Source organism: Macrobrachium nipponense, chromosome 35, assembly GCF_015104395.2.
Source record: "Macrobrachium nipponense isolate FS-2020 chromosome 35, ASM1510439v2, whole genome shotgun sequence".
Taxonomy (NCBI): Eukaryota; Metazoa; Arthropoda; class Malacostraca; order Decapoda; family Palaemonidae; genus Macrobrachium; species Macrobrachium nipponense.
Window position 1 is genome coordinate 61,866,486 of NC_061096.1, and position 72,089 is coordinate 61,938,574.

The window sequence follows — 72,089 nt, forward strand, 5'->3', positions numbered from 1 at the left end:
TCCATCACTTTTCTTACTATGTGCCCGCCGTAATTTTATTAATTAATTATTATTATTTTCTTATTATTAATTTTATTATTATTATTATTATTATTATTATTATTATGATTATTATTATTATTATTCATTAGTTTCATGTATATCCCTGACCCTTTTATTTTTCTTTCATTTAATTTTTCTTTATTGTTATTTTCATGTTAGCGAACGGGGCCAGTTCTCATATCAAAAGAAGTCGGGAAAAAAAAGTTAACGAATTTGAAAATATAGTCACTGGTGCACTTCAAGTTATATCAAAAGTGTATCCCCTTATGGGGAAGTTTTTTTTTTTTTTTGCTAATTAAATAGTGTTTTTCCTCTTATTCGTGGCAATGCAAAGTGATGACACAGAAAAATATAGTATACGCCTGTTATTTTCAGAAAAGAAATAACTAAATACATTAAAACTGAATTGAATAAAATAAGATGAATTGGACGATGCATAATAAAAGATAAATAAATAAAACCTCAGTCTAAACATTGGGTGGACGAAGACAGAATAAGGAAGAAGACGGCAAATTAATTAAGAAACCAGTACTCACACTAGAAAGTAAAGACAATGGGAAACCTTGGCCTTCCAAAACCACAATAATCACACAAGACACCAGATTCACGTAAATATTAAATCATTATCACTGTGGTAATCAGCTCCAGTGAACAGACACACATCCATTAAGCCGCTCGGCAGGTATAGATAGACGCCTTATTTGTCGTATATGCGTATACAAAACTCTCTTCGAATTGTGATTGGCCCTTCTACGAATACGTCTCGATTCTGCGAATCCTCATTGGCTGGGAGTTCCGTTAAGAAGGCCGCAATGTCGCATAGAATTAACCATCGATGGGTCTTGTTTATGCATTGTGGTCGAGCGGAGGAGACGAAGGTCAGGCGTGACCCAGATGTGACCTAAAAGGGTTGGGAATTCTCCTTGACGCTGTTCATCTCCTTGGCGCCAGAGAGATCCTAATTAGACAGTAGAGAGTCTGGTAGTAATATCTGGTGTTCTGACTAACATGCTGTACGTCCTAATGCGACGTAAAATTCGGGTAATCGACGGAGGAGATCTTAGGGCGAAATGTAATTTTGGATGGGATACAGTGCACCAGAAGCGACGATTTTTCCGCGCACGGAGACGTTAGACATAATCTCACAGCATACGCTTAAAGAAAAAGTCTATATTTATATCGTGTATACGCGAAAGCCTGTGACGTCATGTAGAGTACTTTTAATATATGTACCGAATATTTTATATGTATAGTATGAACGGGTTAGCCTTCGAAAATGTGTCAGTATAGATAGATACAAGATAAGACGGGTGTTATACAGCAATTTAATTGATAAATCACAAAATATTTCCTCTTCAGATTTTTTTTATCATATTTATTTATTTATTCATGTTTTTATTTATTTATTTGTTTATTTATTTATACATTGTATTCAGTAACCAGTTTTATTCCGATGACAAAATGTCACTTACGAGAAGATGAACTTGAGCATCTGACCGAGATGAAAATGACGCGGGATAACCGTCCTGCGGTCAGCCACATAAATATGCCCCCCCCCCCCCCCCCCCTCCCCCCCCCCCCCCCTCTCCATTATAATAACTCGGATGGAACGACGGCCGGGAACTTTAGGCCTACGCAAACCACAACATGCTTCTGCTCATAAAGTTGTCACCATCCGCCGTGGCGAACCAACAGCAGGAGAGAGAGAGAGAGAGAGAGAGAGAGAGAGAGAGAGAGAGACGTCGGAGAGCAGAGAGAGAGAGAGAGAGAGAGAGAGAGAGAGAGAGAGAGAGAGAGAGAGAGAGAGAAACTTACGTTGCACGCTTCGGGGATCATGCTCTACCGACCGTGGTGAGGTCTGCAAGAAATAGAGTCCACCTTTTGTTAATTAGCTGTTCAGCAGGAGGCGTTTCAGTGTCTGGTGGATGATGTTCCCGTAGCAAGGGCTACGAGCTGAAGGCGTGATTTTTATATATAAAAGTCCTTTCTTATTGTAACTTGACAAGATAGAAATAGATAGAAATTGTGACTGTTTTAAGAGACATATTTTCCTCAAGAGGCAATTCTTGTTTTTAAATTTACAAAATGTATTTTAAAAAGAATGGCGAAATGACTGTTATTAACTATAAATGCTTGGGAAAATACGTTGTTAAATTGATGAGATTCCAAACTGAATCCTGAACTACTGAAAGGTCTTTTAAAATTGAATGAAAATTGGAAAAATCTCTTTATTTTATATTCCCTGAAAAGTAATACGTTGCTGAAGATTTCTCTTGCGTTCCTTTTAATGAAGAAGTAATGCAACAACTTAACTAAGCAATGTATAAAATTAGCATTTGTTAATTTCGATGCTAATTTTGATGGTTTTCCTAATGGCTGCCATTTGGTCCACCATAATTGCTATTGTCTACGTGAGTCGTAAATATACATTCCGTAAATATACTCTGTCCCTTGCGTTTCTTCTGGAGTCTGTAGGGATTACTTAAGGTCCTCTTCAGCGTCCCTTCGGCCCTAGCTGCAACCCCTTTCATTCCTTTTACTCTACCTCCATTCATATTCGTTCTTCCATGTTACTTTCCACTCTCTTTTTAACAGTTCATAGCGCAAATGCGAGGTTTTCCTCCTGTGACACCTTTCAGACCTTTTACTCTCAATTTTCCTTTCGGCGGTGAATGTCCTCATAAGGCCCAGCCTTTATTTTTGATATTTTCAATAGTTTTACGTATATCCCTGACCCCTTTTTTCCCATTCATTTAATTTTTTTCATTGCTGTATTCATGTTAGCGAAAGAGGCAAGTTCTCACATCAGAGGAAGTCGGGAAAAGAAAGCTTATTGAATTTGAAATTGCATATTCTTCTGTCTATCTACGTAGAGGCTGTTGACAGAATGGAGCAACGAAGGGCACGAAGACACTGCTTTAGCTAATTGAGGTCGTGGTCACAGGGTTGTCGCCAGGACTTGTTGCGCAACAAATTGTCGGATACGGGAAGCGAAGGGAGAAGGGAGTGGCTTAGTTAGTACGAGGAGGGAGAAAGCAGCTCACTTGGGGGATGACAACGATACGGTTCTGTGATAGATGCGGTTGAGAGAGAACGAGAGGAAAAAAAAAAGGGAGATAGAGACAAAGAGATAGGAGATATAATTACATTAGATGTACTCGTATTTCTACATTCGCACGAGAAATTAAGACATACTTCTTTTTTTATATATATACAAGAAAATTCAGGTTAAAAGTTTAATGATCTGTTGGATACTGAACTAGAATATGCAGATGAATCGAATGAGTATTTTAAGGAGTTGTTGCTACGGGTCATGGAACAGAGGCAGATATATTTTAGCGAATATGTTTGTGTAGATGGAAATATTTATGATGTGAATGTTGAGGATGTTTTTTACGACAGATAAGAAGCCTGGAGTTGGAAGGCGCGAGATTGAATGGGATTGTAAGTGAGGTGTTTTGGTACGAAGGTGAAAGTGTCATTGAGTGCGGGTTAGAGAAATGTTTGAAGCTGTCGAGATGCCTAATGTCCTTTTCTTAGTCTACATGTTATAAGGAGGATTGAAATTGTGGCGAAATTGAAGATACAAGTGTGTTCAAAAGGTTATCGTGGGTAAGCGGGTAAATCAAAGCTTTTTAGTGTGAGTGGTAAGTTTACTGTCTCTTTAAAACCAACCCACAAAAGGATAGGTTTGAATCCTGGCTAGGGTAGGTGCACTTACCATGTATGTTCCCCTTTGTTGATGAGCTTTTTCCATTGTAAAGTGAATGCCATGTAATGTACTATGTAAATTTGGCGATAAACTATCCAACTATCCATATATATATATATATATATATATAATATATAATATATATATATATATATACATATAATATATATATATATTATATATATATATATATTATATATATATTATGTATATGTATATATTATATATCATACACATATATATATATATATATATATATATATATAGTATATATATATATATATATATATATATATATATATATATATATATATATGTGTGTGTGTGTGTGTGATATATATATATATATATATATATATATATATATATATATATATATATAATATATATATATATATATATATATATATATATATATATATATATATATATATATATATATATATGGTGTGTGTGTGTGTGTGTGTGTGTGTGTGTGTGAGAGAGAGAGAGAGAGAGAGAGAGAGAGAGCCAGAGAGAGAGAGAATGAATCTACGGGCCAGGCTGGTGCCTCTTAGAATGAGAAAAGTGCCCGCATCTCGAGGATTTCTTTGAGGGCGCTTCCTTAATTCTGTTTGAGGGACATATTCGTAATGGTTCTCCTTGGATTACGTGATTTGTAAAGGGAGGCATTCCCTCGTTTGTCTCCCTTAACTGCTGTACAAATGGTGGACCCGGCGAACACACTTGTCTTTTTTTTTTTTTTTTTTTTTTTTTTTTTTTGTGACGGTTATGTCCCAAGATTTTTTTTTTCTTTGCAAGGTCATTCTTTTTCTCCGGCCTCCTCCTCCTCCTCCTGCTCCTCCTTCTCCTCCTCCTCCTCCTCCTCTTTCTTACATGTAAGACTGCATAAAGAACTGTAAGTTACTTATCATTCCTTTTAAGTTTTTTTCAAAGTGCTTGGGGCCACGGAACAGCAGTTAATTCGATAAATTAAGCGCCGTGATAAGCAGACTTCTGCAATGCTTTCATGTTACATCATTTCCTAGTGGCATATCATTAATAGCAACCGAGAGACTAATAGCGGACAAAGAAAAGAAGAAGGAAAAGTCTTCTGTAATTATCAGTTACCTTTAATTCCACTTTACTAAATGCCATTGCAAAATTCCTACGTCGGAGTGTATGGTAGTAGTATCGACAAAGCATGACCTCTGTAACGGCGCTTGTTCTTAGAGGGCTGATGAAATCGGATAAGATAAATGCCTCCTGTTGCGTCACTCTAGTGACCATATGCCCGTCCTGTTTCGTCAGCTTACCAGATACCAAGAAACTGGTTGCACCAAGTTACAACACTGGGCAAGCACACTTGTCATTCGACATTAACAAAGATACTGTAATTTACATACATACATAAATAATACATAACATACCATTATAATATATATATTATATTATTATATATGATATATATCTAATATTATTAAATTATAATATATAGCTATATATATATAGTAATATATATATTGTATTATATATATATATGATATATATATAATGTATATCTATACATGGTATTAATATATATATACATATATATATATATACACACACACATATATATATATATATATATATATATATATATATATATATTATATATATATATATATATATATCAGTTTCTTCAAGAGAAGACCCAATCTAAAAACGAGAAAATGATCCATTTAGTCAATGTACTATACACCTATCGTTAAGGCTTTGCTGTAGATTTACTATGAAAGTTTTACTGTGCTCATATATATATATATATATATATATATATATATATATATATATATATTTATATATGAGCACACGGTAAAACCTTCATAGTAAATCTACAGCAAAGCCTTAACGATAGGTGTACAGTAAACTGACTAAATGGATAATTTTTCTTTTAGATCGGGTCTTCTCTTGAAGAAACTGACCATCGCAATTCAACAGGAAGAGAGAGAATTCTTGGGAATGTCAAGAATAATGTAATCCTTTGATTTATTAGTTTCTGATCTCTCCTGCCAATCAAAATATATAAAGTATAATTATAAAATAAGGTATGCAGAAACAACAAAAGCTACATTAGCAATGTAGATAAAGGCGACTAAAAGAAAAAAAAAAAAACATCCGGTCCACAAAGCAATGCGAGACTCCTTCAGAAAAGTGACAACATACAACAATGGCTATGGAATTCAAAAGGAGGTAAAGATGAAGTAATAGTAGGTAAACATAAATAATTAAAAATCGAAGGCATTGCTCGGATAATCCACCAAGAAAATTTTCCCTTATGATGAACACATGATTGAAAAAACTAAAATTATCCTTTTTTTTTTTTTCGGGGTATTCAAATTCAAAGAATTGACAGTTGCACTGATAAGAATCGTGCTCTTGGGCATCCATCAAGTTACTATTGCTGTACATTACAGAAGAGGATATACCGTTTTTATATATATGGGTAACCCACATCGAGAGCTACATTCTTTGATTTGCATTTTTAAAATCGCTGACGAGATTAACGTTCCATTCGGCTGAACGAAAGCATTTTAGAACCACACACTCACATACACATACATATGTGAATATATATATATATATATAATATCTATTATATATACATATATATATATATATATATTATATATATATATATATATATATATTATTGTTAATGTCGCCGCTAAGAGTAATTGTGCTGGGTCCTCATTTTTCAAGGTCCGTGGTTCGATCCGTCCTAGTGAATGGGTATCAGTGATCTTGGCTCGAGAGTCGGATATGGGTTAGTAATTTTATCGTTGGAGTCTTGATTAACAAAAGGATATATATATAGAAATATATATATATATATATATATATATATATATATATATTATGTATATATATGTGTGTGTGTGTGTAAATAAGAAATTAGTAAGCTTTATATTAATTTTTCAGCAACTTATTTGAGGCTATGATGCATTTAGCACAGTATTGTAAAGAGAGCAACAAAGTTTTTTATTTTTTTATTTTTTATACTTGGGTTAAATTTATAAAAGATTCTGCGTTATCAACAAAGTAACGGAATTAAATTTCAAGGACCATTTCCATGTAATGCACGTACTTATTTAAAAAAAAAATGGTTTTGTTTATTTATCCACACGAAACAAACAATACACACCAGCAAGAATTGCCGCTCAAGTATTGAGTACTGAATATTTGAAAGCCAGGACCATTAGATCTCCATCAGTACCATCAGAATACGTGACTTCGGTTACACTGTGAATTACCAGGATGTAACCCACATGAGATTAGGATCCAAGTGCTCCTCCTCCTCCTCTCCTCCTCCTCAAGTGTCTGTGATGGGACATCATTATTGGGCCTAGATTTACTGGGGTACGGAATATTAGAGTATTCTTTGCAAAGACTGATCTTCGGATTCAGCAAGGAGCCGTCGAAGATTGGCCTCGGGAAACAGTCAAGTTTCTCTTATCATTAAAATTTTTTTTTTTTTAACTTGAAAAGAATTCGGTGTTATGTAACTAAACATAGATCGGTATATGTAGATAACTGAAAGGGGTTTCCTCTTATCTTCTTACTGAGCGGCCAACTATTTGCATATCCTCTTTACTGTTCGAAGATCACCGGTATTGTAGAGACTACTTCTGAAATATAAATTTCGATTTTTTCAAATTATAGCAATGACCATAACAGGTTATTAATTTATGTATATAAGAAAAGCGTTTAAGAACTGCATCTTTTACCATATTTGTTCTCTTTTGTGGTGATTATTGTAAAGGCCTTGGTATTTGCAAATAGAATTTTGTTCGTTAAATCAAAGGTATGAGCATTTGTTTTGACAATGGTTAACAGATTCTTGATGGAATATCTTCCTCAAGGATAACGCTCTTTGATAAAGCATACCGGACATACCATGATTGATAAGCGAAGCTGAACGCATTTCAGAATAATGACATTAAGTTGTATTGAAGATCACCGGAAAACAAAACACAAATAAAGTTTACGGATTTGCAGAAGAAGAAAATTTAATGACGATGTGAAAGTCAAACGAAATGGAGGGACTCGTCCTCGGTTTGGATCTAGCACACAACACTGCAGTCGGCAATGGCACGAAATTATTAACTAACCATTAGGAAAGCACAGAAACTTTATTAGGAATTTGAAGGTTTCTCTCATTCCGACTGCTGCCTTCTCCCCAAGCTTGCATTTCCTTCAGGGAACGTCCAGAATGACCCTAAACAGCCAAGGCAGTCGGTGTTGACGAAGATCCAGATGGGTTTTTGTATTTCTATCTAGAAAGATGTTTAGGGTATTGAGCTAATGCCCTTTGGGAATTAGTCTGTGCTAGGTATTTTGCAATTGCATCATGTTTATCCTGTTGAGATGCAACAACGTGTTGCTGCCCAGTAGTCGATGTGTTTGATTTCCGTGTACTGCAGAGTTGTAGAACAGTTTTACGTGTATTAGCTGTGTTGTGCTCATTGAAGAATTGTAATGATGCTCTTCATATTTTTATTGTTCACTGCTCTTTGCTGTATATTTCTTTTCGTCTTTGGAACCCAGCTGAGCAAAGCAATAATTTTTTGGCCTGTTTAAATTGTGGTTATGTCGCATAATATTAATAGTTATGACGACAGACTGCTATATTATAATTAACATTATAGTACCTAAAGTATAACAGTGCAGCCTCAAGATGCGCTGTCTTACATGGTAGTCTTGCAACACTGAGAGTGAATTATTTTTTGAGAGAGAGAGAGAGAGAGAGAGAGAGAGCTGAGGAGTCAGAAGTTGGTTTGGGACGCCTGGCACAAGACCCTTAGTTGCCATGGGGTCAAAGGAAGGAGAGAGAGAGAGAGAGAGAGAGAGAGAGAGAGAGAGAATCATCACTATGACCTTGGTGTTCCATTATCCTTTTATCCTGGAGGGCGAGAGTGGTGGGAGGATGTGGGGAGAGATACGAGGGAGAGAATTGGAAGGGAAGATAAAAAGGACTTTGGGGGCAGTGGGGTTTGGGCGCGGTGTCAGGTGGTGGGCAGCGGATAAAGGGGAAGATAAGAGAGAGAGAGAGAGAGAGAGAGAGAGAGAGAGAGAGAGAGAGAGAGGAGGGCGGGCAAGCGAGGGCGCATAAAAGAAAAGTATTCCATAAAATAAGTAACACATTTTCGTCCGAGTTGTAGTCTAGATAAAACAGAAACGTTTTATTAGATATAATCATCCAACCGAAATTAATATCCTATTTTCTTAACCCGAGATAATGTAACCCATATTGAATTAACAACTTTCATTGATGTAACTTTTAAGCCAAGAGTGCTACAGTCACGTCCATACACACACAATATATATATATATATATATATATATATATATATATATATATATATATATATATATGTTATGTATATATATATATGAGAGAGAGAGAGAGAGAGAGACTCTACTTGGACAGAATAAGATTACTCACGAATTCTCTCTCTCTCTCTCTCTCTCTCTCTCTCTCTCTCTCCACTATAGGAACATATTTCACTGATTAGTCTATAGAGGCACAATAGATTAAGGGAACATGTCTACGTCAGTGTGTTCTTGTCCTTGGATCAAACCCACAACCTGCTGTTGGTGAGGCTTGCACATCTCACGAGAGAGAGAGAGGAGAGAGAGAGAGAGAGATAGCAACTTCACTGTATATAACCGCTTGGAAAACATGGCCTCAAGTATATTAATAAGTGTCATAGGCTTTCTGAACTTCAGATGATAAGAGAATCACTTCACTTGGGCGAAACCACGCAGAGTTCTTGGAACTGACCACAGCCTCACAGCTGTGTCTGATAGATAGGGAACTGTACCTACTTTGTGCCTCATGATGTCATGATATTGTGATGCTCTTTTATGCGCTTGCGCGCTTCATTCGGCGCTCATGACAGCATGTGGTTCTTTTGGTTGGAGTACATGCTTTTGGTTTTCAACAGCTGTGAAGTAATTGAACGTATTAACTGTAACCCCGTTTATTTATTCACAAAAGAGTATTTATAATGATTAATATGCATGTGTCACATCGCTACTGGCCATTGTAACCACGCAGATGCATGATAATAGAATGATGTATCTGCCACAGCGATAAATTGCTTTTTGTAAATATTTGATTATAATGTGCATGTGTCACATCGCTACTGGCCACTGTAACCATGCAGATGCATAACAGAATGATGTCTTGGCGTAAGTGATAGATTGCTCTTGTAAATATTTGTAAAATCCAATTTTTCTCCACCGCGAGATTCCGCAGGACGCTTACAGTGAGGGTTGTGGTGTTAGACGAAGTCAAGGAAGGCTAGGCTAGGCCAGATAAGGTAAGATTAGGCTAGACTTGACTAAGTACGGGGGGTAAGGTTAGTTTCTCGTGTACAGTACGTGGTGTTCTCCATTCCGGTGGTCCTGTTCTCTTTAATAACCTTTCTGTTTTTATTTTGTTTCTCACAAAAGTAAACTTGAAACTCGCGATTGTATCGCACACGATACTTGTCATTGACACGAAAGCATGGTACGTCAGTTTTCATCTACACGAAAGCTTGGTACCAGAGTACGTCAGTTTTCATCGACACGAAAGCATGGTACCAGAGTACTTCAGTTGTCATCGACACGAAAGCTTGGTACCAGAGTACGTCAGTTTTCATCGACACGAAAGCTTGGTACCAGAGTACGTCAGTTGTCGTCGACACGAAAGCTTGGTACCAGAGTACTCCAGTTTTATAAGAACGACGAAAATTATCAGCTACTCACCTGTAGAATTAATCTCCACTCTACAACATTGCCTTTGTTACGTTTTTCGTCAACGAACAAAGAAACCAAATCTTGCGCCACATTGCGTTGCCGATAAGATAAGGAACGAAAAGACGACGAATGGCCACACAAACCCTTTGTCATCGGTCACTCCACCGTTCGTTTTTCAGTTCCGTGCGTGCGATTACGGATAACGGCGGATTCGCGGGATTAGTCTGATTACAAGCAGAAGAAGAAGAACTTCTACAAAAACTTCATAAACTCCAGCAGCATGCTCTACAAGGCGCTCTCGACGGTGAAGTTGAAAGTGGAGTTCAAGCCAGTGGTCGACAACTTCGTTTTTCGCCTTCATTACAAATACACTTACACCATATTCATGGTTTGCGTCGTCCTCACGACTGTCTATGACATCGTAGGTAATGAAGGCCTTCCTTTTTTTTTACATTTTCGTACACTTGATTTTGCTGTGATGAAATGTCTTTGATGAACGATGAGACTTCGCGTCTCAGTACAATTTCCAGTGAGTGCTATTGATTATTATATTTCGAATGTATACGGGGAATCTGCTGTAGAGAAAGCCGAGCAGAATTATATATTTTTTTTATGTATTTTAACAATTAAAAGAATGTAAATGTTTTGATGATGAAGAGGATTCTATTTATTGGGTTCTGATTGCATCAGTAAAAACGTTTTCACAAAGCGGCATCAGTTGCATTGTCAGATTTTCAGATTAATGTCAATGTTTATGGCCCCCACTAAGTTTACATTACCCTTGATAAGAGAGTCCCTCATGCTACTGTGAACTTCTAGTGGTTGCCTGGCACAGAATTCGTAAACGTGAATGTGGTAAGGCGGAAATCCTGGTTTGATTACTCTAATTACATACGATGTTTGCGAAGACCATTCCATTTATTTAAAAAAAAAAAATAAAAGTTATAAAAGTATGGAGAAGATGACCAGATAAGCAAGAGTGAATATAAAGGAATACCTCCCATGTTTCTATTCGGTTTGATGAATGAAGGATATACTTATAATACCTACGGTTGAATACCTGGAAATCATATCTTGTATCTTTGGTCTAAAGAAAAGAATGAAGCAAAAGTTATAAAGTTTGTAGAGATGACTCGATAAGCAAGGTTGAATATAAGGGAGCAATGCCCATATTCATAAAATGTAAAATATGTTATACCTACGTATAAATACCTGTAAATCTTAGTATCTTATTATATCTTCGTTCTAAGAATATCTGCTTCGCATTATTTCACAGCGACAAGGAACACCGACAGCGATAATAATTTTCACTGATTAGGGTATCTCTTTGAGTGGTCTTTTCCGGTAGCACGGTTTTAAAACTTAACGAATTAGCTGATTTTTTGGAGTCAGTACTTGCATTACTCCTAAGGGAAAAAAAGAGAAATATTTTATTATTCTTTTCGATTTTATTTTAACAACCCTTTCATCACGTGAGAAGCGATGGGTATGTTTTTTATTTTAAAGTTAGATGGCTTATTTTCGCAGTGAAACATCTTGTAACATTCTCTAGAGTGAGAGTGATAGAGAGAGAGAGAGAGAGTGGGGGTAGATGGGGTGGGGATTATACAATATGCCGAATCTTTTGATTTGAAAGAGTACTGATAACCGAGGCAGAAGAGAACCCAAATTGGATACTGGACAATGTCAAATCCAGTCATTTTATTTTATGACCCAGATCTTGTCCCTATAGACCCGGGGTACTTTAAAAAGTATAACGAATGAAGTTACTCTTACCTTCTACGAATGGAACAAGAGTTTCTAAGGCAACAGTAAAGTCATCGTAAAAAAATTCAAAAGTTTGGTCTTGTTCCTGAAAATAATCACATTATTATTATTATATTATATTATTCAGAAGATGAACCCTATTTGTATGGAACAGGCTGAAAGGGGCCATTGAATTTAAATTCAACCTTCCAAAGAATATGGTGCTCATTTGGAAGTAAGAGAAGGTAAAGGGAAATACAGAAAGAAGAGATCTCACTTATTAATAAGAAAGAATAAATTAATATAGAAATTGATAAATAGATAAAAATGTATTTACATGCAAGCAGAATAGCACATAGCACAGGCCGCAAACCCTTTCCTGTCTAAATGAAGAAGACACAGTGCAGACTACTATAGTGACCTTACAGCGCAATAAAGCGAGCAAGCTGTTAACCGCAGCTAAGTCTACGTTAAGTGATCCGTTGAAGTTTTTCACTTCGCAGACCCTCAATATTTTCGACTTCTGAAATCGCTTGGATTCGTCTGCGGCCGCGAGTGGCCCACGAAAGTTAAGCCAAACACGGTCAAGTATGATTGACAGATCTTATCAGCCAAGACAGTTGTCTTTTTGTCGGTGAGTTGTTATGTGAAAGCTGTGTGTGTGTGTGTGTGAGGGGGGGAGGGGGGGTGGGGGGGGGGGGGGGGGGGGGGGGGGGGGGGGGGGGGGGGGGGGGGGGGGGGGGGGGGGGGGGGGGGGGCAGGCTCTGTGCTCCAGTAGAAGGTAAATTAAGTTTGTAGGTTTTTAAAGGCGAAGCGACAGTGACGTGATGTCTTTCATAAGGCGGGAATACATTTTAGTGTTATAATCCAGATAAGACTGAAGGCTTGATTGATTATAGATAAACAAAATAGATAACCCTTTCCACTTGTTGTTGACTATCGTCAAAATTTTGTTTTTATTAATAGTCCAATTTATTTGTTATTTTCATCCTTATTTTGATATATTTTTTTTTTTTGAGGACTCACGTTAAGAAAGTTTTTCCTACAAAAATAAAATGCTTTGTGGGTAGAGCAATAATAATGATGATATTAATCCACGACGTTATTACCTATATATATATATATATATATATATATATATATATATATATATATATATTACATATATATATATATATAATATATATATATTATATATATATATATATATAGTATGCTGATGTAGTGTGTGTGTGTGTGTGTGTGTGTGTGTGTGTGTTTGTGTGTGTATTGATAAATTAATTGCCATTAAAGTCTCCACCTTTTATTCTCAGCCAAATGTTATTACTATCACCATTATCAACAGGCAAAACTCATTCAATACCGCCTAATTAAACGCTTTCCCCATAGGTAAAAGCACACTTTTCCCCTCAGGTAAAAGCACATCTTTCCCCTCAGCTAAAGCACAATTGTACCCTCAGGTAAAAGCAGACTTTCCCCTCAGGTAAAAAGAAACACATCTTTGCACTCAGATAAAAGTCCTTTCCTCAGTTAAAAGCACACATTTCCCCTGAGGTAAAAGGCACCACTTTCCCCTCAGGTTAAAACTTCCTATTTCCCTCAGGTAAAAGCACGCATTTTCCTTCAGGTAAAAGAACACAATTTTTCCCTCAGCTAAAGCACAATTTTACTCTCGGGTAAAAGGCACACAATTTAACCTCATAAGCTTTCTTTCCCTCAGGTAAAGAACCATTTCCCCCAGGGAAAAGCACAGCTTTCCCTCCGATAAAAGGACATCTTTCCCGCTCAGCTCAGCACAATTGTACCCATCAGGTAAAAGCACAATTTTCTCTCAGTTAAAAGCTTCCCTTTTCTCTCAGTGTAAAGAACACATTTTTCCCTCAGATAAAGCTTATTTTCCCCTCAGTTAAAAGCACAAATCTCCCCTCAAGTAAAAGAACACATCTTCCCTCAGATAAAAGTACATCTTTCCCCTTATGTATAAGCATACTTTCCCTTTAGCTAAAGCATAATTTTCCCCTTAGGTAAAAGTACGTCGCTCCCCTTAGGTAAAAACACACCTCTCCCCTCAGCTAAAAGCACACTTTTCCCCTCAGGTAAGCAGATAGACTGCATGAACCCAATGAGCCAGTTATCCGAAGATAAAGCGAAGGCCTTCAAAGAAGTGGTCGATGCTTACTGTTTCATCATGGGAACGTTCACGGTGGAACGCCACCACGTCACCGCCCAGGAACTGGAATCTCCCTCCGTTCCACACCCAGGCGTTGGACCCATGAAGAGGGGCGAGCCGGTGATTTACCATTCCTATTACCAGTGGGTGCCCTTTGTGCTGCTCACGCAGGTAGGGAATCGAGGCCGAGTTCGTAGGTTGGAGGAATGTGAGGTCAAGGCTTAGAATAATAATAATAATTCAAAGAAAACTCATAATAACACGAGTCAATAAAATGGAAAAGTAAATCCCCAATAATTTGTCCGTTTGATTTTGTTATTTATTTAAAATACAAAGCAGAAAGCTTTCGATTACCTGCATGGTTCTCCTTGTCAATCTGACTATAATTATACACAGTGAATATATAAAAACTTTGTTTTTTGACTAGTTTACAAATAGTTTGTTTGAAGGTGGGTAAACTAGTAAAAAACAAAGTTTTGTATAGTCTGTGTTTGTAATTATTGTCAGATTGACAAGGAGGACCGTGCAGGTCATCGAAAGCTTTCTGCTTTGTACTTTAAATAACAAAATCAATCAGACGTATTATTGTGGATTTACTTTTCCAATAATAGTAATAATAATTTTACTCTTTGGAATAATAATTCATATATAATAACAATGGGAAATTATTAATGAATGCTTGTGTTTAGAGTTATAAAGTCATGCTGTTAATATTATGTTTAGAGTCACCTTCCTTAGCTGAATTTTTAGTTGGATAAAGGGCAGTGATAACTGTACCCTTGAATGGCGAGTTCTTATTAGTCAATAATAGCAGCATGCGTTAAAAGAAATACTGATGAGTGTCAGGACTTCATTCACTTGAGAAACAAACCCAGATTTGAGAGAAACAGAACACCAGATTTGACGGATCATAGCTGTAGTTTGCCTATTCAGTATAGTATATTATGTCAAATTTTTCATTCACTAAAACTCAGGGGGTCCTATTTTACGTCCCTCACTGGCTGTGGAAGTCGTTCGAAGGAGGAATGTTCAAGAACGTGATACAGAACCTTTCCATCAAGGACTACCTCGGAAATGGCAAGGGGATTGGAAATTACTTCACCAGAGAAACGCAGTAAGGCGGAGAATATCTCTATGCGTTATGCATCCGTATAAGAACGTACTTCAGAGGACAAACATTCTCTCTCTCTCTCTCTCTCTCTCTCTCTCTCTCTCTCTCTCTCTCTCTCATGGGAGTTTTAGCTCTGCTTCACTGTTATTGCCATACCATTTATATTGCAACTTACGTAACAGCACAAACCTCTCTCTCTCTCTCTCTCTCTCTCTCTCTCTCTCTCTCTCTCTCTCTTTACCATAACCAACCTTTTCGTATTTCATCAGTTTAGTGTAATTCCTCATACGATGTCTTTTGTGGAAAGTTGAACTTAGTTGACTTATTGTGTATATATATGAATACTGATCAGCTATAGCAATATAAGTGTTACATGGAATTAAATTTATAAAGATGAAAGGACAATGTATGACTTTTGCAAATAAAATAAGTAAAATAAATATAGCTTTTTCAATAAAATAAGTATAATCTTTGCAGTGAAATAAGTATAACTTTTGCAATAAAATAAATATATTTTGTGTAGTTAAATAAGTTTAGCTTTAGCAATGAAATATGTGTATCTTTTGCAATAAGATAAACATAACTTTAGCAATAAAATAAGTATAACTTTTTCAATAAAATAAGTGTAACTTTTGCAATGAAACGAGTTTAACTTTTGCAGTAAGATAGATATAACTTTTGCATTGAAGTAAGTAGAACTTGTGCAATAAAATATTTGTAAGTTTTTCAATAAAATAAAAGTAACTTTAGAAATAAAATAATTATAACTTTTGCAATCAAATAAATATAACTTATGCAATAAAATGAGTATAACTTTAGCAATAGAATAAGTACATTTTTTGCAATAAGATAAGTATATTTCATGCAATAAAATAATATAACTTTTACAATAAAATAGTTGCATAAAGAGTTACTGTAAACGGCTCTTTTGGAACCGATTATTCAGATGTAAAAGTTGCATTTAGAAACAAATGAGTTTACAAAATACTTTTTAAAATAATTATCGCTGCTTGAGGTAAATAATATAAGTGTCGTATACAAAACAATTAATACTGATCTACTATGGTTTCCCCGTAGGTTTGAAGCCCTGTCGAAGTTCATCCGGTACCACATGAGGAACCAGCGCTGGTGGGCGCTCAAGTTTTTCTTCTGCGAATCCTTGAACCTTCTCGTCGCCTTGGGGATGATATCCTTCACGGACTGGTTCCTCGGAGGAGAGTTCCTCCACTATGGGGTCAATGTAAGTAGCTAATAGTATTAGGCTTTGGAGGATTTTGACTTTAAAAGTACTGTAAAGGGATATCTTTATAAAGAAGCTTTTGTATGTGCTTGTTCATCTTTATGGGGTCCGAAGGTTTAGATTTTGATCACCTGGTTTTGTACTTGTAGTTTTCCTTTAACCAGAATCACCTGTATTTGTATTTAGTATGGTGAGATATATATATATATATATATATATATATATATATATATATATATATATATATATATATATATATATATATATCTACATATCAGTAAGGACACCAAGGCCAAAACCTGGAACAGCATTTTGTACAACTTTATTGGGACATGTTTCGGGTAGTACTATCACTCGTTATCAACCTACAAAATTAAAATGAATGACATAGTTCTTGCAATCAAATTCACAATAATAAAATGATATGTATAAAAATGATAAGGGTACGTTAAAAGATAGCTAATACTTAAAAAAATTAAAATAAAAAATTGCTAAATGAAACAATTGAGTAGATAAAATAAAATAAAGCAGAATGCAAATTTAAGTCACAAAAACGGATGGTACAAAAGAACAGTTAATATACTGAGTCGATATACAAACCAGCCGAATGCAGACTAAAAACACAAAAGTGAGGTAACAGCTACATTTCTAGCCAAGGAAGGCTTTATCTTAACAGAATATAAAACTTCTAAAATGTCGAGGTCTGTAGCAAACTGGGCAGAGGTTAAAATAGAAAAATCATCGATATGTAAAGGGTGACCAGACTCCTCGCTGTGTTCCCTAATTGCACTATAACTGGGTCTTGTAAGATAATTGCCTGTACGAAATGACCTACCAAGGTGCTCAAACCATCTCATCCAAGCTGATCTGGTAGTTTTTCCGACGTAAGTGGCATCACAACCACTGCACTGCCATTTATAGATCAGATTGGAGCGAAGGCTTGTTGGTATAGGGTCTTTAATTTTAAAGAAATTTCCTAATTTATTTTGTAAAGTAAAATATATTTTGATATCTAGCTGAGGGTAACCAATGGACAAAATAGAAATTAATTGCTTTTTTAGATGTCCCAATAAAGTTGTACAAAATGCTGTTCCGGGTTTTGGCCTTGGTGTCCTTACTGATTAGATGGCGCTTCCCTGCTGGTGTTTCAATTGCTGTGATTGTCAGAAGAAGATATGGACCTACAGTTCTTAAACAATTTAGGTTGGTACAAAGGACAGTTGAGAAAAGTCCGCAGTGATTTGCATTTGCATTTCCTGGAGACTTGTGAGAGAAATGGACTCATCCCAAAATTTCTTCACTTCAAGTTATACAACAAAACCCTACACAGAGCCCAACATTATCGGGATTACCAGAAGAAACTACTGGAAGAAGAAATTCGCGGTAAGCGGCGACTTTTGCATCATACTGCATTTAAACTAAACCAAGTGACTGATGTGTTGAAAAATTCAGTTTCTCATCTAGATTTTATTCATTTATCTAATTATATAATTAGAGTCAATACCAATAGTATTGAGAAAGTTTCTCAAGTGCATTCCTTAAAATTGAAAAAAATTAGGTTATTTCGACTCGTCCATGTCTCCCGATAATGTCATTTCTAATTATTCCTCTCGTGTATTGACTGATAAAGAAAAAGTGGTTTTATCACGCGGTCTTAATTTTGCTTTTACGTCTAAAAGGTTACGTTTTGACTCACACTTCTTGAATTGGGAACGTTTGTTTAATTAAGGCTTTACAAACACATAATTTTTATACCAACAATCCCAAAGGCTACTCTTATGATTATTTCAGATCAACTCTTAAACACCTTGCGTTTTCGTCCTTTTACAATTATAAACCAGAGACCAAGTATTTACTTAGTACTGACGAGTTTAATATTTTACAAAGTCTAGCTAAAGACGCATCCATTGTGGTTACAAAACCCGATAAGGGCAATGGTGTAGTCTTGCTGAATAGAACAGAGTATGTTGATGAAATGATAGACATCCTTAATGATCAAACTAAGTTCCACGTAATTAAGAAAGACCCTTTCAAATGTATTGTGCATTTAGAAAATAAAGTCAATAGAACATCAGACAAACTATATAAATCTGGCTGTTTCTCTAAAGAGGTTTTTCATGGCCTTCAAGCGTCCGGGTCTAGACCAGGACGTCTGTACGGGCTCCCCAAGGTCCACAAGGAAAATTACCCATTGAGACCTATTCTATCAGCTATTGGAACTGCCAACTATAATACTGCAAAGTTTCTTGTTCCCATCCTTGCGCCGTTAACTACAATGAGTATACCGTTAAATGACTCCTTTCATTTTATCAACTGCCTAAGAAACTGTAATTTGATAATTGTGTTATGGCATCATTTGATGTGAAGTCTCTTTTCACTTAAATTCCACTGGATGAGACGATTGACATCTGTCTAAATGAGCTGTTTAAAAATAATAATGATACTGTCAACGGGTTCAACAGCTCTCAGTTAAAGGAACTTTTAGTCCTAGCTACCAAAGAATGTTATTTTTTGTTTAACAGTTTGTTATATAAGCAAATTGATGGTGTAAGTATGGGATCCAGTATAGGACCATCTCTGGCTAATGCTTTTATGTGTTTTATGGAGAAGAAATGGTTAGACGATTGCCCTTTAGATTTTAAGCCTTTATTGTACAGGAGGTATGTTGATGATACTTTCTTAATTTTTAAGAGTCGTGACCAGATTCCTCGTTTTTTAGAGTACCTTAATAGTAAGCATATAAATATAGAATTTACATCTGAAGTCGAAGATAATCATACACTTGCTTTTCTAGATATTCAAGTTAAAAATCTTAACAATAAATTTCACACTCCAGTCTTTAGAAAGCCTACTTTCACAGGTCTTATGTCTAAATTTCAATCAGCTAGACCTTTGAAATATAAGATGAATTTAATATTTACGCTAGTTACCAGACCATATAAAATTTGTTCTAGCTATTTGAATTTACACGAAGAATTGGAATTTCTAAGGTCACTCTTAAAAAACAATGGCTATCCGTTGAATTACGTAAATACATATATTGGTAAACAACTTTCAAAATTATATGTAAACAAACAACCTGAAACTACTGCTAACGTAAAGAAACCTGTTATTTATTTACCTTTAACTTTTACTGGAACTCATAGTTACGATCTAAAAAAGCAATTAATTTCTATTTTGTCCATTGGTTACCCTCAGCTAGATATCAAAATATATTTTACTTTACAAAATAAATTAGGAAATTTCTTTAAAATTAAAGACCCTATACCAACAAGCCTTCGCTCCAATCTGATCTATAAATGGCAGTGCAGTGGTTGTGATGCCACTTACGTCGGAAAAACTACCAGATCAGCTTGGATGAGATGGTTTGAGCACCTTGGTAGGCCATTTCGTACAGGCAATTATCTTACAAGACCTAGTTATAGTGCAATTAGGGAACACAGCGAGGAGTCTGGTCACCCTTTACATATCGATGATTTTTCTATTTTACCTCTGCCCAGTTTGCTACAGACCTCGACATTTTAGAAGTTTTACATTCTGTTAAGATAAAGCCTTCCTTGGCTAGAAATGTAGCTGTTACCTCACTTTTGTGTTTTTAGTCTGCATCCTGCTGGTTTGTATATCGACTTAGTATATTTACTGTTCTTTTGTACCATCCGTTTTTGTGACTTAAATTTGCATTCTGCTTTATTTTATTTTATCTACTCAATTGTTTCATTTAGCAATTTTTTTATTTTTTTAAGTATTAGCTATCTTTTAACGTACTCTTATAATTTTTATACATATCATTTCATTATTGTGAATTTGATTGCAACTATAATGTCATTCATTTTAATTTTGTAGGTTGATAACGAGTGATAGTACTACTCGAAACATGTCCCAATAAAGTTGTACAAAATGCTGTTCCAGGTTTTGGCCTTGGTGTTCTTACTGATATATATATATATATATATATATATATATATATATATATATATATATATATATATATATATATATATATATATTATCAAGTTAAGAGTTAAACAATTTATTACAAACATTGGTTGATTGATTACCTGGCTGGTTAATTGATAGATTTAGTGTAACAATAATCTTGCACTGAAAGATTTATGAATCATCATCAGTGTACGAATGGTATTAGTAACTGCATTTCTAATCATTACCAGAGAAGTGGCTGTGAATAATAATAATAATTAATAAAATAATAATAATAATAATAATAATAATAATAAATAATAATAATAATAATAAGATCCCTGAAAAGGAATCTAGAAAAACTAGAGGCTGAAGTAGCTCCAGGACTCATCCAGAAAAGTGTGATCCTAGAAACGGCGCACATTGTAAGAAAAGTGATGGACTCCTAAGGAGGCAGGATGCAACCTGGAACCCCACACTGTAAATACCACCCAGTCGAATTGGAAGACTGTGATAGAGCAAAAAAAAAAAAATAAAATAATAATAATAATATTAATAACAATAATAATAAGTGCAAGTATGATACTCGGAGATTATTATGCTGAGAAAGGTTTCATTTTATCTCCTGTGTACGAATAGGTACAGTCAATGTATTTCTAATCATTACCAGAGTAGAATTCATGTTAATAATAATAATAGACATACTCGTGTAGGATATTATGAGGAGAACCATCTCGTGTTTCCTCCTCTTCTTACTGACAAAATACATTTAGGAAACTTAATTCCAGACTGACAACACATTCCTGAAATATCCTCCAGGTCATCGACGTTCTGAGCCAGGATCCCGAAAATCGAACAGACCCCATGTCTCGGGTCTTCCCCAAAATGACCAAGTGCGTCTTCAGGAGTTTTGGGTCCTCCGGCACCATCCAGATTCACGATGTCATGTGCCTTATCGCCACAAACATCATCAATGAGAAGGTAAGTTTTCCAGATTGAGTGATGATGCTTTTTTTCTAATTTTTTTTTGAGTCGTAAAGACTTAAAGAGACAGGCGGATTAATATCCCACTTCCAGACCTAAAACTAAAGAAAGCATAGAGTAGGTGAGTCAGATTCTTAAAGAAAATGTTCATGAGGGTCGTATATGGTTTATGACTAGTGAATATTTTTTTCATAATGATAATGCTTTTAATATTTTGCCAAATGTCGTATTAAGGTTCAGTTCGCATATGTGACGTTGTGTCACGTTTTCTATTTCATGAATGAATAAACACTTATTGCGTAAAGAACTCTGTGCGTATTGCACTTGCAGTATATTTCGAAAGTACATAGAACTGTAAATTCCTTTGCTTGCGAGGAAATAAATGAAGATAATTCTTTATTCATAAGAGTATACTTATGTTTTAACCAAGTCTAACCAATTCCTTCCTAGTGGTGCACTTTGAATTAGAAAATTGAAGTTAATTAGACATCATGCACTTGTAGTTCCTTGCATAGTAAACTTCATAGTCCCTATTGTAGCTGGTAAATGTAGAAAGAAAAAGTAACAGTAAATTATAGAATACTCTGCCATTACAGATCTATGTGTTCCTGTGGGCTTGGTTGTTGATCTTGACAGCAGTCACAACCGTCTGGCTCATGTATCGCCTCCTCACCATTGTCCTCCCTCCGTTCAGAAACTTCGTTTTAATGGTAAGCACCTTTTATTATAGCCTGCAGAGTTCCTTATTTTTAAAGGTAAATAGTAACTGTGAACATAAAAACTCAAAACACCACTCTCCATGGACTTTATACCTGGTCATCAAATGCGGAGAAAATTGTGCTTTCTTACAGCTAGTTTTCTTTGCTTCTGTTTAAATGTTAGAATTGTATTATGTTTTATGAATGCCTGACATCCAGCCATCAGTCCTGTAAATTGAGCGCCCACTATATCAAATACTGCAAATTGGAGATTTTGGTGTACACGCCAGCTTGGCAAGTTCTTCCAGAATTGATCCATGTGGTATTCTCAGCGAACTCTGAACACCTTACGACCAAGCAACTAGTGTCCCATTTTTTTTATCAGTGTAATTGAAAATTACTATCGTTTTTTCAACTCCTGTAAGGTAATCTGGCTGGGATGTTGCTGCAGGCTTCTCTAATTTTATAACTATTTCCACTGCTGGTCAAAATCTGTGGAATATCTGTGGAGCTCTGAAGTCAGTGTGATAACTTATCTCCATTAATTCTTGGTAGTGTATAAGGGGATGGTTGATTACATTCCCAAGATCCTAGCCCTCTAACAATCTGAGGTGATTGCAAAAGGATGGAGGTTTAAATTTACTTTCATTTCTTACTGCCGTCAGAGCTATGAAGAATCAGTGAAACCAGTATTACTTCATTATTCTTTTTTTTAGCGAAAACTCTGCTAATCTGGGTTTTCTCACTACTTTCAATCAATTGGTATTACAGTCTCTTTGCTCTCCCATAAGCCTGACCACTCAACTGAGGCTGACAATGCCAGTCTGCCTTGCCTTAAATCATTTCAGCCTTCAGAGCCTATACTTGAAAGGCAGCCAATAGTCCTGTTCTTAATGGAGTGGTGAATGCTAATTAGGAGTTATGTTTTCAAATAGTAGATGGGAGTATCTTTGCCTCTATTTGTGGCAGTTCAGTCATCTTAGATGACATATCTAGTTGTGTTAGGCTATATAATGACAGCATAACCATACTTTCGAATTTGGAGTTTGCTGCAACCTCTAAACCTTGGCCTTCCACAGTCCTTGATATAGATTTTATTCGTGAGGGTGGGTACACTCGAGTACTTTTAAGTGTATCCTCTGGCATAAGTATTCTTGAGGGATTGAGAGTGCAGCTTCCATGAAATTTTACTTTATAAGTCTACCAAGTATTGTACTTTGTAATGCCTTTGAGGTTGAAAAGTTCCGGTGACAACTCCTCTGCTTGACACCTGCTCTTTCAAGGGACATGGCAAATAAGATAGAAAAGGTATGTCTGAGCATTTCCCATGACTAGAGGAATTTCTCTTCAGCTTTATACATTTTTCCCTTTTTCCTATAGAAATTTTCCTTGAGGGCATGAATGACACTGTAAACTAATATTAGTATTAGGTTCTTTACGTCTGGGATAACCTTTAAGGTTAGATCCTGTAATATATCAGGATACAATTTAGGATTAGACTCTGTGTATCTCTGTAATATATCAGGATACAATTTAGGATTAGATTCTGTGTATCTCTGTAATATATCAGGATACAATTTAGGATTAGATTCTGTGTATCTTAAGACATTATTCTAGTTTGAATGTTAACAAGTTCTTGTCTTCGATGTCCCTGTAGCGATGCGTAGAGAAATCGAGGAGGGGAGACTTGTCCATCATTCTTGGCCAACATTCCACCCTGAGCGAGTGGCTGCTGTTGACTCAGCTGGCAACAAACATGGACACGGGAGTATTCAGCGATTTCGTTCACGACTTCGCCCAAGACCTTTTCCACACCACTGCCACACTTCGGGTAGATGACGTCAGAAGGAAGAGACTGCTGACTTGATTCTCCCCAACTTACAGATAACACTGGTTACATCGAAACCGCTGCTTGAAGCGTTTTTCATCCCGTGTGTTATATAGATGACAGGGGTGAAAATGAACTGTGTTCTGTTTTTCCTTAAATTTAACGGGTATACTTTTCTTTAAGCGGGTCTAGTTTTTAAGCAATTTTCCTTAATTTCCAAAGTCGTGATATTGCTTTGGCTAAATATTATAACATTTTATGCGCACGAGTACAAATTCACGTCATCTTGAAGCTTGCCTCAGTTCCTGAAATTACAACGGACTTTTTATCAAATTTATTTTCATTGTCCTCTATTTTGACGGTTGCATTACCGGAGCCTTTTGCGTAGCTTTGCCAAGAGATGGATCAAGACCTTGAATTATACGTTTCCTCTGGGTAAAAGGAGGAAACCATTATCCTCTTCGACATGGGTGAATAACATGACTCTCTCACAGAGACCAAAATGTGATGTAGCCACTTATCTTTTTAAGAATAAAAGCCCGCACTGGCAGAAGGCCACCTGAATCAGACAACGACAGTTTCTGAAGGTTAATTAAGATAATACTCTTCTGGTCAAACTTGATTTGCCATACCCAAAGCAACGGTATGAGGAGAAACAAATCCTTGTACGAAATAGAAACATAGAATAGTGGAGGAATAGTTTATAAAAAGGAACACAGGAAGTCCATCGTTGGCAGAGTGGATTTCGCGCTTGGCTACCAGTCCGGTGGTCCGAAGTTCGATTCTCGGCTCAGCCAACGTGGAACCAGAGGAATTTATTTCTGGTGATAGAAATTAATTTCTCGATATAAAGTGGTTCGGATCCCACAATAAGCTGTAGGTCCTGTTGCTAGGTATCTAATTGGTTCCTAGCTACGTAAAAATATCTAATCCTTCGGGCCAGCCCTAGGAGAGCTGTTAATCAGCTCAGTGGTCTGGTAAAACTAAGATATACTTAAGGAGCACAGGACTAGGGTAGGCCACTCACGTATCATACCTTAGTTTATAATTGTTACATGATATTTCATTCTGTTCATAGACGTTAAGTTGAGGTATTAAGGAAGTCACCAAAGGTGGCGTAAAATAAAAGAATGAAAGCAAAGAGGTTTCCGCATATTAGGACCAATTTGTTACGCAGGCACAGTAATTGGCTCTTAATTGTGGCTGACAAGCAATGAATTGATCAATAATGAACCGTATAAACAAAGTTATTACGGTGTGATAGCAAAAGTGACGCAACAGCCCGCTTTTGTTTTGAAGTGCGATTTATGCCGTATAAGGTTTCATAAGGAAATTCTTTCTATTTAAAATATATATATACATCTGTATATGTATGTATATACTATACTATATATGCATATATATACATATATATATATGTCTGTATATGTATATATATGCATATATATATATTATATAGATATATATATATATATTTATATATATATTTATATATATAGATATATATATATATATAAATATATATCTATATATATATATATATATATATATATATATATATATATATATATATATATATATATCATAATATATATATATATCTTACTAATATATATATATCTATATATATATATATATATAATCTGTCTATCTATATATATATATATAATATATAGTATATATATATAGACTATACATTTATTATAATATATATATAATATATTTTACTTATTATTTATACGTATGTAATATAATATTATATAATATATATAGTAATATTATATATATATTTCACTTATATTATATATTATAATATTATATTATATAAATATATCTGTCTATCTATATATACATATACATACATACATAGAATGCATGAGAATGTATGATTGAACTGTTTAGCCAACATTGAAGAATGCAAGTGAACTAAAAGATTGGAGCTGTCGAGATGAACTGTATGTATACTAAAATCTGCATAGCAGGTCTTGATAAGTTGAGAAAGATGGAGACAGATGTGGTCAAGTGTAGTTTGAGATGGTTTGGCTTTGTGGAGAGAATTCTAAGGGTTAAGTTGGTGAATTGTTATGGGGAAGATAGAGAAGAAGATATAGAAATGGTTAGACAGGTGAGAGGGTTCAGACGGTATGAAATTCATTGAAGATAGAGGTGAATGGTGTTCATGAGACCACCACTGGTAGATGAGTCTGAGGTTGCTATTGTTGTGATAGTTTAGCTTTCCCGTTATTCGTCAATACAGTTGGTATTACCATACACTTCGGGATCCTAATTTCCTTATGCGAACTTTTATATCTCACTTTGACCCCACGGTTCCAAATACTTGTTCCCCAAATGATTTTGATTAGGGACGGAAACACCATACGTTGAATATTTTGGATATTATTCTGCAGTGTAAGATTGTGGAAAGGTAAAAGCAATGATTGTATATTCATATAGTAGAGGGAAAGTTATTATTATTATTATTTTGCATAAAAACGTGAATTCTTTAGTTAATAAACACAACAATTAAATGTGAAATCCACGCACTTATCACAGCCTTAATTAAGTATTTTATGCTCTTTTATTGATGGTGTTGCCCTTGGTCAACATTACCTAAGTGTGAAGTAACATAAAAACTTTCAAAGGAAATGAAACTAGACGAGTTTAGTTAAAATTTGAAGCAATAATGAAAATTAGTGATGGTTAGTTATTCGGATAGATTTCCTGCTTTGCGTAGCAGTTTTATCCGGATTGCTGTAATTGGCACCCGAACAGTCTGTAGCCTTATGGGCATTTTGTATCTTGTTGCTGGTTTTTCCTTGATCCTGAAGGACACTTGAATTTGCAGTCCATACAAACTTTTCCTCAATGTGTATCATGTATCCTTTGTGAATCTAATATCGATGGCTAATTTTGAAGAGATTTGAAAATCCATTCTATCAGCCATATATTAAGTAACGATGGAGATTATCAAGCTCTCACCGATCTCCTTACCACGTTATTACCGTAAGAAAACTCCCAGAAGTTGGCTAATTCCAGAATAAGAGCAGGTGAATTCAACAGCAAGAATAACATTCGCAAGAGGTAATCCAGTAGAAAATTTGAACTTGAAAAAACAGATTTGAGCCTGGCTAAATTTGAGAACAGTTTAGCACTGAAAAGAAAACCGTCATAAGTAGTGCTCCCCCAAAAATGAGAAGAGAATAAAATGTGAAATTATGAAAAGAAAGAAACGTTCTGAATCGCACATGCAAGCTTCATGGGCAAAGTCAGTTAGATAAAGGATATCCTGGGTTACAGAGGTATGCATCAGTGCAGCTGCATTTGTTGCAGCATGCTCTGCGAATGACGTTTTATTGTGTATCCTACAGGGCCACGTTATCCAGACTTGATGTTAGTAACAGTTACCATGTTTTTGAAGCACAATGATTGTGTAACGAGTAACTGAATCCAAGCTAAATAAGGAAGCTAGTCATGTTTCCTAGTTGAATTTACAAACCAGTTCACAAAGGGATCTTATAACCACTGGAAAACTATACTCTGTTTTTTTTCCATCTGTCCATGTGCCTGTGGTGTTTTCGCATGGGAACACTGCACGGTCCCGGGCTTTAAATAGTTACGCTATGTGCAAGTTTTAGGAAAATAAAAGGATATCTGGGTGTACATTTGCAACTGAAAAGTGTTTTAATAAGTTATTGTATGCGAATTACACCGTTAATATTCGAAATAGGATATTATTATTATTATTGTTGAATGTAAGCTGAATGTAACTATCTAAAGCCCGGGACGCAGTGTTACCATACACAAACACCACAGGCGGTTGGACAGATGGAAAAAAACCGAGTATAGTATCAGGTCTCCTAGTTGAATTTACAAAGGAATTTTGACGAATAACGGGAAATCTAGTGTCTCGTCTCCCAGGTGAATTTACAAATCAGTTTCACGGTATCCAAGCTTAACCAGACTAATTCCATGGCATCGAAGCAGGATTTTGTAAGCAGTGCCATGGTATCCATGATGAATTTGTTAACCATGATATACATGGGATTTGATAATCACTGGAAAATTAGTGTCCCGTCTCCTAGTTCAATTTATATACCAGTTTTACAGTATCCAGGCTTAACTAAAGCAAATCCATGGCATCGAAGCAGGATTTTGTAAGCAGTGCCACGGTATCCATGATGAATTTGCTAACCTTGATATACAGACGTGATAACTATACTGAGAGGGGAAAACAGAGTCAATGTCCTCGCTGAAATTGATTTTTTGTCTGGCTATCAAAACAGAATTCAACAGACAGTGAATAAAACGGGTAAAAAAAAGTCCATCCCTGGCAGAAAAACTTGGTATATCTTTATTTTGTAAATTTCCTGTTTGGATTAGTTTCTTGTTGACAGCTTCCATTGATGAAAATAACAAATGAGTGTAAGTTCCTTCATATACACGTGAGCTATCTAAAAACGTGTTGTTATTGAAAAGTACCTCTAAACACGTGTGGAATTTCAGGTTAATGAAGTGGACATGCCTCCCATCTGAAACGTGGATGATAAGGTTGAACAATTCATTGGTCAGAACATTATCATTGTAGTTCTATAAACGTGCTTTTCCCTCATGTTTTTCCGCGGTGTCAGTACCTAAGAATAGCTTTTATAAGCCTTTCCTTATGTAACGTGTCAGGTGTAACCTTGGTTAAATTAAATATTTGAATCTATTAACTTATCAGATTACTTTTTAATGAAACTTTCAGGTTCATCATTATATGGTTATAATCATTGTGCTTACCTCTACGGTATCTTATATAGAAGATTAATTTACTAAATATAAACGTAGTCTATATGTCCATAATGGTATCGATAGTAGTAACTGTATTGCTAGTGATGATACATACATACATGCACACACGAATGTACTTAAGGTCATGCTTGTGCAATTACCTGAAGATGCAAACGCACATGTACATGGGCATTATTAGACATTTGTGTGTAGAAGAGAGAGGAAAATAGACTGGCCAAGAGAGACACGAATACAGCCAGATATCATCATGAGATGATATGCTCCTGTTAAACAGAAGATAACTTTTATCTCTTAGATAAAACCCATCGGGATAAAAAGTCACTTATCTCATTTTGTCTCCAATATTTTTATTTCTAGTGAGTTAAAGATCATGCCACGATTTAAATCTCCAGTTTGTAGTCAAGGACAAATGCTGGTATTCATTTGTTGAACTGTTTAGTTGACATACTGTTTGTTTATGCATTGATTTTGGCTTCTATGGGTTGGAGTAAAATTCTATACTTCAGAAATAAATATGACTTATGAGCAGTTTCAGTTAATTAATGAACCAGCTTCTCTGTGTTTGAAAAGTATCAAGAACCTCACCCAGTCCTTGTCATTTTCACCCAGATTCACACATCCCGCTCTATTAAACCTTTTGTTCTTTCACCAGACCCTGTAACTTTTCGTTAACCCACTTGTGCACCGTACTGACAAACAGCGGACGTTCCGTCCTCTCTTCTTACCCTTTTATCCTAGAACTTGTTCCCTTACTTTCAACCATTTCCATCTCTGAAGGTGTAAAGTAAGCCCACAGTTTTGGTAAACAGTATTAGGAACAGTAATTTGAGCTCTTCTGAAATTATCGTTTTTTTTTTTTTTAAATGTCCAGTTGAATTTTTGTCTTAATAAAAACCATACTTGTTCCATAGGGTGGGTTATAATGATGCTATTTATCCGTACACACACACACACACACACACACACACACATTATTTAAGTATGCAGTTTTGAATGTACGTGCATCGTCTATGTAAATATACATACACCCGTATGCATTTATTTGAACAGAAGAACGAATTTATTACGAAGAAATGGGAAGGCTAATTTCATCTCCTTGTCATGCCCCGCCCCTGGCCCTCGCACCCCCAAAATTCGTTATCGAATGTTTTCTAGTCCTCTATTTTTTTTATTATTATTATGTAAAGTCCAGAGCTGATATAACTGGACAGTGGTCGCTGATTAATGAATATAAAAAGTGTGGTTGCGGGTTAGTCAAAATATGTTTTTAAAAATACGTCCTTCTAGATAATATCATGCGGTATAACCATGAACGTGAGTTGCTAGTTTGTGTGTATTTTTGCGAATTTTTTCATTCATTAATAATTGCCATTGGAAATATGCAAAATGATCTCTTTCACTTCTCAACAACTTTTCTTTTGTTGCCGCGAATCGCTATCCAGTTTTCATTTTCTTGAAACGCGCTGGCAGCGAAGGTTACCGGAGATAAGTTTTAATTGATCGCGCTAATACCAATTCGTAGTGTAAAACGCTTTCTTTTCAGATGATTAGATAAAGAATCGGCAGCCTTATCGACAAATTTAAATGACGTGAAACTTAGTCAGTCTCGCATCCATTGGGCGGACTGGAAGTGACGTGTGATAGGTGTCTTAGAAAGCTCTCGTTTCCGTTTTTTTTCGTTGTTGTTGTTGTTCATTAGAGACTTATCTGGATCTGGCGGCATTTCCAGAAACTGGATCTTCGAAACTACTTCGTTAAATCACTGTGGGAGCCCTGCGCGTTTCGCCTTCTGACGTTGAATAACTAAATTTTCCGTATCGGGTGACTTTGAGTGGAATTAGTCCTTCCAGAAGGGTCTGAAAGAACAGACCAAATTTCAGACATTCCAGTAAATATTATCCCCTCAAGTCTCATCAAACCGGGGAGGATGGTGTTCAAAGCTCTTTCCAAAGTTAAGATCAAGGTGGACCTCAAACCGAGGGTGGACAGCTTCGTATTTCGGCTGCACTACAGGTACACGTACGCCATCTTTATGGTGTGCATGCTCTTGGCCACGCTTTACGATGCAATAGGTAAGGACTCGCTGTCATTCACGGCTTTCTATAGGGTATCTGTTGTTGTTGTCGTCTACTATGTCTGTTTAAAAAGTATATCTAAGTTTTACCAGACCACTGAGCTGATTAACAGCTCTCCTAGGGCTGGCCCGAAAGATTAGATATTTATACGTGGGATTGTGGGATCCGAACCACATTGTATCGAGAAATGAATTTCTATCACCAGAAATAAATTCCTCTGGTTCCGCGTTGGCCGAGCAGAGAATCGAACTTCGGACCACCAGATTGGCAGCCGAGCGCGAAATAAACTCGGCCAACATGGAACTACTATGTTTAAGTCAGCCTTTTCCCAGCAGCTCGTTAATTCCAATTTCATAACTATCAGTTCTTCTTCCTTTGTCTAATCAGTGGGGCGTTGACGGGAACCATTTTGTATTTTACTCTCTACAAATTGCGATGGATTTTAGAGGATTAAAACTAAGTAAAGGAGATGGGTGCCTCTTCCACCAAGTTTTACAATTTATCATCCATTTTTGTTAATGAAACTAGTTCATAATCACAAATAGAAAAATGAAATGTGTTCACATTTTTATCTTATTGATAAGCACCCATTGTAATTTGTTACACTTACATGCAAACCATCAACGTAAGTTGAAATTTTAGATTTTAGGCCAAAACGGAGTGAAATAGGCATGTTCCAGTCGAAACTCTCAACTGCCATGAAGGGGGAATTCGTTCTTTCTACAGCTGATTGTCAATCAGCGAAATTAAGCTGTATATTATTCAGTGAAAAGACTATTTATGTGGGTATCATCATGAGAGGCCATACATTGTAGACATTTTCGCCACTTGGGCATCCTTTGGTAAGGGCATGGGTGAAGCAACTTCATCCCAAAATTAAATAATGTACCTCTGGATAATTGATAGTAATCTCGCTTATATGGCAAGGTAACCCAAGTTCGACTCCTGGGTGACTGGCCGGATAATCGTCCTCATTGCACCTCTGAGCGCCTCAGTGGCGTGATCGGTATGGTCTTTGCCTGCTACCTCGGTGGCCGCGAGTTCGATTCTCGGGCATTTTACTGAGGGGGGAGAGATGTGTATTTCTGGTGATAGAAGTTCACTCTCTACGTGGTTCGGAAGTCACGTAAAGCCGTTGGTCCCGTTGCTGAATAACCACTGGTTCCATGCAACGTAAAAACACCATACAAACAAACAAACAAACCATTGTACCTCTACTGAACTGGGTAGAGAATTTATGTACCTGATAGTCAGGCGACTGTGGCGTTTTTAATAATCGTTGGAAAAGTTATGAGCCAGAAACCTTAATTCAAAGTACTTGTTAAGAATCACGGGTTTAACATCTACACACAGCGCCTAAGTGGCGTGGTTGGTATGGTCTTTGCTTGGCAATTAGATGGCAGCGAGTTCGACTCTCGGTCATTCCATTGAGGGGTCAGAGATGTGTATTTCTGGTGATAGAAGTTCACTCTCGACGTGGTTCGGAAGTCACGTACAGCCGTCGGTCCCGTTGCTGAATAACCACTGGTTCCATGCAACGTAAAAACAACATACAAACAAACAACATTTACACACATAAGATCAATTTCTCTTAACAGTGAAAATATGAATGATTTGCTCATCTTTCTGTAAAGTAAATGTATATAGGTCCATGTCAGAACTAACTCCAGTGACATCTCTTTCTTGTCAATTTTGCTTTGCATATTTCACCTCGGAAAGCCTGTAGTCAAATATCACTTCTTTCACTTAGCGTAGTCCCTCGTTGGCCGAGTGGATTTCGCGCTCGGTTACCAATCCGGTGGTTCGAAGTTCGGTTCTCGGCTCGGCCAACGTGGAACCAGAGAAATTTATTTCTGGTGATAGAAATGCATTTCTCGATATAATGTGTTTCGGATCCCACAATAAGCTGTAGGTCCCGTTGCTAGGTAACCAATTGGTTCCTAGCTACGTAAACAATATCTAATCCTTCGGGCCATCCCTAGAAGAGCTGTTAATCAGCTCAGTGGTCTGGTAAAACTAAGATATACTTAACTTTTTTTTCACTTAGAGTGGACTATCCGAGGCACTTGAGGTCGCCAATAGGGTCATCTCATTTTCCCCGACTGATGGCCAAAGAGCTCTTAACTCAGAGGTGTAATACAGATTCGTTCTTGAAGTTTCGCATCCTGTTTGGAGAGGACACTCAGAGACGCACGAGCGCACACGCGCGCGTCTGTTAAATGGATAAAAAGAGCGTCAAACCTTTCCAATCTAATCACAAAAACTTAATAAGAAAAAGTCATTTTTCTTGCGAAATAAGACGTGGTTTGACCCATTCAAGAAAGAATAAAGATAATTAACAGAGCATGATGGAAGGGACTTAGAATTTTAAGTCTTGACTAATAAAAGAAGTAAGGCTGTATGTATCTTTTCGACGGCTCAGGAGACTAAAACCGATCCTGGCACATTTTACAGGATTAGAACGGACACACAGAGCCCCTCTTTGTGCGTCGTGAAAGCCACCACCACCACCGTCTAAAATTGCAGCGAAGTCAATTGGTGTCACTCCGGTTCAAAACTCAAAAGTGTTTATGTTTCGGGTCGTTCGTGACGACAGACGCCTCGAGAGTTGACTCCAGAGCACTTCGGGATTTGTTTACATTTGGAGCCGTTTCAGATTAAAGATCTGCTCGTTCTGAAAGCAGGTTTTTGTTGCGTCTTTCCATTAGCATCAGACGCAATCTGCGATACAGATGAGATTGCCCTTAAGCGTCAGTCTTCACACTCGGCCATTGATTTAATGACACGAAGTTTACCAAATCATAAAGGTAGAGTGGCGCTTGTTGTCACGTCTAATTTTTGCCGAGCAGAATGATATTTTATGAATTTGAGTCATTGTGTCACGGTAATGGCTAGAGTTGAGAGAGTTTTACCAACGTATAGCGTTACAATGGATCGCCGAATGCATCTGTTGAATAAAGTATGAAGGTCAATTGCTCAGGTCGCGAACCTGATATTACAACTTCAATTTGTAACTGTTCGTTTTGATTCCTGTGTCAACATTTTGCTCTCAGACAAATTGAGGGAAATTTGACAGATTTATAGCGAGAGGATAATTAGGACTGCGCTTCCTGAAGCGTCGGTGGTGAAGGTTTACATAAACAATTGAAATAAAGAAAGAGAATGATTCGAGCGTAAATCATACTCTTATCTTTTAAAAAACAAGAGTAAAATAATACGAGTTTTCTGTACAGCGTGTAATGCTCTATGAGCCGCTGCCCATTAAACTTTCAGCTTGGTGGTCTGTCCTAAAGTTTTGCTAGACGCACGATCATGGCCAACTTTAAGCTTGAATAGAATAAAAACTACTGAGGCTAGAGAGCTGCAATTTGGTGTATTTCATGATTGGAGGGTGGATGATCAACATACCAATTTGCATCCCTCCAGCCTCGGTAGATTTTAAGATCTGGGGGCGGAGAGGAAAAATGCGGACGGACAGACAGAGTCATCTCCATAACTTTCTTTTACAGAAAACTAAGACCGTTTTGTCGACACAGATTTGCTCTTAATGGTTCTCTGCAGAGCGATAAAAATTTCGAGTGAAGCGATAATGATTTACAGTTTACTTCACTACGATGCTTTAGGAAGGAATTAAAATATTTAAGAGGCGTAAAAATGAAGTTTGTTGGTTAGCCACTGCATCTAAGCTGCTTCAACTTAATTTAAGAATAAAAAATTTTAAGACGATGAAAATGCTTGTTACAATACAGTTTATTCTAATGAGGACCCAATAACAAAGAAAGTTAGATGAAAAACGAAAGACATAGATTCTCGTTAATATTGCTCTGTCATAAGTACATCAGCATCATGTCAAGTCTTGAAGGAAATAACTTTATCCTTAAAATATTTACTACGGTATTTTGTTTCTACCTGGCAATTTTCTTTATACTAAAGCACACTTCATCGACATCATGCACAACATTTAGTAAAGCACGCTTTCCTTTTTAAGTTTATCATAGAGAGGTACTTGCTTGCACCTTGGAATGAGAAGTTAGAGGTACCCTTAGTGCAATGAATGAATCAGTGTGGCTTTGCTCTTGAAATCTTCTGATGTTTCCGGCACATAGGAGAGACTACCGCCTGTATCTCTATGAACTCTCGTAGGAGATTTCTTTCAGTTCAAACCGTTTATCATCTTCAATCTTCCAGGACACATTCCTCTTCCAGCATTCCTTTGATCTTCCACGGGTTCTTTGTCCGTATGGAACGTAGCTGGTTACATCCTGGACTAAACTCGCGATCTCTTCTTAGGCTTTATCCAAGCCTTGTTTCATCTGTCTAAGCAATGTTAGTAAGCGCATTTTTGACCTTGTATTGTCAGATATGCAGTGTGTGCGTATATATATGAACGTGTATCGGATTTAAAGTCTGCGTATTTATTTTTGCAATTTTGTACTTGCGCACGCGTCTGCATCCCGGTCTCTGTGTGCAAAAATGGGCATTTGTTTTATGGGTAAAATAAGTCGAATTCCTAACCAACAAAAAATGTAAACCCACGCGAAAATGAGAGTTACGGTGACCCGGTATTTTACGAGTCTTCGTGCTCGTATAACGCCTCCTGGGAGACGCAATGAAAAAGACTTGTGAAAACACAGTTAAGGCCAAATTATATTTGGAGACGGGATTTTTACCACGAACAGTGCCTAACTGGGACATGAGAACAAACGTGAAACGAAAATGTAAGTAGGGTTTTATGCTTTTTTTTTTTTTTTTTTTTTTTTGCGAGGTGGATGGGTAACGAGTTGGAAAGAAGTATGGAGTGAAAGAGAGTGTTGATGGAGGTACATGTCACTTTCTTAATGTAACTTTTTTTTTCCTCGCATGTTGGGAATTGGGTAATTTGAGAAAGACTGTGAAATTATGGAATGGATGAGACAAACTGACAGACATACAGAAATAGACAGAAACAAGAGACAAGATAAAAGTTTCGTCTTGTAAGATAAACACAAATATGAAGTGTGCATGACAAAATTATTACTAAAAAATGGAGAGAGAGAGAGAGAGAGAGAGAGAGATTTAGAGAGAGAGAGAGGGTGGCGGCTGGGAAAATAGATTAATCCTTTTACAAATTGTAATTTGCATTGTAGTAATGATGACTTGGTGGAATCATCATGTTTTGTCATTAACCTTGAATGTTTCTGCAGGACTCATCAGACTGACTGGTCCCTTTTTGGTCGTAATGGTTTCAAGATTTCTTCTTCAGTGTCATAACTTCTTTTTCATTTATTATTATGATAATTATCTTCTTGAATATTTTATCCATTTTTTTTTCGTCTCTGCAGCAACTTAATGAACAGTAGCCACCCAACTTCAACTCTATTTAAGATATGTTGATTGATAGGTGTAGACTAATGTCGACACGCGTCGTCGCCGACCATGTAAGAGAAGAGTAAGAAGATATAGTTTTGAAAATGGGTCAGTGACTTAATACACACACACACACACACACACACACACACACACACACACCTCTCAAACCCGCAAAGTCTGAGGCGGCTGTGTTCGCCCTTCGCCCCAGAAACAATAATATGGTCATCATCATTACTTCCAGCATCGAAATGGACTACCGTTTGTATTCCCCCCCGTACCCCACCCACCACTTCTGTTTGTTTTGTGTGCTTATTTGTTTGCAAGATGTCTCCAAACGTAGTTGATAGACGTCATAGAATTTGTAGAGAGGTCGGCTGCTGATCGAGGAAGATCTGCTGAGAATTTTAGGTATACATCTGGATCCGGATGCAAGTATAGTTTCTTATTTATTCATTTACTAGCTTCAGTGGTTACGTAGGGAGGTAGGGCCGTCAGTGCACCTCACGCGGTGCCCTGTAGGCTTTACTTAGGGCTCTTTGCGGCGTTCCTTAAGCCCCTAGCTGCAACCTTTTAATATATCTCCGTTCATATTATCTTTCTTCCATCTTACTTTCCAATTTCTAATTGTTTTATAATGCAATTGTGAGGTTTTTCTCCTGTTACACATTTGAAAACTTTTTACGCTATACTTCCATTTCAGTGCTGAATGATCTCGTTGTTAGATCCCAGCTTCCATGCCTTCGGTCAGAAATTCATATACCATGAATGGTCTCATATATTAGGTCCCAGCTTCCAGACCTCAGACAAAAATTCATATTCCACTCTACTAACTGCAGTTAAATAAATGCCGAGAATTCGTTGGAGAAATTCAGTCAACTTAGCAATAAATACGTCGACCTTAAAGGTATCCTGTGAATCCGGATAAAGATCCGGATGGGGCCGAGTGAAAATACAACCATAAGAGTTGCGAAGGTAATAGAAGATATCACGGACTCGAGATAAATTCTTTGATTTTAAAACAAGTCATTTCCCAAGTCGTTAAAGGGGTCGACCGCTCACTAATTGGTTTCTGGTTTCCTGTCAGATACTTTCTCTGTGATTCAGTTCCTGTCTGCAAATACAATTACATAAATAATATATATATATATATATATATATATATATATATATATATATATATATATATATATATATTGTTTATTTGTGTTTTGAGGTTACGTTCAAGCGCTCTCTCCTTACCTCGGTTTTTATATTTTATTTTTATTTATTGGCTTATTTATTTATTTTTTTTAATTCTTTTCTTTTTCGTTATTTTCCTCGCAGATGGGAAATATTATTTTGTGAAAGGTTGCCAGTAAAGTCGTTGTCTGTTCGGTGTGGCATATATTACTATATGTATACGTAAATAATGAATAATAATAATAATATAATAATAATAATAATAATAATAATAATAATAATAATAATAATGGTGATGATGATAATAGTATAATATAAGAATGATAATTTTAATAATAATACGCTCGTCTCCAATATGAAAATAATAATAATGGTAATATCAGTAATAAGCACCTTCATTATTACTTTTATTGATATTATTATTATTATTATTATTATTATTATTATTATTATTTTATTATTATTATTATTATTATTATTATTATTTGGAAAAGGCTGCCATTTATTCAAATATTCTTAGAGCCGAAACAAGGCCGAGTTTTACAGAGGTTTCTGGGTAAACATTTCGGCTCTTAATTCAGAGGCTTGCTATAATCTTCGAGATAAACCCAAGGCTTATTTTTAGTGTTACGAAATGTATCGGCAGACCTTATCTCTGAACTGTTATAAGAAAAGTAAACCACGGGTAACGTTTATGCTTGTCTTATAAATGCCTTATCAGGGGTCTACGTAGATAACGCCATACACTTGGCTAAGTTGACATGGGGACTATTAATAAAAGTACTCTCTCTCTCTCTCTCTCTCTCTCTCTCTTAGATATGCTACTAGATGCTACTAGAATACAACATTCAACAAATAAATCACCTGTCAATAAGAAAGGAAAATACTTTAGACCTAGTATTTGTGAACGAGGTGAATTATGTTAAAGAAATAATAGTTTATAATGCACAAGGTACGGTGTTAGCTGCATTACTGTTTGTTATTATGATTGCAGACATAGACAGTAATGTTAAGGACTCGGTAGTGAGTAGTTTCGCCGATGACACAAGAATAAGTAGAGAAATTACTTGTGATGAAGATAGGAACGCGCTACAAAGAGACCTTAACAAAGTATATGAATGGGTAGAGGTAAATAGGATGGTATTTAACTCTGATAAACTTGAATCAATAAATTATGGAGACAGAGAAGGAAAGCTATATGCATATAGGGACCTAATAATGAGACAATCACAAATAAGGAAGCAGTTAAAGACCTTGGTGTGATGATGATAGGAACATGTTATGCAATGATCAAATAGCAATTCTATTGGCAAAATGAAAAGCAAAAATGGGTATGTTGTTACGGCACTTCAAAACAAGAAAAGCTGAACACATGATTATGCCTTATAAAACATATGTTCGTAGTCCACTTGAATATTGCAATATGATATGGTACCCACACTATCAAAAGGATATTGCACAAATAGAGAGTGTACAAAGGTAGGTCCTTTACAGCTAGAATAGAAGAAGTTAAGGACCTTGACTACTGGGAAAGACTACAATCCTTAAAATTATATAGTCTAGAAAGGAGAAGAGAACGCTACATGATAAATCAGGCATGGAAACAGATAGAAGGAATAGCCGAAAATATCATGGAGCTAAAAATATCAGAAAGAGCGAGCAGAGGTAGATTAATAGTGCCCAAAACTATACCAGGAAAAATAAGGAAAGCACACAGGACATTAATCCACTACGCACCAGCATCGATAATGCAGCGTCTATTCAATGCGTTGCCAGCTCATCTGAGGAATATATCAGGAGTGAGCGTAGATGTGTTTAAGAATAAGCTCAACAATCTAAGCTGCATCCCAGACCATCCAAGATTGGAAGATGCAAAATATACCGGAAGATGTACTAGCAACTCTCTGGTAGACATTAGAGGTGCCTCACACTGAGGGACCTGGGGCAACCCGAACAAGATGTAAGGTCTGTAAGGTCTCGATGAAATGTCCTGCTCCTCTTATGAATGTCTTGTTAGGAAATTTCAGATAACGCTATGTCGGCTAGTTTGAAAGTTTCCTATTTTCTCAGAGGAATGAATTCCTAATGACAATTACGAAGCTTTGTCCTCTGGTGTAAATGGAATAGGTGTCAGCCAAAAATACCTGGCAGTGGTGCCCATATAAGAAATTCCAACCAATGGGCATATTTGGATATTACTGTTAGTTAAACAAATGTACTATCTTCTCTGTGGCATAATTTGGAAACCTTTATTGGAGAGTGATGATTCATAATAAATATCAGTTTTTATATCATCTGTAGTGATCTTCTCTAGAGACCTTTGGACTTTATTTGTCGAATATTCCAAGTGGAAAAATAAAACATTATACCTCTGTAATCCTGAAAGTCTCAGACTCCTATCATCCTGACAAAAAAAGAAAGAAAGAAGGAAGAAGAAGAAGAAGAAGAAAAGAAAGAAAGAATTATCAGGTGATAAGAACGTGATTATAGCAAAAAAAAAAAAAAAAAAAAAAAACTGGTCTCTACCAGTTCCTGCACTGAAGAAACAACGCTTTCGGAAATGTTTGAAGTTTCAAAATCCAGGTTGGTTTATCACTTATGCTCAAAGTGGTGCCTTGTAATCAGCGACGGTGACAGGTGATGTTGAAAGTAGATAAGGAATAAGTAACACCTACCATTTCACGCCGTGCAGTTCAACGGAAGTCTCGGCGTAGCCTTTGTCTGGTCAACAACCAGCTCAGTCCTTCAGGGTTGCTGATCATTGGGGACTCTGAAGGAACCACCGACTTCTGTAACACCATCTAACGCCTCAGATATCATTTCCCAGGGAACGCTGAGAAAAGAACATTCGACCTCTGTAACAACAAAGGAGTGCCTCTGATAATAATTAATTGGTCTTTGTCTGCCATAGAGCAAAGTTTTCAAAGAACATTTAGCCTCTGTAACCTCAACAGGAGTGCCTCGGATATTTGGTGTCTATAACCACAACAGGAGTGCCTCGGATATTTGGTCTCTGTAACCATAACAGGAGTGCCTCAAATATTTGGTCTCTGTAACCACAACAGGAGTGCCTCGGATATTTGGTCTCTGTAACCACAACAGGAGTGCCTCGGATATTTGGTCCTAGGTGCCCATCAGAACACAGCAAACTCTGGCAAGAACATCCGACCTTACTCTAACCAAACCAAGTGTCTCCTTAGTTGTTCCAGTGCCAGGAGTTGCCTCCGTAGTGAATTTGTTACAAAATGGTGTACAGCGCGTTATCAAGTATCAAACTCAAGGTAGACTTGAAGCCGAAAGTGGACAGCTTCATTTTCCTTCTTCATTACCGGTACACCTACCTCATTTTCATGTTATCGGTTCTACTGTCAACACTGTACGATGCAGTTGGTAAGTTTTCCAGTTTCAAAATTTCAAGATACCATGACATTTTTGCTTTAAAAATTTGGTAAATTGTAAGTATATTTTTTTGTTAACTCTATAGGTTTTTTTTTTTAACTCTGAGTACACACACATGCCGTTGTGAGTCAGAAAATGATAATTACGAAACACGTACTCTGTGTTCATTATTTCCATAAAGGTATGCATGGATGTATTATATATATCAAATATATATATATATAAATTATATATATCTATTATATATATTATAATAATTATATATATATATATATATATATACTCCTGGGGTCCTCTTGGACAACACTTCAACCTGGCTTTAATAGCAAGTTTCCAGGGGTAGGGAGAAGGCTGAGGCGATTGGGGTTAATGGACGATCTCCATTCTTGTCTTGAAAAATGAAATAAGCTTCTGTTGACTTAAACCATGTTATGTACTTGGTTGCCGGTAGACTGCGGTGGGCTTTGTAATCTAGGTGGTTGATTGTTATTATCATTATATATTCATAACGGTTACGTATATCTCTATAATACAAAATGGGAAGCATAGTCTAAATAACTATTGATACCAAATGCAATAAAACGTTGCTGAAACAAATGCGGATTATTTATCGCATAACATCAGACGCTGTGTAAAACAGCCACTGCAGAACCCGACTGTGTTCTTATGAATGTTTCTTACATGATATTATCTTTAAAATCCTTATCGCTCGTGTTCTCATTTCTTATCGGACACCGAATGAAAGTCTTAGTATTTTTTGTTTCTTATTATCTAAATGTTGCTGACGATAGTCACGAGGTGGGTGCAGTTGATTATATCAAGTCCGTGTTAAATCCCCTGGATAGTGAGCCTCTCTCTCTCTCTCTTTCTCTCTCTCTCTCTCTCTCTCTCTCTCTCTCTCTCTCTCTCTCTCGTTATCTTTAGAAATTTATTTCTTGCTTAATTCGGCCAACGTAGCAGCTGAAACTTGACGTCATTTTATCAAGTTTGATTGATTTCTGATGTACTAAAGTTATAAGCAAGATCTTTTAGTACGCCTATTTGTAAGAAGCCATTTCTAAGTCATACATTGGCCTTAACATTGTGCATTCATTTCTAACAATCCCTTAACTGTTATAATTTAACGAATCAGTTATTCTTTTGAGAACAGTAAAGTATACTTCAACCTAGCTCGCAACATTTTCTGTCTTATTTTTATTGGCTTGAGAACATCAACGCCTTTGATTACTTCCCCCCTCACCCGAAGGATTCTAACTTTATTGCTCAGTTACCATTATCATAAATTCAGCAAAATGTACTGCGTCATTACCTTCGATAAGTTCCCTTTTAGTTCTCTAAATTTGCCCCCCACCCCTCCCCGTGGGGGGGGGGGGGGTTAGTGCCATCAGTGCACGTCTTGTGGGCTACTGTAGGCATTACTTAAGGTTCTTTGCAGCGTGCCTTCGGCCCCTAGCTGCAACCCCTATTTTATTTCCTTTTGCTTTACCTCCTTTCATAGTCTCTTTCTTCGATATTACTTTCTACCCTCTCCTAACAGTTGATTCATACTGCAACTGCGAGGTTCCTCTCCTGTTACACCTTGCAAACCATTTACTGACAGTTTCCGTTTCAGCGCTGAATGACCTCATAGGCCTTTGGCCTAAATTCTAGGTACAATTCAATTTAAATTTACCCAAGAAAACTTTAAGAACATGGATTGCTTGGTCACCGTACTGATTTCAAACTTACAACTCAGATCCGATTCTGATTTTTCTCTCCCATAGGCAAGAAAATCGACTGCATGGCCTCCGGCGTGAGCACGGACGTCGTCAACGAATACTGCTTCATCATGGGCACTTTCACCGTGGACCGACTGCACGGGCTCGAGGTGGGCGTGGACGTGCCCCACCCGGGAGTTGGTCCGCCCGTGAGAGGGCGGGGCGTGGAGGAAGAGATCACCGTGCACGCCTATTACCAGTGGGTTCCTTTCGTGCTGTTTTTGCAGGTGAGAGACGACACTGAATCTCATTGTCTGATTGACCGTCGAGTCGAAATGAACGGGAGTCGATATTTATTGGATGAATTCGTCATTGACTGATCGAAATGAGAGAAAACTGTGTGGAGAGGGAAATCCTATTGGTTGGGTGTCTGAATAAGTATACAGGTGGAATTGTTGGTTGAAACTTCAACAGAGATATATTATCGAATATACATACACTTTACTTGTCACTGTTTATCTTAATTATTTCACATTTCGTTTATTTGAGAAGTAGTAAATAATAAACCTTGTATTCAATAGAAAAATAGCCAGGTGAAGCGGTATCCCGTAACTAATAAAACCAAATAACAAACAGAAAATAAAGAATACGTGCTTTTCCCAGTAGGGGACTAGTACCGTCAGTATCTTCTGCGGTGCACTGCAACCACTTTCATTCCTTTTACTGTATCTCCGTTCATATTCTCTTTCTTCCATCTTACTTTCCACCCTCTCCTAACAACGATTTCATAATTCAACTGCGAATTTTCCTCTTATTACACCTTTAAAACCTTTTCTCTGTCAATTTCCGTTTCAGTGCTCAATGACCTTAGTTGCCCCAGTGCTTCTTGGCCTTGGGGCTATATATTCTATATTCCATTCCATTCCATACGTTCTCTTCTGTCTCTCTTCCAGGGCCTCTTGTTCTACCTACCCCACTGGCTCTGGAAGAGGTGGGAGGGCGGTTTCTTCAGAGAGGTCATCCAGGATGTCTCGATAAAGGATTATCTCGGCGCCAATCTCAAGATCTACTTCAATCGAGAGGAAAGGTAAGCTACCTGGCTGGCTCCGCGGGCACCGTATAATTAAGGTGTCTGTTTATAACGACCCACCGGGGAGCCTTTCTAAAGCCAGAAGTACTTGGAGTGTAAAACCTGAATAATTTTTCTCTTAACATGGATGATTTTGTGAGTAACTTTTATATTTTTTATGTTTGTCCACTAATCTAAAAAAGAAATCTATTGAGAAATCAGAGTAAAGCATGAAAAGTACTCTTCATACACGATGTTACTATACTGTTTTTTTTTTTTCATCTGTCCATCCGCCTGTGGTGTATTTGTATGGTAACACTGCGTCCCGGGCTTTAGATAGATACATTCAGCTTACATTCAACGATTATAATAATATCCTATTTCGAATATTAACGGTGTAATTCGCATACAGTAAATTATTAAAACACTTTTCAGTTGCAAATGTACACCAGATATTCTTTTATTTACCTAAAACTTAAACATAGCGTAACTATCTAAAGCCCGGGACGCAGTGTTACCATTCAAAAACACCACAGGCGGATGGACAGATGAAAAAAAACAGAGTATAGTGACTCTTCAACTTAAATTTGGGGCTAAAACATTCACTTGAGTAACATAGCTAAGTTCTGATACGTCTCAAGATAGTCGTGTCTAATCAGACCCTTGAAAGACCGAAACAGTATCTCATTGTTGTATTGCAACGACTTTTGTTGCATCTTAAGAGAAACCTATTCTGTCCTTCAGCTAAAGGTGTATTACAGCTTACATTCTAAGAGGAAATGACATTATATCAAAGATACTTCTGATATGCTCTACTGAAACAGTTACATACGGGTCTCTTCCCTTGCATATAGGTTCAAGGCACTGGTGCAGTACATTACGAACCACATGGACAGACATGCTTCTTGGGCCAACAAGTTCTTCTTCTGCGAATTCCTGAATTTGGCCGTGGTCGTCAGTATGCTCTTCTTCACGGACACTTTCCTGGGAGGCGAGTTCCTCACCTATGGATCCAGCGTAAGTGGAACTGGGACTGTTCCTGGTCATTTTGTGGTAGACTGTTTGAAGACATGCATATGCCTCTACCACAGCGCGGCCACCTTCCCGAAAATCGGAAATTATTGCCTTAATTTGTGACTTGGGAGAAAACGCTTACTTCGAGGGGAAAGTAGAGGTCTCGAGGTGTTCCTTTGACGAACGCTGGCTCTTGACTAATGTCTATCCTGGGTTGCAGGACGTGTTACAGTACTTTTTCGGGAAGGTGGTCGTGCTACGGGAGAGGCCGGCCATTCGGTATTTTACCGTATACCCGGGATTTCTTCTTCTTTATCGGCTTTTCTATATTTTGATATTTAATGTCAAGTCTCGTGGACCTGTTACTTGAATTATAAGCTTCATTTCTGTTAGCTGTTAGTGAAGCAAAACTCACAAGACGGTCCTTCGCCTTTTTCCAGATAATAGAAATAGCAAGCCTGGACCCCGAGAATCGCACCGACCCGATGTCTTTGGTCTTCCCCAAGATGGCGAAGTGTACCTTTAAGAGTTTCGGTGCCTCTGGGACGATACAGGTGAAAGACGTGATGTGCCTCATCGCTACGAACATCATCAACGAGAAGGTGAGTTTTCGTCTCCTAGTTCGAAGGTGGGAGTCTCCCGAGGTCTCGATTCAGTGGATTTGTTTATTCTCTCTCTCTCTCTCTCTCTCTCTCTCTCTCTCTCTCTCTCTCTCTCTCTCTCTAGAGGTTAATTCCAGTTCTTTTTCCTTCCTTTTTTTCCGTTTCATGGCTTCCATCAAATATCGGGTATATTAGGGCTTTAGTTTGTCTATGACACTGGTATCGCAGAAAATTCATATTTCAATTGGAAGTACGTTAACTTATCGCTCAAAAGTTTTTTTTTTCTTGTTATTTTGGTTTATTTGTAAATACTATCAACTTTTCCCCCTACAGTTTCCTAACTTCCTCTGGTCCTCTTTCTATTTTATTTCTTAATGTGAAACTGGATTAGTAGTTCCCGGCCATATATATAGACATTTGTGCGTACGAATTGAATCATGATGATGATGTATATGCATTTGTGCGTGTGTATTTATCACGTTATCTGTGTATGTTGCGTGTATGTATTTAATGCTCATTATTCGCGTAAGTTGTGTGTATGTATCTAATGCTGATTTTTCCTTCACTGAAACTCTACATGAAAATAGACTCTTGTTAATTAATTTAGCCCCAGTTCGGAATCGCTGGCTTACTTGAATCTGGGTATTAAGGGATGAAGACGATCCTAAGTTGCTTTTATACCTGAAACATTATCGAGGAAGATAAAACTCCACGAAAACAGTCGACTCGTTATCACCTTGATAGGAAAGACCAGTACACCGATTCCCATGTTCGATATTCGGTTTTAACTCTGATATGCAAAGCTTTCTGTCATGTTCTTGATAACAGCCTTTTTTTATTTCTTCTTCGTGGTAATGAAAGATTGGTATCTTAGTAGAGATATACACATATTATTATTAATATTGTCAGATAAGTTCGGTATAGTTATCTCAAAGTATTTTAACAGACTTACAAAAAGATTATTTCAATGCATATATCTATCTGGTTTTTAATCCCAGTCCTGATAACCCCCCCCCCCGGGTGGTTACAGAATTGCTCCTAATACCATATTTCCTTCTGAGCAACTTCTCAGGAACTTCCTTTAAAAATACAAATACAAATCAAGATTATTAACATTGCAAATACTTGGTTTTCGGTCTCTTACAATTAAATTCAAACGTCCTAATTGTATGTATGTACATCAGATGGACAACACGAATCATGGCATTCGTGATACTTACTATCAAAACGGCAGCGACGATTCATAAATACGTCTTATTTATTTTAACAGCACTACTGCGACGTTTAAGTCGTTTGACATACGATAGCTCAACGTTATGTAACGTGAGAATGTAGCTTATTATTGTGCCATTATTACATAATCAGAGACAACCGCTCATGTTCAGTACATGTTATCTGAACAGATTGTTTTTATCCCAGCATACCGCACTAAATATTGTGGTTTAATGGAGTTACAGTTGAATGGTAGGTTATTTTTGTTGTTTATAATAATTACGGTTGGCTGTCATTTCACTTGATAATTTGTATACTTAGGTATTATTAGTATTGTTGTTTTCTATTATATAATGTATATAAATACACACATATAACATACGTATAATATATATATATATATATATATATATATATTCATATAAAATATGTATATATATTATACATATGTATATATATATATATATAGATATATATATATATATATTTCTTGTAGTAATTACAGAGCAAAGCAACCACCGTCTAATACGCATTAGGTATACCGTAGTTTAATTGGACGCTGCTTTTTAACTACCGATTTTTTTCACTGCGATTTCTATTCTCAACTTTTGTTTTTATTTACTTTGCATTTCCAGTTAATTCCATCTGAATTTATCTTCCAGTCATTATAATTAATTAGAAAAAAATCATATATATATATATATATTATATATATATAATATATATATATATATACACACATATATATATATATCAGGCAGTCCCCGGGTTACAACGGGACATTGTTCTTATAAATGTTTCTTACAAAAATCCTAAGAAAGTCTACTTTTAATGCTTTTGGGTGCATTGAAAACTATGGAAACTGCATTCCTATTGCATTTTTCACCCCCACAAAAAACTTCAAATATTGATTATTTTGCATTTTTGGTGTCATATTTCTTCTGCCAGATGAGCATTGTAGGTGTGGTAACCCTGGAAATAATTTCTGATTAATATAATTGAAAACCGCCTTAACCTTGAAACGTCATAAGCCGAGCCCATCTTAACCCTGAGACTGCCTGTGTATATATATATATATATATATATATATATATATATATATATATATATATATATATATATATATATATAGATGAGCTGATTCAATACAGTTTTGAATATGCCTTCTCCGTGATATTCTGAAGTCCCGTGAAACCGTTATAAGTGATACTGTGTGGATGTGCAACAGCGCAAGTCAACCGCCAAAGACGTTACAAGACGGCGTGGCTTGGGCAGTTCAAAAGAGTGCCACGCATCTCTATAACCAATCAGCTCCTTGCATAATGATGCTGTGTGTAGGGGCCATTTGAAACAGGCCGCGCTACCGGTCAGATCAGTTCGTTAGCGAGCCCCATACAGTACAGACTGGGTCAAGACGATTGTGCCCAATGCCCGCCAGTCCCATTCCCCGTCGGCTGCCACACTAAGAGTGTCAATAACAGTCTAACTTGCCGTCCGGTTGTACACTAGCATAGTTAACATAATAATTACAAGTAAAGGCCACCTGTGTAGCTAAGAAGAATACACCTGTGTTAAACGTTTCATCGATTATTATTTTTTGCATGCCCCACATTGCATGCGCGTAAAATTCTCCCTCTCCTGTTTTTTCCTTCACATCCCTCGATCCCACAAATGACCGAGATCAGGTCATATTATATATATATATATATATATATATATATATATATATATATATATATTATATATATATATATATATATATGCAGGCAGTCCCCGGGTTACGATGGTCTCGGCTTACGACGTTCCGAGGTTACGACACTTGTCAATTATATTCATCAGACATTATTTCCAGGGTTACGACACATGTACCAGGGTTACGACGCCTACAACGCTCATCTGGCAGATGAAAATATGACACCAAAAATGCAAAATAATCAATATTTGAAGGTTTTTTTTAATGAAAAATGCCATAAGAATGCAGTTTACATAGTTTTCAATGCACCCAAAGCATTAAAAGTAAGGTTTTCCTAGGATTTTTGACGATGTTTCCGGCTTACTACAATTTTCGGCTTACGACGCGTCTCAAGAACGAACCCCCGCGTATTAACCTGGGGACTGCCTGTATATATATATATATATATATATATATATATATATATATATATCTATATCTAGGTATTATCAGATATATACATATATATATCTTTATATAGTATAGGGTATATAGTTATATATATATATATATTTACATATATATATATTTATTTATATACTGAGACACGCATGCCTGTCCTTTCTCTTCAGATTTACCTGTTCCTGTGGGTGTGGATGGTCCTCCTAACGGCCATCACAGCCGTCTGGTCGCTGTACCGGCTTCTCACCATCGCGGTGCCTTTCCTCAGGACATTTATTCTACGGGTAATTATTATAATAAATAATAATTTATAGAGCAGCGAGTATAATTCTCTCTCTCTCTCTCTCTATCTCTCTCTCTCTTTCATTCAGTGATTTATTTTCTACACATTGTGTAAATTAGTCTCGACGAAATTACTCTTTAAACTTCTTAGTAACCGCTCCCCCCCCCCTCTCTCTCTCTCTCTCTCTCTCTCTCTCTCTCTCTCTCTCTCTCATTAGCTAATTGATTCATGTGATGAACAATCTGTAACTTATTCGGGACGAAATTAGTCTTGAAATTCTCTCTCTCTCTCTCTCTCTCTCTCTCTCTCTCTCTCTCTCCATTAGCTTAATTGATCCATGTGATAAACAATCTGTAACTTATTCGGGACGAAATTAGTCTTGAAATATCTCTCTCTCTCTCTCTCTCTCTCTCTCTCTCTCTCTCTCTCTCTCATTAGTTCAGTGATTTATGTGATAAGCATATTCTGCAACCTAATCGGAACGAAATTAACTTCTAAACATCTTAATGACCCAAATTACTGATCGGTTTCTCTCACTCTCTCTCTGTCTCCTCTCTGTTGCCCAGATGTACGTCAAGCAAGGGTTCACCTCCCACGTCACCGAGATCATGCAGCACGCCTCCCTCAGCGACTGGTACCTGCTGGTGAGCCTTAGGCAGGAACATGGAGGAGTCGGTCTTCAGCGAGTTCCTCGCTCAGGTCGCCGCCGAGTACCGGAAGTCGACGGACACGCTGCCCATGGACGACCTTGAAAAGAAGCCGCTGAAGATGTGAGGGTTGAAAAACGTCGGTTACTGATAGACAAAACGTTTGTGTTAAGGATAAACGTTGTATTCAGAAGCAGCAGCAGCAGCAGCAGCGATTCCCAGCGGGGGGTTCCGCCAGAAATCGCGAAGTAATTATGAATTGCAAGTTAAGTGTTTTGGCTTGGTAGTGCGAACTGTCATGTGACGTCATGGTAGGTTTATATGATTTATCTTGAGAAATTTCTTAGAGATGTTTGTAGGTATATATATATTATATATATACATATCCATAAATATATTATATATATGTATATATACATATATATGCATATATTTATAAATGTATGTACACTCTGATTTAAAACTAAGGACTATATTTGGGTGGACCAACTTCCACCCTTTTCAAGTAGTGAAATGGGTGGAATTTGATCCACACAAATATAGTCCTTAGTTTAAACCAGAGTGTTTTAATGTGTGTGTGTGTGTGTATAACTATTTAAATGTGTATAGTATATATATGTGTGTTTGTGCACGTGTATGAAGGTATGTATGTGTAACAATAGATGAAGGTTCCCTGGGATTTGGAAAATGGTACCAGGGTTGGGAATCGCTGCTCTGTACTTAAAGGGAATCAGGGAATTCCGTATCATTCCATAGTTTTACCTTCCAGTTCTCAATAAATAGTGTTCAGGGATGAGGCTTTGCGTGTGACACTCTGCTCCAAATAGGAGCAGAGATTTATATTAGCAGTATCTAGTGCTTTTAACACTGTTGCCAACTCCAGTTTCAGAAGAATAGGTCTTCTAATCAATTCCATTTTAGAAATTGCATTTAGATGATCTTAGTTTATTCTCATTCCATACAATAACAGTGAAAAAAAAAAACTTTGGAAAACTAGTATAAGTGCCGGTGGTCACCCACCCAGTTAGTGACATCGTTCAGTGTAAAATGAGTCGTGGATTGTAGTTAGCTACGTAAAGGATCACTGTTATGGTACAATTCATTTGTTTTTTATTTAGGGTGCTATAGATTTAATGGAGACATTGGCGTTCTTGTATATTTCAGTAAATTCTTCTTCTTCTTCTTCTTCTTCTTCATCTTCTTCTTCTTCTTCTTCTTCTTCTTCTTCTTCTTCTTCTTATTATTATTATTATTATTATTATTATTATTATTATTATTATTATTATTATATATAGGTAAACCATTATTCATTTCATTTCTCTAACAACTATACACTTGATTGTTAATATTATTATTATTAAAAACTGTATGTTCATGAGTTTTACTGTCAGATAAGTTTAAGGAACACATTTCTCGTAGATGTAACTTTTACACCTATTTTTGAAAACCGGTTTTGTAAATAAACGCAAGAAACACCCACTCTACTCCTTCATTATTTTATTCTTTGATGACGTTGAAAATCTCGGTTTCGTGGATTAAAGTTGGGTCTCCTACGCGAGATGTTTTGCTGGAGCAAAGAGGACTCTGGAGGCATTCGATAATAATCTGAGATTTTAGGCAATTTTTAATGAAGATTGTCACCGATTCAATAGTCATTTTATAGCTGAGGCCACTTAAAGAAGATATCCACTGAATCAGTTGTAATCTAAGAATGCTGGTGCTATATTAAGGATGATTGCTACTAACTCAGTAGTTATCTGAGAATCTTGATGCCATTAATGATGATTGCTCCTAACTCAATAGTAATCTGAGAGTGCTGATACCATTTTAAGGATGATTGCTACTAACTCAGTAGTTATCTGAGAATCTTGATGCCATGTTAATGATGATTGCTACTAACTCAGTAGTAATCTGAGTGTTTATGCCATGTCAAGGAGGATTGTTATTAACTTGAGTGTAATCCGAGAGTGTTGATGCCATGTTAAAGATGACTGCTACTAATTCAGTAGTAATCTGAGTGTTGATACCATTTTCAAGATGATTGTTAGTAAACTCAGTAACAATCTGAGAGTGATGATACCATTTTAAGGATAAAGGTGATTGTTAATAGCTCAATAGCAATCTGAGAGTGTCGATACCATTTTAAGGATGATTGCTACTAACTCAGTAGTTATCTGAGTGTTGATGCCAATGTAAACTGATTCAGTAGCAACTGTGATTGTTGATGCTTTTTTTTAGGACGATTGTTACTGAGTCAATATTAATCTAAGAGACTTCAGAGTATTTTTAGGAATATTATCATTAACCCCAAATTGATCAGAGAGGTCAAGTGATTTTAAGGAGACTGTTATAGGGACGAAAAGCTTAAAGCTTCCTCTTGTTTTTAGGAAGATGATGATAGACTTGTGAGTCAGCTGGCCTCCGGGTCTTCGTATTGCAGCCGAAGCAGGTACCAGAACGCTAAGTAGCGCCTCAGTGGCGTGGTTGGTTTGGTGTTTGCTTCTCACCTCGGTGGTCGCGGGTTCGATTCTCGGCCATTCCATTGAGAAGCGAGAGATGTGTATTTCTGGTGAAAGAAGTTCACTCTCGACGTGATTCGGAAGTCACGTAAAGCCGTTGGTCCCGTTGCTGAATAACCACAGGTTCCATGCAACGTAAAAACACCATACAAACAAACAAAAAAAGAACGCTAAATCTTAATTTTAAGTTACTGTAGTGCTTCATCGGGTCTTCTTATGTCAAGAGTTGAGTGTCGCGTAAGTGTATGATAACTTTTCGTGGCGTTTTTCCTTCTTTTTTGTGACTTATTTAAGAGACTGTATTGCATGAGGTAGATAGAAAGATGTGCATCCCTTGAGAATTGGTTTGGATGCAAAATGCTGTTACTGCTGGTTACATTGTTATGTAAAAAAACAAAAAAAAAACAATGAAATAACATCTTTGATTAAGTGAATGTAAAGATGTGTGAGTAACGCATTTCTCTCTCTCTCTCTCTCTCTCTCGATTACAGCATTGCAATATTTTGTCAACAAGTTTGCTTTTCTTTCCTCTCTCGTATTATACTTTATTTATATATAATATATATATATATATATATATATGTATCTATATATATACATATATATATATATACATATATATATATATATATATATATATATAATATATATATATATATATATATATATATATATATATATGCTTAGATATAATTGTATAAGTAGGTAGATAGGTAGATAGATAACTGACCCCTTTACTCAAAAGGTTTTTAGTTTCATTTTATGTTTGTTATTGTACAATGGTTTAGAGAAATAACACGGACAATAATTAAAAAAAAGGTTTAGGTAAGTATAAATCTTTAATTAAAAATTGGTCAGCGGTATATATTAATTTACAAAGACGGAGGAGACGTAGAACAGATAAAAAAAAAAAAACAAGTTCATCATTCTGAAATATCAACATCAGAAATCGATCACAGGTTCATCGAAGTATAAGTACCATATTAATACGGCCGTTAAAAGAAGCTGCTTCAGCAGTAAGCCCTCATCTGGGTCCGGACCCTCATAGGAGGGCATCGGCGTAGCTACTATTTTTTTTCGGACGTCCTCATCGGACGGAGTCATCACAGTGTCACAATCCGTCGCCGGCGTTGTGCCGGAATCTGGGCGCCAGGTCGTCCCCTCCGGGTTTCAGGAAGGGCGTGTACGTCCCGTCGCTGATGGGCGCCGAGGGATCGTATTCCTCGACCGCGTCCGTGACCCCCTGCAGGATGTCCTTGAAGTTCAGGGCATCCACGTTGTGCCCGATGTTTTCCAGGAGACAGAAGTCTCCCAAGTGGAGGCTGTGGATCGTGCGCTCCATCTTTTCGGTGAGGCGGGACTTGCTGAGGCGCTCCAGCAGTCGAAGCCGGAGGGATCCGCTGATCAGCACCGCCAAGCGCCATATCAACTGCAAGGGCAAAGAAGTCATAAAACTACAAGTTTTTAGAGTCATTCTTAAAGGATTAAAAAAAATTATGATTTTCCATGTTTTGGCCATAGATTCAAAATGAAACGATAAACTTCTGCAACTGGATAGAGATACTGAACTACAGTTTTTTTTTTTTTGGAGCTATTTTTTAAAGAATAGAAAAAATTACAGTTACTGATTATATATTAATATATGTTTCGGCCATGAATACAAACATGAAACGAAACTTCCGTACTCCATTTGAGCTGCGATTGGAAAGGGTGGTTTAAACCACATTTTGGAGCTATTTTTAAGGGTTTAAAACAATCATAGTCACTGATTAAAGTCTCCTATATGTTTTGGCCGTGAATTAAAACCAAAACAGTAAGCTTCATTTTTTTTTTAAACGGTCTACTCACCCAAATCGCAGTGATGATTGCAAGGACAATGAACCACAGCCACATCACGAGATAGATCTTCTCGTTGACGATATTCTGTGGGAGGACGCAGAGGATGTCTTCGAGCATCACTGTTCCCGAGGGCCCGATTTTCCTGTAGTTGCACTTCGTCAGCCTCGGGAAGACCGTGATAAGGGCGTCGTACCTCTCGGCGTCGTCTGCCGTCACCAGGGACAAGATCTGTGAGAAGGAGAGCCTGGATTTCAAAATCTGGGAAGTCTATTTGGTGATGCTGTTTTAAAATGTTCCCCACTCCACCTTTTCTTCTTCTATCATTCCCCTTAGCTGGTTAGAGCCGTCAGTGGACCTCATGGTTGCACTGTAGGCATTACTGTAGGCATTACAGCCACCTTTGTTACTTTTACTGTACCTCCTTTCATAGTCTCTTTCTTCCATCTTACTTTCCACCCTCTCCTAAGGCTCGATTCATAGTGCAACTGCTTCGAGGTTTTCCTCCTGTTACATCTTTCGAACCTTTCACTGTCAATTTTCATTTCAGCGCTGAATGACCTCATAGGTTCCCAGTGCTTTGCCCTTTGGCCTAAATTCTATATTCAACTCAATTCAACTCAACTCTTCTTCTGTCATTCTGCTCAAAGAAGGAACACCGAGACGAAGACCTGTCTAATGTTGATAAAACAGCTGCCAAAAACAGATTTATGCTTTATGACGTTTTGGCTGTTAAGGTAAAAATAGGGGCACTTTCGGCTATTCAATGCTTAAGACGGTGGAAAGTTTAAGTGAGGGTGGTTGGACAGCAATATGGAAGAAAGAAGGGCCGAATGGAGGTAAAGTAAAAGGCTAAAGGGTGGGGTGTGCGGCTATAGGGCACGAAGGGACGCTGCAAATACTCGAGTAATGCACTGAGAGATTTACACCCAATAGGAGGTACCAAAAACTGGAAGACACTAATGTTCTGATGCATAAAAGTGCTCCTGTAACTGTTATGTTAATTAAAAGTCAACGGAACCAATAGAGACTGAAACAACGGTACTAAAAACTGGACGACACTAATGTTCTGGACGACTACCTGGTGTTCTGATGCATAAAAGACCCTGTAACTCTTATGGCTTGATTCAAAAGACCAGGACTACCAGAAACTGAAACACAACGTTGCCCAACTTATCTGAGACCATAAAGATGATAAACCATTATTACTTTATGAGCCTGAAATTACCATGATATCGGTGTGAAGTACTGCCGGCATGTTTGCCACAAAGACATGAAAGGATGTGGACCAATAAAACAAATTTACCGAAGGGAAAAAGTGTGAAATTAACCTTGATAAATGATAGTGTTAGAGGGATTAGAGAGTTGTTGAGACGCCCACTCACGACCTTGGTATGTCCGACATTTCGAGAACATTTATCAGTGTCGTAAGATTAACAGCGTGATGTGAATCAAAGTCTGAAGTTGGAGGTTACAGGGGAAGAAAAAATTGAAATGGATGACAAGGTTGATGTAGAGATTATTCGATGAATCTGTCAAAATAAGACCACCAGGGTATATCTGATATCTAGAGTTACCTATGCTCTACGTCTAAACTGCAGTAATGTTTTTCATTTGAAGCGTTTATGAAATCCAGTTATCATCGTACGAAAGAAACGAAGAAAAAGGAAAAGAAAAGACATTTCAAATGAAGATCAGTAAGAAGAGGAAATAAAAATAACACATGAAGATGAAACGGTGTCATGTCAAGTCAAAACCTCACCTTGGTACCATAGTCCCAGAAGACGCCCCCTAGAAATCTGTCCACAGAGTACATCTGCAGAAGAACGTTGGCTAAATTGAGAGCCTCACAGGCGTGGTATATAGCTGCATACTGCATGTTCAGACCCCAAGATTCTCGGACATAACTGCAAATAAACAAACAAACAAATAAATAATTGTAAACAAACAAAGAAATAAACAATTGTAAACAAACAAAGAAATAAATAATTGTACGATATTTAATCGTGTAAAGAAATCAAGAATTCTACGATATTTGAGTAAATAAATCGATAATTGTACGTTATTTCATCGTATAAATAACTCGATAATTGTACGATTAAATCAATGAACTGGTTAATTGTTGATTAATTAGCCTCTGACTGGAATGTTACATTTGTGTGATTTTAATATTCATTCGGTGGTGGCGAGAGAGAAAAAAAAATGAGTTTGAATAGATGATGCCGATGATGACTCAGTTTGTCGTTTTCGTGCACATCCGGTATAGTCAGTTTGTTCTACAGGCGTATGTTTCCATAATTATTTGGCTTATACAACGAAACACTGAATAAAAGGAGTCCACAAAAAAAAGCCCAAACAATAGAAAGTAAGTGCTATATTTCAGAGACTGAAGAGAGAGACAGCAGTCTCTGAAATATAGTACTTTCTATATTTTGGCATTTTTATGGCCTCCTATTATGAGAGGGAATTCTGTTGTAACAGAACATTTTTACCTGCCATAAATATATATATATATATATATATATATATATATATATATATATATATATATATATATATATATATATATATATATATATATGTATGTATATGTATATATATATATAATATTATTAATATTTATTTATTATATATAATTATATATATATATATATTATATATATATAATATATATATATATATATTATATATATTTAATATATATATATATATATGTTTTTCTTACTAAGTTGTCTGCGCGAGAACAAAAAGAGAGTAATATATATAGATATATATATATATATATATTAATTTTTTTTCTTTTTGAAGTGTCTACGCGAGACAAAAGAAGAGTAAGAATATTTAAATAGAAAAAACGGGACAAAGAGTATTAGTAGAGAACAAAAGGATGGAGAGAGAGAGAGAGAGAGAGAGAGAGAGAGCAAAGGGCCGCTTCCCTACAAAATAAACATACATCGAAGAATGATCATATCCTTACCTTATTATATTCTCCTTCTTCTTCTTGGCGTCCTCATCGAAGATATTCTTGTTGAGATCCTGAAGGAGCCGGTCGACGTGCTTTCCCTCGTACAACTTCCAGATCAAGTGGGGCATGTAGAAGAGGCATCCCTAGAAGGGGGGAAGGGGGGGGGGGGAAACATTACAAATCAGTTGTTTTCATTTCGGTCTCAATGCAGTCAACGGTCTCTCCGCTTGAGCTGATAGATGGTTTCATGTATTTGTCGATGGTTATTTATTTATTTTTCTTTTGTTAGCAGTTGTATGCGCTTGTGTTGTCATAATTCTTATTCGGAAAGGTATAAGACATATTTATACATATGCACATATATATATATATATATATATATATATATATATATATATATATATATATATGTTATATGAGAAACACATAGCCCGTATTGCTTACCTGGAAGAAGAGCACAAGGGGAACCCACTGGTAATAGGCGTGGAACCTCTGTTCGTGGATTTTCGGATCGTACCTGCCAACTCCTCTCATAGCTGAAAGAAGCATTGAGTTCGATGTTATATATATATAAATGTACGTGTTTTGTGAAAAAATGAATCGGGGAAAACAAAAATACGCGGGAATTTCAGATGATGAAAGTACTACTGTAATAAGAAGATAGCGAAATGAACAAAAAAAAAAAAAAAAAAAAAAAGCAAATGGAAGGAAGGTGGCCTTTCTAAGATATATAGATAAAGATAGAACAACCTTAGTATATGTATTTTTTATAAATAAAGACGTATCGCCAAAGAAACGATGAATTAAGAAGAATGGAACGTGTTATCCATGTAATTAATTAATGAATAATGAATTACAAATATACACTTATTTATCCATGATTCTTAAAAAATGGAAAACTATTTCATCGTTATCACGAATCAGGAATAACAAAAAATAAAGAATTGTAAACAAATGAAAGTTATTCATGTAATTAATAAATGGAGATATACAACTACACCTATTTGCCCATGTATAACGAAAATTAAAGATTCCTTTTTTTATGACGAATCAGGAATGAAAAAAATAGAGTCCATCCATACGATGTTTCGAATAAGAAAAATAAATTTCAACACTATAACAAATAAGGAATTAAAAAAAAATTAGAGCACCTTTACGATATGTGGAATAAAAAAAATAATAAAAAAAATTCCTTCATCTCTATGATGAATCAGGAAAAAAAAAAGCATCCTTACGATATGTGGAATTTAAAATAAGATTATTTTCATCACGGATCAGAAATTAGAATAAAAACAAGAAGTCAGCCCTTACGATATGTTGAGTTGATGGTGAAGGTCGAAGTGATCCAGCAATATGTCGTTATGGGCTTCAGGGCGTTGACGTCGCTGGTCATACACTCGATGGTCTCGCCCACGTACTCCTTGGCAACGACGAGGGCGCAGCAGGCGAAGCAGAAGGTGGCTGTCCACCGGTAGTGAAGGCGGAAGACGTGGCTGTCGACGGCCGTGAAGGAGTACCTCACTTTGGCGATCGCCGCCAAGGCGCCTAGGACTCCCAGCACCATTCTGAAGAAGCGTAAGGAACTAATGTTAACGATGAATAGACTTTCTCTCTCTCTCTCTTATTTCTGCGTGTTGACCTAAACACACACACACACACACACACACATATAAATATATGTAGAATATAGTAATAAATTACATTATTATTTTTAATATATACTTATATATATCATAGATATCTATAGATATCTATATAATCTAGATTATATATATATATTAAATGGCGTGTATGTAGTATGTATGTATGTATGTATGTATGCATATGTATAACTGAATCACGAAAGTTAGGAACGTGATAAATCCATAAATAAATATATATGCCACGAAGGAAAATAAACCGGAGTATCCGCGAGACCTTTCGACGTCCGAACGTTCTGTACTAAGCACGTTTGGACGTCGAAAGGTCTCGCCGATACTCCGTTGTTTATTTTCCTTCGTGGCATATATCTTTATTTATGTATGCATATATATATAGTGTGTGCGTGTGTATGAAAACGTTCAAGTCAAAAGTAACGTATAATCCATCTACACGTACTGTTTCTCTTTCTCTTGTGCTTTGTTGAAGCGACATGGCGAAAATATCAGTACCTTTTATCATATTGACTCAAAAGCGACAGAGCGAAAAGGGAGACAGGAAGAGTCTAAGAAAGAGAGAGAGACAGAGTGAGAAAGAGATAGAAAGAGAGAGAGAGAGATAGGGCCATTTCAAAGCATGTTTTATCAGTGAGCGCTATCAAACTGAATTAGCCAAGTATCGCACACATTGTCCAGTAGAGATTTGCTATAAAGCTTCCTGACTAGTAGTTTGTAAACATATAAACACACACACACACACACACACACACATATATATATATACATACATATATATATATATATATATATATATATATATATATATATATATATATATATATATGTGTGTGTGTATATATATATATATATATATATATATATATATATATATATATATATATATATATATATATATATATATATATAATATAATATTCTTGTTTTTTTTTTTCATAGGCAAACGCCTAACATTCTTTTTATTAGATTCACAACTATAAAGCCACAAATGTCACTTAACGATGACCGAGTGGCACTCAATGTTGGCGAATTCTGAGAGAGAGAGAGAGAGAGAGAGAGAGAGAGAGAGAGAGAGAGAGAGAGAGTGTGTGAAATGTGTGTATGACTAATCACACGAAGCATCCGTTTGGTTTTGGACAAATGGAATTCCCAGACTTGCACAGACTTACGCATTGAAAGACTATTATTGCCAACGGTTTTTTTCAACCTTAGAATTTTGAATTTTCTTGTAAATCTTTGACGTAATCTCTAATAATTGATGTCTCGAGGCTAAAAAGTCTATTTTAGGCTTCTGCTGAAAGACATGATTTGACCAAGGGAGTTGCCAAGAGAATTTTGAATTCTCTCTTACAACTCGTGAACTTCGAAATCTATAACCTTAACCGCGAGTAACTTTTTCTGACTCGAGTCAAAAAATTTATTTCAGGATATGGGACACGTTATGAAACTTCAAATAGGAAAATGTCTGCAGTGAATTCAGACGACTGTGATTTGACTTTTTCTAAAAACTAAATGATCAGATGTTATTAAAAAAAATGCGGTGGGAAAAATATCGTCAGATATTTAAGGTGCTCTCCGTGTTATCGAAAAACTAGTTTTAAAAATTGTGTGCAGTCAAAATGTATTAATACAACATAAAACGGAAGCAACCAATATAAAGAGGCCTTCTTGCTGTCAAAATATAGTATTTCTCCAGATCTGTAAACGATTTCGACGCTTCAACTTCTTCACTAATGTTGATCACTAATCTTGATATATTTCTATCGTTATTATGACAATAAACATGCGGACACATTCACGTGGAACGTCACCAAGTTAGTCACCATGTGAGAAATAAAAAAAAAATGTTAATCACTAAAAAAAAAAAATCACTACAAAGCGAATCAAAAACTGGACTAGGAGGATCATTCTCACCTTTGCCCTACAATTCCCACTTCACTGGACGAGGAAGAATGGAACGAAGACCCCCACAAGGAGAGATGTGCGATTTGCCACTTAATGGTCGAAACTGGGTAGCTGCGAGGGCGACTACCTTTGTTTTATGCCCTCTGGATGCCCATCCTATAACGTCTTTGCGTGACGCTGACGTCGTACGCACGGGAAGTGACGCAGGGACGCCGTTGTCGTTACTAAGAATATCCTATAAATGTGTACGATATTTTGAATCGTTCGACTTTTGATAAACGTGTTAAAAGCAGTTTTGTATTTTTGTGTCCTCTGTAGCGCAACACAATTAATATTTGGGTTGTGGCTCGTGTTTTCAAAGGCAAAGATCAAAAATTCCCTGCTGTTGTGGCATTTTGAAAGGATATGGCAGTTGTTACGTCATGCTTTAAGCAGAAATAGGGGGGTTAAAAGAACGCCCTCTGTTATAGACACCCGAATTCGTTCATGCCAGTACTGACGTACGATTGGTAAAATGAGAGCGCACGTTGCAAATATGTTTGTAGTCATACGTCATCAGGTTTTGATACGTTTTGGAGCTTTTTTGTCTTTGAATTATTCAGCACACAAGCACTTTATTTATAAGCAGATAGATAGAGAGGTAGGAAAAAAGACTGGTGAAAGTCTCTTTTCTTAATATCACAGATCCTCATTTGGTCGTAAAAATCCAGACGTCGTTCGTCACCACTTTCTTATGCGTTAGACAAGACGTAAATTAAGCGATACTCTTCATTCATTTTTATCATTCGTTATACGAATATTAGCTCGGTAGGTTGAAGTAGCCGTAGTTTCCGGGGAAAGTACAGAAACGGACCAAACATTACGTCAGCCGTGATGACGTAATGGTCTGTCGTTGACCCGAAAAAGTATGGAGGACCATGGGAACAAAGTCGAGTTAAAAAAAAAAAAAAAAAGGGGGGGGGGGGGCTGGTTCTGGTTGAGATGGGGGAAGGGTTATTTTTTATGGAACCCATTCAGAGGATGGATTTTCATAATCATATTGGTTCAATATAGTGGAGTGAAAAAAAAGGGGGGTGCGGTTGGTTTATGGAACCCATTCATATGATAGATTTTCCTAACCATATTTAGTCCAATTTGGTGTAGTAAAAAAAAGGGGGGAGGTGGTGGGTTTTATGGAATCCATTCAGCCGGTGGATTTCCAAAATCATATTTGGTTCAATCTAGTGGAGTAAAAAAAAAGGGGGGAGATGGGTGGATTTTTATTGGAACCCATTCAGCCGATGGAATTTCATAATCATAGTTAGTTCAATCTAGTGGAGTATAAAAAATGGGGAAGGGGTTAATTTATATGGAACACGCAGAAGCTGGACTTTCATAATCATATTTGGTTCAATCTAGTTTAGTAGTGTGAAAAGAAGGGACCATTACGCAGAAAGGCAGATCGTTCTACCAACACAGCAGGAAACTTAGTCACGTCCTTCCTCTGTAGGAAAGTCGCTGTGGACAAAGAGAGCTGGTCTAGGACAAAGTAAGCCGGTTTTGGGTGTTTCTAGAAAACCTTGGATGGCAAGGGTTTCTCTAGTGAGAAGAGATTGTTTTTGGAATAGAATCTTATTTTCTTATATATTTTCTTGTCTTCTTTTCGCGTTTAACTACAGAATAACTCTCGGAGTGGACTTTCCATAAACCTACTTCTGATAAAGACAGTATTTTTGAAAAGTGTCATACTTCTCTTCTCGTTAGTTTTAGAGCTTTGAATTTTGACAAAAGATGCCACGTTTCGTTCACCACAAAACGCTTGATTCTTAAGAAAAATAATAGATAAGGAATAATGTAGTAAGTTCACTTCACGTGGTATACTGTAGGCATTACTAAAGGGTGTTTGCAGTGTCCTTTCGGCTAATAACAGCATCCACTTTTGAGCCTCTTACTATCAGTCCGAGTTCCTTGCTGAACGAGTGGTTTTCGCGCCCGGCTGCCAATCCGGTGGTCCGAAGTTCGATTCTCGGCTCGGCCAACGCGGAATCAGAGGAATTTATTTCTGGTGATAGAAATTCATTTCTCGATATATTGTGGTTCGAATCCCACAATAAGCTGTAGGTCCCGTTGCTAGGTGACTAATTGGTTCCTAACCACGTAAAAAAAAAATATCTAATACCTCGGGCCAGCCCTAGGAGAGCTGTCAATCAGCTCAGTGGTCTGGTGAAACTAAGATGTACTTTTTAACTATCAGTCCGTTTTCGCTTCCTTTCTTCAGTCTTGTTGTTAGACACTTCTGGATGCTACTTCTTTGTTACTCCCAGTTCACCTTTGGATCCTTGTATTTCATCGTTATATTTTAGGATCTCTTTATCTTGCAGTCCAGCCACTCAAAACTCCCCAGTTTTACTGGCTAGGGAAGTGATTCCCAAAATTTTCCAGTACGTGACCTCTTTCAATAGTACCAAACCTACCATGACCACCACCTTTATAATCCCTCTGAAAATGTACTCATTCCCAAAAGGGCACGCAGATGCATTTTAAACATTAAATTAAAGATTAATCACAGCAGAGAGAGCTACAACAACAAACAAAATTGCTTATTAATGTTTATTAACAAGGACTGATTTAATCATGTATTTTAATGAGAAGAATGTGTACTTGCTTTTTTGATGTCCTCCGTGACCTCCCAGGAAAAGGCTCATGACCCTGTAAGATACAGGAACATTTCAGCCTGCTTTTCCTGTGCGGCTCAAGGTTACGTGATAGCCAATGCCCAACCCCGCTGTATTTCCGGGCATCTCAAGGAACAAGTGCCCGTGCCAGAGAAAGCTTGGCTTAATCTGAGGAGGGGTAAAAAAAAACTGCATTTATTTTTTTATTTTTTCATATAATAGAAAAACCTTTCTGTTTGGCTTCGTGTAGTATTACCTTGCACAGACACGAAGGTTAGATGTGAGCACTGAGAGACATGTTTGTTGTGTCTTCAGACACCAAAAGATATCTTTTGCATTAGAATATTGCCCTCATTGGTGGCCTCTCTCTCTCTCTCTCTCTCTCTCTCTCTCTCTCTCTCTCGTTTCTTCAACTTATTACTAACACAAAAATACATTACCACATCCATTGTCATGGCTTCAGACACCAAAAAATATATCTTACTCTAGAATATTACCCACATTGGTGGCCTCTCTCTCTCTCTCTCTCTCTCTCTCTCTCTCTCTCTCTCTCTCTCTCTTTAGTTTCTTCAACTTATTACTGACACAAAAATACATTACCACATCCATTGGCATGGCTTCAGACACCAAAAACTATAATTTACTCTAGAATATTGCCCACATTGGCGGCCTCTCTCTCTCTCTCCTCTCTCTCTCTCTCTCTCTCTCTCTCTCTCTCTCTTTAGTTTCTTCAACTTTTTGCTGCTAATACAAAAATATGTTACCACATCCGTGGGTACTTTAAAAGCTACCCAAGGAAATCATTTTCCTGGGCGGTTGACACAAAGCATGCGCACGAATAGTAAATGAAAATGATCTGAACAAAATGAAAATGCTCCATCATTTGGATCGCTGAAGCCATAAAAAAATATACAGGTTGTCAAAACTTTGACAATACCATGCCAGCTGGGTGGGCGCTTCAATTTACCATCGGCCAGGTACATTTGATCGTGTTAAAGGCTTTCATGAAGTTTCGTTTCCACCATCGTAGTACCTCGCTTCTCTGGCCTCCCAGTTTTGGTGATTATTGCATAAGAAAAAGCTTTTGTGCATCTCCCAGCCGTTTGGATAAGATGGTAGATTTATAATATAATGAGTATTATATATATATAATATATATATATATATATATATATATATATATATATATATATTATATAAAACACGTATATATACATATAATGATACATATAGTTTTATATGTAAGTATGTATAATATACATTACAGATGTATCGGTTACCCGGATCCATTTCAGCAGTGAAGTAAATACTGAAGACATCGCGGATATCCGCAACCGCAGAACGTCCGCCCAGCTTCTTTTAACATCCGGATCCTTTAACTGTCCGGGATCTGAATTCTGACATCCAATATATATATATATATATATATATATATATATATATATATATATATATATATATATATATATATATATATATATATCCAGTGTTTTTTTCAGGCATCAGGATTAAATTCTCCTTTAAGGGGGGTTGGTGCTCTCAGTTCACCTCGTGTGCGGAGCACTGTATGCATGTACTGCGGGTTCTTTCTATAGAGTCCCTTGGGCCCGTAGCTTCCTTTTTACTCTACCTCCATTCATATTCTCTCTTGCGTTTTACTTTCTACCCTCTTCTTGCAATTGTAATTACATTGTTCAGCTGCGAGGTTTTCCTCCTGTTTACACCTTTGTAATCTTTGACTCTCATTTTTATTTTTCAGCGTCGAATGACCTCATAGATCCCATCGCTTGGCCTTCGACTTAAATTGTATATGCTATTCTATTATTCAGAAGGAATGGATGAAATACTGCAGAACTGCTTTAGTTATTCATTCCTAAGCTGACAGCTGCTTCTACTATCCACGGTCGCCTTCCGGGCTAATCTGATGTTTAGTAGAGTTTATTATGGCCCAAGAATTTTTTTTTTTTTCATCGGTTGGTTGTAATTCTTTCTCCTTAACCTTTCCTCCCTTGGTCGTTCCATATGTGGGATTATTATTAAATCTGACCACAATTGGTTTATTAAGCCAGACTTCAACTAGTTTCAACTTCTTCTTTTTCTGCATCTTTTCCCACTTCTACGTGGGAGTCGATGTTGCAATATGTAAGATTAAATGAAAGTAAGAGAATAATAAAAGGCATGAAAGATTTATTAACTAGGTTTATTTAATCACAGAAATTTATAAATAACGTCATCCGATTATACAGAAAAGATTAGATGATGAACTAGCAGTGTAGAGAGACACCATTCCAATTCATTCTTTGAAGGTAAATACAAGATGTGGAACTGCGAGAAAAGCTGAGATCCAGTGTCGTTGGTCGGTCTATCCAACAAGAAAATGTTTATTTGGAAAGTAATGAAGACATTTTGTACAACTATTGGCTTCTGCATTGTTTAATTGTTCTTGCCCTTCTACATCTAATTGTTGTTGACAAATGAACTACGGAAGTCCTTCTCAACTGAGCAATTATTACTCTCTCTCTCTCTCTCTCTCTCTCTCTCTCTCTCTCTCTCTCTCTCTCTGTAAGTATGCATTCAGCTATATACTTGCGTAAGTATCACTCTGACCGCATTTATTTTTTAAATATAAGAAAATCACACCATAAGGTGATAATCACAAGGCATTATAATGTCAAGATTTTTAAGTGTTACAGATCATTTTGTATTTATTAATTCTGTATGAACGAAACTGATTTAAGTTCCGTTTTTTTTGACTCGTTGAGACCGTGATGCGGATATCAACTTCGAAGAGTGGAACAGCATGTTATCAAGCTTGGGATACGTCCAAGGCCTATGGATACGTCATGCCAAGAGCCAAACGTTGCACTCCATAACGTATTCCTCATTTATTTTTCTTCTGAATGCAGAGCCAAAGAATCAAAAAGAAAAAAAGCAAGAGTGAAGAAAGAAGAGGGTTGAGGCTTAACCACAAAAGAAGCAAAGGACCGACTGCCTATATCAGAGGAGGACAGGTTTTAGCCTTTAGGCTAAACGGAAGCAGGTAGGCGTTTCAGAAACTTGTGGTGATGGGTATGAAGAAACGAACGATCGCCGTTAGCGGAAATATCAGAAATATATCTAGGATGTTTTCTCCTTTAATCTTTGGGGGGGGGATGTCCAGTTACAAGGACGTCTCGTCATCCTCCATTTCCATCCTCTTCTTGCGCAATGCCGGATCCTCTTCGTCGGCGTCGGCGTCGTGCCCAAGGCGGTTGTAAGGGTTGCCGTTGAGATCGTCGGCCAGTATGGCGTCCTTCAGGATATCCTTGAAGGTGATGGCGTCCAGGTTCTTCCCTAGGATACTGAGGAGGCAGAAGTCCCCGAGGGTCAGGCGCTGGATGGCCTTTTCCATCAAGTTGCTGGATTCCAGCTTGCCTCTCTGTTCCAGCACGTGGACCCTCAGAGCAGGCGCCAGGGCGATGACCAGGCGGTACACCAGCTGCAGAAGAGAAACAAAGATGACTTACAAGTTAACAAAAAAAAAAAAAAGTTACTTTGCACGTAGGACTCGCCTTCCTACTTCCGTTTATGCTAAAATTGTTACATGTCTCCCTTTGATAGACGAGGTTTCAAAATTCGTTGACCTTGTCACATGGAAGATTTATCTCGGTTTCCTTTTGGTTAAAAATGAGACACCCTGGTAGGCAGAGACGTTAGTGATCAATTTGCTGTGAAGTTAAAACCGAACAATTGTTCTATTTATTAGTTCACTCAGTTGTTCGCCGTCGTTGTTTGGAGATTAGTAGAAAATAGACCTTTCGCTCATTGGGTCAAGTGTACCTGTCACTTTTACTAAATATATGGATTGCAATAGACACAGTAACCCGGTAATGTATTTGTATTCTAACATTTTTTCGTCGGTTTCAATGAAATTCTGGAAATATTATAATAGACACAACCCTTAATGTCTCTGTATCCTGATATTTTTTTCGTCGTTTTCAGTGAGTCTTGAAATCCGAAAGTAAATTACCAATTAGTATATGTATTGTAATTGACTAGATGACCCGTTTATGTCTGTACCCTGATTATTCTTGAAGCGTTTCGCTGCAAGTCGTGAAAACCGAAAGGAAATCGGTAATGTAGAGAACGTCGTCAATTTAATCTCACCTGCATGCTGGTGATGGTGGCCAGGATGACGAACCAGAACCACAAGATGACGAAGACCTTCTCGTTGAGGATGTTCTGCGGCAAGATGCACAGCGGCTGCCTAAAGGCGATCGTTCCAGAGGGGCCGATGTACCTGTAGGTGCATTTGGTCAGCTTAGGGAACCGGGATCGGAACGGGTCGTCGAACTCGGTGTCGTCGACGATGTGGCTCAAGACCTGGCGAAGAAGATTAGGAACAGTTAATAAACTTACTTCTCCAGTGGGTGGGAGGGAGGGGCGGGTTAGTGCTATCAGTACACCTCACGCTGCAACCCCTTGCATTTCTCTTACTGTACCTCCGTTCTCATTCTCTTTCTCCCATCTTACTTTCCTCCTGTTATACCTAAAACCTCTTTTACTCTCAGCTTCCCTCTATACGCTGCATGACATCATAGGTCCCACCGTTTGGCCTTTGGTCTAAATTTTATATTCCAGTTCCTACACCAAAAAGCTTCCTTGAAACACTTCGTTAAGCGAGGCAATTGAACTACGGAAATAATAATAATGATAATACAATTGTTGAAAAATATGCACAATTATAGAATATAGAAAAATATAGAACAAAGACTTTCGAACACCTGAACGGTGTTCCTCATCAGTGTAACGTTAAAATGATGAGGAACACCGTTCAGGTGTTCGAAAGTCTTTGTTCTATATTTTTACATAGAAATATATTTTTAATATATAATTTTGGATATTTTTTTACAATTTGTTTTCACGAAACTGTGAATTTCTCAGCAATGATAATAAACTTACGTCGGTGCCGTAGGTGGTGAAGGCGCCGTTGAAGAAAGCGTCCAGCAGGATCATCTGAACGATGACGTTGACCAGGTTGAAAAACTCGCAGATCATGTAGGGGATTCCGTACTTGTAGTTGCAGGCGCTGGCCTTCTTGGAGACCTTCATGTACCTTTTGGAAATGGAAATGAGGACGTTTGAGATTTTGACACTTTCGTGGCATGGAAGAGATTTTGACACTTTCGTGGCATAGAAGAGATTTTGACACTTTCGTGGCATAGAGATTTTGACACTTTCGTGGCATAGAGATTGACACTTTTCGTGGAAGAAGACTGGGGTCCTCTACGAATGAATAATACTCTCAAGTGATGAATGTTATATCTGCGAGGCAGAATCATTTAAAGGAGATACTTATTTATTAAGTGAGGCCGAGTACATGTATTAAAATGGAAAAGAAAATACTTTCCGTGATCAGTGGAAGGAAGTTAATAAAATTGATAGAAGAATAAGAATTATGACGCTGGAAAGATGTAAAGAAAGTAAGTAGAAACATAAAAGTGTCTGTGGAAAAATATAAACAAAGTCTATGGAAGTCAGTGGAAAGATGTAAACAAAGTCTGTGGAGAAATATAAACAAAGCCCGTGGAAAGATATAAACAAAGTCTGGAAATGTATAAACAAAGTCAGTGGAAAGATGTAAACAAAGTCAGTAGAAAGATATAAACAAAGCCAGTGGGACGTGGAAAGATATAAACAAAGTCAGTAGAAAGTGAAAAGCTTTAAATAGTCATTAGAAGGTGGAAAGACAGAACAAAGTCAGTAGAGAGTGGAAAGATATGAACAAAGTCAGTAGAGAGGGGACTGATATAAACAAAGTCAGTCGAAAGTGGAAAGATATAAACAAAGTCAGTAAAAGATGGAAAGATATAAACAAAGTCAGTCGAAAGTGGAAAGATATAAACAAAGTCAGTAAAAGATGGAAAGATATAAACAAAGTCAGTCGAAAGTGGAAAGATATAAACAAAGTCAGGAGGAAGTGGAAAGATATCAACAAAGTCAGTGGGAATACATAAACAGTCAGAGGAAATACGGCCTGAAAGCCATTGAAATTATTTTGAACGAAATGATTATAAAACCCCATCACCCACTTGACGATGTTGTCTCTCTTTGAAACGACGTCCGGATCCATCGTGTGGCGGTGGAGTCCCTGCAGGAGGAGCTGGACGGTCTTTGCCTCCATCCCCTTCCACAGGAGATGGGGAAGGTAGAAGATGCATCCCTAGGAGAAGAAAGGGCCCATCATCATCATCATCGTGGATTTTATATCCTATATGGCTACCAGCCATCATCATCATTAATAAAATCATGAGATAATGACTTCATTCATTCCTGGTGCATCACTATCATCATTACAGCCGTCATTTGAAATACCATGAGATAGTGACTTTAATCATTATAAAGCAAGAATGACTTGAAACACCATGAGATAGTGACTTTAATCATTATAAAGAAAAAATGACGGAAACTGTATATTTCTCGGTGTCGGAGAAACGTGAGATTTTAGATCATGGAGGATGAAAGAGCATAATAGGAAGCTGGCATTTTCATGAAACGTATCAGGGAGCATGATGGAGGATAATGAAGACTGGTGTTTTCATTATACGTACCATGAAGAAGAGCACGAAGGGGACCCACTGATAGTACGCATGGTAGGTCTCTTCGTGGAAACCAGCATGATTCCCCAGACCAGCTGTTTAAAAAGAAAAAAAACTGTTAGTTATCATCAGCAGAAAAGCCTGTATCCATCTTTGCAGCGTCCATGTTTTTTTTTCTTTTTGCGTGATCAGTTTCAATCAAGAATTGTTTTTATCAAAATTTTTGTCTTATACATCAAAGATGCAACGCATTACCTTGAAACAATTCTCCTTCGTATTTTGATATAATTTAATTACATTTCTTGTGCATCAAAAATGCAATGCATTATTACTCTAGAACGGTTCCTCTCGTATTTTAATACTTTACTTGCGTTTTATAATTTTTTTTTATCAATTTTTTCATTTATATTTTTCTTTTCTAATTACTGATCTCATTTTTTTCTGTATTTCCCGTTATCCTCTGTAATGGCTCTTGTGAGCTTGTTCCATATGAATAAGGTTCAGAATAATGATAATAATAATTGAGCCGATATTTGAACTCGTATAATCTATTTCCCGAACCTACATTCCAGTCCCGTCTGGTTTCTAAAAGAAGGGAACTGCAGGTTTGACCCAGCACGACCTAACATAAACTGCACATTGATTTTCCACTCAGTATGATTAAGTAAATAAACTTGGACTTCGTTTGGTTACTCAGGATTTATACTTCATTCTCATTCATGATATATCGTGACATGCCAGGCTTTCGTAGCCTATATTGCTTATTTATTCTATCGATATTTATGTTAAGATTCAAAAATTGATTCAGATTAAAAAAGCGATCGTGTAACATGATACATTTCCGATATTACTTAGTATGTAACTCTCACAAATAATATCAAAATAATAAAACGTTGGCCGGAAGGTAGTCAATATAGGTCATTTTTTTTTCGTAGAATTCGCTGCTTATTAAGTCTTTGCTCTGGCTCACACATTATTACATTTATTTGATTTTATCCGTCACTCATTGCATCATTTATTCATTTATCCGCATTCAATTGTGAGACGTCACAATCCCACAGATATGTGCGCGAGTCAGGAGCTCAAAAGTCGATCAGTTTGATCCTCTCAGACTATTCACTTCCAGACTATGGAATTCCAGACTATGGAATTCCAGACTACTCACTTCCAGACTATGGAATTCCAGACTATGGAATTCCAGACTATGGAATTCCAGACTATGGAATTCCAGACAATGGAATTCCAGACTTTTCCATTATTTCCCGAATCACGTGACCAGTCTCCTTGCAAAGTGATACATTGTAATGGTCATTTCTTCTTGACGAACTGGCCTGAATTTGGCTAGAAATAAAATTCACTTATTATCCATAAAAGTATGTGAAATTTAATCAGCTCCCCAGCCCAACAACTTACTTGTGGTCAGTGGACCTCATGCGGTGCACTGTAGGCATTACTTAAGGTTCTTTGCAGCGAGCCTTAAGCCCCTATATAGCTGCAACCGCTTTCGTTCCTTTTACTGTATCTCCTTTTATAGTCTCTTTCTTCCAACTTACTTTCCACCCTCCTCTAACGTTTGATTCAAAGTGCAACTGCTTTGAGGTTTTCCTCCTGTTACACCTTTCCAACCTTTTACTGTCAATTTTCATGTCAACGCTGAGTGACCTCAGATCTCCCAGTGCTTTCTTGCCCTTTGGCGTAAATTTTAAACGACACTTTACATTACTCTTACTAATACTTAACTTTCTAAACTATTCCCTACCATGGTTAGCTAGCTAACTGTCCTCACTCTTCTTTCACCCATCTTACCTATCGGCTAAAAAAAAAAAAAAAAAAAAAATTCAACTCGACTCAACTTACTTGTGGTATTGATCGTAAAGGTAGGAGGTGATCCAGCAGTAGGTATTGACGGGTTTATCGACGGGCAGCCCCCCGTCCAGGCACTGGATCGGGTCTCCTATGTACTCCGAAGCCGCCACGAGGGCGCAGGCGATGAAGAGGATCGAGGTCGTGACCTGGTAGTGCAGGCGGAAGACCGGGCTGTCGATGTCCGTGTGGGAGAGCCGGAGCTTCACCAGCCCCGCGATGGACGAGAAGATAGCCAGCACCATCCCTGAGGAGTTACAAGGAGTTATAAGGATTAGGATGTCTCAAAGACTTGTTGTTAATCCATCCGAGGAGACGTCGTGTGCTCGTTTACCTCTACGAGCAGGTTTTACTGTTCATTCACAGTGTCCTAATGATTTTGTCTAGCTTTCTTTTAAACTTTTCCACATTGTTGCTGTTTACGACTTCTGGTGGCAGTTTATTCT

General features: G+C 37.0%; 3 protein-coding genes and 1 pseudogene across 3 annotated transcripts; 2 read left to right on the forward strand and 2 right to left on the reverse strand.

The window, feature by feature from the left end:
* The first annotated feature begins 10,649 nt into the window (after positions 1–10,649).
* LOC135208851 (innexin inx2-like) lies at positions 10,650–24,550 on the forward strand. The gene is made up of 7 exons (XM_064241430.1): positions 10,650–10,947; positions 14,365–14,609; positions 15,413–15,552; positions 16,627–16,789; positions 21,527–21,688; positions 22,288–22,401; positions 24,047–24,550. Exons 1-7 carry the CDS (start codon positions 10,803–10,805, stop codon positions 24,254–24,256), a joined length of 1,179 nt encoding a protein of 392 aa, XP_064097500.1. The 5' UTR covers positions 10,650–10,802; the 3' UTR covers positions 24,257–24,550.
* Positions 24,551–40,164: 15,614 nt separating this feature from the next.
* On the forward strand, positions 40,165–51,147 carry LOC135208852 (innexin inx2-like; annotated as a pseudogene).
* Positions 51,148–53,007: 1,860 nt separating this feature from the next.
* LOC135208853 (innexin inx2-like) lies at positions 53,008–60,710 on the reverse strand. The gene is made up of 7 exons (XM_064241431.1): positions 60,558–60,710; positions 58,300–58,553; positions 57,433–57,524; positions 57,001–57,131; positions 55,786–55,930; positions 54,036–54,254; positions 53,008–53,616 (listed from the first exon to the last, which is right to left on the reverse strand). Exons 2-7 carry the CDS (start codon positions 58,550–58,552, stop codon positions 53,299–53,301), a joined length of 1,158 nt encoding a protein of 385 aa, XP_064097501.1. The 5' UTR covers position 58,553; positions 60,558–60,710; the 3' UTR covers positions 53,008–53,298.
* A 4,676-nt stretch (positions 60,711–65,386) lies between these two features.
* LOC135208855 (innexin inx3-like) lies at positions 65,387–71,795 on the reverse strand. Its single transcript, XM_064241433.1, has 6 exons — positions 71,638–71,795; positions 69,793–69,875; positions 69,274–69,404; positions 68,144–68,297; positions 67,349–67,564; positions 65,387–66,680 (listed from the first exon to the last, which is right to left on the reverse strand). The coding sequence occupies exons 2-6, from the start codon at positions 69,793–69,795 to the stop codon at positions 66,363–66,365; spliced, it is 822 nt and encodes a 273-aa protein (XP_064097503.1). The 5' UTR covers positions 69,796–69,875; positions 71,638–71,795; the 3' UTR covers positions 65,387–66,362.
* Between the last annotated feature and the right edge of the window lie 294 nt (positions 71,796–72,089).

Bases quoted from the DNA above. Each gene is read 5' to 3' on its own strand.
- LOC135208851 (XM_064241430.1), top strand. From the start codon at position 10,803: ATGCTCTACAAGGCGCTCTCGACGGTGAAGTTGAAAGTGGAGTTCAAG. The intron at 10,948-14,364 runs GTAATGAAGGCC...TTTTCCCCTCAG, and splicing joins GACTGTCTATGACATCGTAG to GTAAGCAGATAGACTGCATG. The intron at 14,610-15,412 runs GTAGGGAATCGA...ACTAAAACTCAG, and splicing joins CCTTTGTGCTGCTCACGCAG to GGGGTCCTATTTTACGTCCC.
- LOC135208853 (XM_064241431.1), bottom strand. From the start codon at position 58,552: ATGGTGCTGGGAGTCCTAGGCGCCTTGGCGGCGATCGCCAAAGTGAGG. The intron at 57,525-58,299 runs GTAAGGGCTGAC...TGCTTCTTTCAG, and splicing joins CACCATCAACTCAACATATC to CTATGAGAGGAGTTGGCAGG. The intron at 54,255-55,785 runs GTGAGGTTTTGA...TCCTTCTCACAG, and splicing joins TCTGGGACTATGGTACCAAG to ATCTTGTCCCTGGTGACGGC.
- LOC135208855 (XM_064241433.1), bottom strand. The intron at 67,565-68,143 runs GTAAGTTTATTA...CTTCTTCGCCAG, and splicing joins TCACCACCTACGGCACCGAC to GTCTTGAGCCACATCGTCGA. The intron at 66,681-67,348 runs GTGAGATTAAAT...TCTCTTCTGCAG, and splicing joins CCACCATCACCAGCATGCAG to CTGGTGTACCGCCTGGTCAT.